Genomic DNA, 72,089 nt, shown 5'->3' on the forward strand with positions numbered 1-72,089 from the left:
CAATTGATTCGCCCCCAAAGAATTGACAAGCAATTTATGACAAGAACATTTTCTGAAATAGAGAATAGCATATGTTCTACTGAATATATAGGATACTACTGGAAACACCTGTACTCCTGACGAAGGAAACGCAATGAGCTATCTTCCCACCACGGCTGACACTCCAATTCATCCCACATTACCTTTGTAAGAAGATGTTTGAATTTTCCAAGACCGCAAAGATCACTATTCCCGGCCAAGCCTGATATGTATACCCATTATACCATTAGAAGCGACAGTACATCCTGCACGTGGAGATTGCGGAGTCTCGTTGAGAGCAACAGCACTGGTAACAGCAGCAGGTCTACCACTACCTCCTCACCCGCACTGCTGCTCCATAACAGGTGGGCGGCAGTGGCAGCAGCGCTCAGAGCCAGCACACAGTGCACAGTGTGCAGGCTCTATACGTGCAGCGCCTGAGGTAACAGCTGTCTCCAGCCCCCGCATATAGAGCAAGAGGCAGGCAGAAAGAGTACCTTTTCTGCCTGGAGCACTACATCTGTTACCCTACAGCGACTCCATCTCCAAAGATACTGGGGTAGATGTATTATAGCGGCACTTAACGTGCCACTATAACTCTTCCCGCTTCGCCTCTTTACCGAGGCGAAGCAGGAAGCACTACCGATGAGATGTATAAACATCTCATCGGCCGGAGAGGGGGAGTGTTAACTCCCCCCTCCGGCGCTACCAGCTAGAGACAGCAGCGGATCAGCGTAGTGCTGATGCGCTGTGTCTCTTCTCAGCCGGCTCCACTGAGCATGCGCGGGATCTCGCAAGTATCGCAAGATCCCCGCGTGGAGCCCTGGAACCGGCAGCCACCGCAGCAGGGACAGCGCTGTCCCTGCTGTGGAGATAGGGCAGCGCCAGGCTGTAGCTGTCGATAACGACAGCTACAGCCGGCCAAACGGTCATGCGGTATGACCGTTCGTACATGGCCCTGCCGTCAGCGCTGCTATCTTGTAGATAGCTGCGCCGATAATGACAGGGGCGCGTAACCTAACCCCCGATCATACATCGGGGAGAAGCGGCGGCTGTCCCTGCTGCGGCGGCTGCCGGCTCCACGCGGGGATCTCGCGATACTTGCGAGATCCCGCGCATGATCAGTGGAGCCGGCCGGGACAGAGATACAGCGCATCAGCACTAGGCTGATGCGCTGCTGTCTCTGGCGGGTAGCACCGGAGGGGGGAGTTAACGCACCCCCTCTCCGGCTGATGAGATGTTCTTACATCTCATCGGTAGTGCTTCCTGCTTCACCTCGGTAAAGAGGCGAAGCAAGAAGCTTTATAGCGGCACGGTAAGTGCCGCTATAATACATCTACCCCAGTATATCATCCAACCCGGCTATCTGCCTTCTGTTTACCCCCATTGAATACCATCCAGATGCATCACAGCCATTTACATAGAGTATGAACTACAACTGAATTGTTATACATTGTTTTTACAACATGTAATGCAGACAAAGGGCCTGATTCAGACCCACTCGCGAGCGCATAGCGCTCACAAGCGGGTCGATGGTCGGGCAGTGCGCACTGTGCGTGTGCGAGCCAAAGAGCGAGTGAGAACTTCACTCACTCGGGGCTCGCAGCAAAACGGGGCGGCTGTCGATGTTGATCGACAGCTCGCCCCGTTTTGTAGGCGGGTCGGGGGGGGTGGCTGCACAAACGGAGGCGTTCCCTAAGGAACGCCTGCCGTTTGTGGGCGGTCCTACTGGCATCACACATGATGTCAGTAGTGAACTTCCTGCTCTTATTAGAGCAGGAAGTTCACTGGGGCTTGCGGTGGACGAGACCCTACCACAAGGGTCTCGTTGCCAGCTCGATGGTTGCGATAATCGCGACCATCGCCAGACCGCCCGCACAAACTGTGGGTGGTCACCCACAGCTATGTGAGCGGCCTGGAGGCGGATTTTTAAAATAAAAGCGCTCGCTAATAGCGAACGCCTCTGACTCAGGCTCAAAGTTTCAATTTACAATACCTGTTACTGTTTCTGCTCACTACAAATTCATGTTTTTTATATGTAATATTGAATACAGCTATATATTTTTACGGAATCGGTATGAAATACCCGGCAGCGCCTGGCCGACAAAAGCAGAGTTCCCGGCAGCGGAAGCCCGACAGCGCTGGAAATCCCGATCGTCGATAGGTAAGTACCTATTAACCTAGCCTAACCCCCTAACCCTCCTGAGGGGTGCCTAACCCTAACCTCCCCCCCCCCAAGTGCCTAACACTAATCCCCCCTCTAAGTGCCTAACCCTAACCTCCCCCTTCCCCGCTGCCTAAACCTAAGTCCCCCGGGGGGTGCCTAACCCTAAATCCCCCCCAGGGGTGCCTAACCCTCCCTCCCCCTAGCCTAACCCTAACCCTCCCGGGGGGGTGCCTAACCCTAAGTCCCCCCACGGTGCCCTAAACCTAACCCTCCCCCCCCGCGGCTGTCCGCTCGCTGCGCCCAGCATCCCTTCGATCGGAATGCCGGGCGCCTGTCTCCCGGCGTCGGGAAAATGTCAGGCGTCTACATCTAGACGCCCGGAATTTCACCCTCGCCGGGATATGACAGTCGAAAAGCCGGCTGTCGGTATTAAGGCAGCCGGCTTCCCAATTATATACCGTTTTTATACATATACATTTTTTAATATTTAAATTTGTATCTATCGGACTGCACAGCTCTATTGCTATTTCTTATACCTATACAAATGAGTTCAATGTATATGGTGTGATTAATAATTTTCTTCTTTGAAGACAATCAAATTAGGTCTGGTCTATGAAAAATCATACTAATGAAAGAAGGTGCAAACACATATAATGAAGATTAAATAACTGCAGATATAATAGGTTATACATAGTTATAACCCACTTTCTATAAAGTATTAATTCACAAGGCTTAAAATGGAATTTCTTTATTGTGAGAAATGGTTAATTTATTATTTGTCCCCTTTTGTAAGTATATATATATATATATATATATATATATTTACACAGCATGATTTTATTTAACTTGCTTTCTTACTTTAATCACAAAAACATATTTAGTTTGAGGTTTTTAAGCAATATAATGCATGAATACATATATTTTAGTTGGATAGTAATAAAGATTAATGCTTTAAGACAGTGGTTTCCAAACTTTCCTGAATCACAGTGCCCTAGAATTTCAGCATTTTTTTTCACACCACCCCTAGGCCACAAGTTTCTTATTGAAAAATCTTAAGCAAGTATTAAATTAAGTAAATGATACTTTCCTGTCAATCTTAGGTTCAGTTATGTGGTGTGGACAGGGTTGTGCTTGTGTTTGTCCACATATTTTATGATTGGCAGTCACCAGTACTGGTTTTACCTAACACATTGACCATAAATAATTTGAATTGGTCGTTGACCACCAACCCGTGATGCCCCTTCAAGTTCCCCAAGGCACCCCAGTGTGCCACAGCACTCAGTTTGGGAACCACTGCTTTACGAGAAGCATTTGCTCTGTACAAGGCACCACAAGATACAAACCTGTTGCTTTCTTTGTTTCTCAAATAATTATTTGATAAATTTAATTTTATTTAATGAGGTTTATGTATTTAATTGTAAGCCTACCCAACAAATTACAGCTCTAAGAATGGTAGACCCATTAATACCAACTACTATTAATAAAACACAGTACAAGTTGTCATCTTAATAATATCCACTTGATCAAATTAAATGAAAAATACAGGTATTGTAAATGTTTTTTTCCCTTGTGTTTCTTCAGGAGATATTATGCAGGTTCTACAGTACAATAAGTTGTATGTTATCCAAAACAAACAGAACAAATTAGCAATACAAATCATGTTGAAAGTAGGTGCTCCTGCTGTATTTTTGTGTTCTTCCTGGTTTAATTAGTCAATCAAAATCTAATCGTGGTAAAAATGCTGGGAAGGCCTTGTGACCAATACTTTGTGTATTATTGCTTATTGAAGAGACCTTGGTTATTTAAGGGGTGGTTTTTGTGTTGTGTTTGGCAAAAGCCCTTAAATTAGACTTATGTTTTACAGGTGTGGTACCCCCATAGTTATGGGGTTACCCCTTTAACTAGTTAGGGGATATAGTTACCCTGCAAGCCCCTGTCAGTTTTTTTTATAAGTTCATATAGCACCAGTGGCTCCATAGGATAGTACAGTGAACTTTGGCCCTGATTCAGAGCCGGACGCAATTAGCGCTCGCTCGTCCAGAAAATAGGGGTGGCTATTCAAATGAACCGTTCGCTCTTTGCGGTCTATTCACGCCTCTAGGTCTGAACGAGTGAACAAAACTTGCGGTCGTTTTTGGGAAAAATACGCCCCCTGGCCGCTCGCATCCTACGTCATGTCCGCTATTTATTAGATTAATCGAGTACATTGACCAGCGTATGAACTGCTCGCTATTCTTGTGGTTGGTTTTTGCTACCACAATCTTGCGAGCAGTTTTGACTATAAAATAACCCAGTGACGTGGTCTATGACGCTGCTGTTCTAATTATGCACACCCATAAAACGCCCGTTTTGACCTTTAAGCACGCCTGCGTTCTGATCTCCACTCCCCGTCTTCAAGCACCTTCCCCTGTTACCACCCACATACGCCTCATTCTGTCACTCAAATTATCAGGCATTTTGCGAGCACATGAATTTCGACCGCACTGACTGGTTCGCGCATGTGTAAAACGATCCGTACGCATGTGCAGTTGGGCAAACATCGCTCGGAGCGAACGAGCGGCTCTGAATCAGGCCCTTTGACTGACCCTGCTCTCCCTGAACCCCACTGAGCATGTGCAAACAGGGAGGTAGAAAGTGTCCCTTGGTCAGCGACCCATTTATGGAGGGAAAATCCTGCCCCATTGATTGGTAGCCTGGGTGTAGGCGGCCTGTTGCTGGGGTCCCCCCTGTCCATTCATAGATGCTGGACTGACAAGGAGGAGAGTATGGAAGAGTTTATAAAATACCCTCCCCAGGGCTGCCAAGGCTGAGTCAGGGAGGATTTTTCTGTGGAGTGCCCAGAGTCTGGTCATACAATAGGTGAGAGTATTCCCCTATGTTACCCTGGATTACAAATATTGCACCTGGTGTGCTGTCTGTAAGGAGTTGCTGTGGAGTGCCCTTGGATCTGTAAAAATAGGGGTGCAGTATCCCCTATGTTTGCCCTGGATTACAATTACCAGACTTCACATTAACCCGGAAGGCTACCTATCCAACCTGCCCGGAGAGGTGCTCCGATGCTGGATGTGAGTCCCTGGAGGAAGCTTGCCTCGGGATTTGCATAGAGGACCCTGCTTTGGAAGAAGCCCCCTGAATACGAGACTGCCTTCCTAAGTGCCTGTTACCGGAGGTGCTGCATGTGGAAGTCTGTGCATGCTGGGAGAGAAGTGGAGCTGCCTGGGAAGGAGTTCTCATTGCTCCGTCACGGATGAAGCCCCAGCTGAGGAAAAGGCCCCGCCAGTGACGAAAACCCTGCTGGCACCCGCATGGGCAGAAGAAAAGACAGCCCCGGAGGAAGAGTGCTTCAGACCCCTCATGCTGCTGTGTTTGTTTGTCTGCCGGACAGAGCCCCTGTGGAAAGAGATTTTGCACCTGTTGCCCCTTGTAAAATACCTGCCTGAGGTCTGCAGCTGGGAGCTCCGGTGTGGTGCCTAGCATCCCAGAGTTTCCCTGGACATCTTGGGGGGCTGATCAGCCACAGCCAAGGGTAAGAACACCAGACCTCCCTCTGCTAAGCTCTTGTCTCCTCTTTTCCCCTGAGTGCCTTTTATAGTACCACCCAGCCGGGACACCCCCTCACCCTCTTCCCTTAGTGCCTTCTAGTGGGTCCCCAGCCTTTTTTTAGTGGGTCCCTTCTCCCCTCCTAGGAGCTGCCGCCGTGCAGTTATGCCCAGTACCTACTCTTAGACCCACACAGGGGGTTTATCAGTTTATACTAGCCTGCCATATAAACTCTCATTGACAGTGTCTTTAAATTAGGTAAAGTGTTGAAATAAGGGGGAAGTGAGAGATAGGTTACCTCTTCTGTCCCCCAAGAGTTGTATTGGTGGTTGCTTTCTCTCCTGTGAACCTCCGGCTCATGTCCGGGACGGGACGTGAGTTACTTGTGTCGGCTCATGTCTGACGCAATCTAATGGGATGTCAAATGTCGCTTAAATCTAATGTAATCTGTATTCATTCTTGCTGAAATTTGTTATTCAAATGCTGTTCTCTCTCGGGCATTGTGCCTTGTTGCTGTGTTATTGTTGTCAATACTGATTATTATTTTGCTTGCCATGAAATGTTTGAATATTTGCTGGTATTGGTGTTAATGTAAATTGTCTTTTATACACTGCTTGTTGCCGGTATCCATTCATAAGTGTTCATGTAAATTGTCTTTTATACACTGCTTGTTGCCGGTATCCATTCATAAGTGTTCATGTAAATTGTCTTTTATACACTGCTTGTTGCCAGTATCCATTTCAAAGTCCGTTCATGCTGATGTCATGTATATTATTTGCTGTCATCTCTTAGCACAAGGTGTATGGTTGCTGTGAATCTTTTACCTTGTCATTTTCTGTGGTGTAATGTACATTGTTTATTTAACCCTGTGTAACCCCGGCTGGCAATTCTGGTAGTAAAAGTTGCATTATTGCGCTTGGGCCATTTACTCTGCATAGACTGTTAGCCGTTACAGCTGGAGAACTACAAGTAGCAGCTTAACCTGCATGTGCAATATTAAGATCGGGCCACTTACAGCTGGAGAACTACAAGTATCAGCCTAACCTGCATGTGTTTATTGAGCTTGGGAAATTTACTCTGCATAGACTGTTAGCATATACAGCTGGAGAACTACAAGTACCAGCTTAACCTGCATGTGCAATATTGTGCTTGGGCCACTTACTCTGCAAAGACTGTTAGCCGTTACAGCTGGAGAACTACAAGTACCAGCCTAACCTGCACGTGCTTTATTGAGCTAGGGCCATTTACTCTGCATGAACTGTTAGCCGTTACAGCTGGAGAACTACAAGTAGCAGCTTAACCTGCATGTGCAATATTGTGATCGTGCCACTTACTCTGCATAGACTGTTAGCCGTTACAGCTGGAGAACTACAAGTACCGGCTTAACCTGCATGTGCAATATTGAGCTTGGGCCAGTTACAGCTGGAGAACTACAAGTACCAGCCTAACTTGCATGTGCTATATTGAGCTTGGGCCATTTACTCTGCATAGACTGTTACCGTTACAGCTGGAGAACTACAAGTACCAGCCTAACTTGCATGTGCTTTATTGAGCTTGGGCCATTTACTCTGCATGAACTGTTAGCCGTTACAGCTGGAGAACTACAAGTACAAGCTTGGCCTGCATGTGATTTCCCCACATTTTCTCAGCAAAAGTTGAAGCATTAACACAGACTGTTCATCAAAGCAATAGCCTGCTGGTGCATTACTGATTCAAGCTCGGCCTGCATGTGTTTTTCCCACGTTTTCCCTGCAAAAGTTGAAGCATTAGCACAGACTGTATATTAAAGCTATAGTCTGCTGGTGCACTATTGATACAAGCTTGGCCTGCATGTGTTTTTCCCACGTTTTCTCAGCAGAAGTTGAAGTATGAGCACAGACTGTATATTAAAGCTATGACCTGCTGGTGCATTACTGATATAAGCTCGACCCGCAGGTTTCATGTTCTGTTCTCTCATTTGCTTTTAGTGAAAGTAAAAGTTCTGCAGAAATCGTGTCTTCTTTTGTTTACACTTACTTGCCAGCTGGGGTCACCGGTAGAGGACGGGGAGGTAATAAATAAATACCTTGACAATGAAAAGTGTAATTTATTTCATTCAATCTGTGAATGGTAAACATTTCCTGTGTCCATTGTTATTCTTTGATTGGCAGCAATAAAATTGCGTTGCACCTTTCCTCCTGACTGGTCATTGTGTCTGCAAAAGGGGAATACAGGCTTGCCTCTCTGTCACGGTGTGTCCTATCTTAGCATGGGGAAATCGGCCACCGAAGCACTCCAAACATACCTGAACCTGGTGCTAGTGGTGCAGCACTGTACAAACTTTCAGAGCACCACACAGGGTACTGTGGTAAAGGTGATATTGGCATCACTGGCTGTGGGCAGCTGTGGAAGTCCGTGTAGTCTAGCTACATTAATAAAACATTGAATGGTACTGCTACACTTTTCAATAGAGCGCTGCACATTTGTAAAAATCCATGTTAAGGCACGGTGAAGCTGTTCTGGTGGCTCCATACCCTATTAAGACTTTCTAAATCTTCCTTTTGTTTGGTTGAAACCTGTACATAGAAATGTTACAAAGGACTAAAATACGCAAATCGTCTGTATTCCAACATGTTGGTGATTCGGCAAACTTGTAGTCTATGAACTTGCGCAACCTAAAGAAGATCAAGATAAAAAAAGAAATTAATGGTCATTAAAACTGTCGCTGTAGTCTATTGTCCTTATGTAACAGCCTGCGAGTTACCTACAGGCACAGGCACGATTCTGGTGATTTAGCCTGTACATTTAAAGCGCCAATAATTTAAGGCAAAACCATGTTGAATGTGTCTGTTAAATTAATGTTGCTTTAAAGCTACATGGTATATACATACAGGTGTATATGTGTGTGTATATGTATATATATATATATATATATATATATATATATAGTCTCTCACTGTCTGGGGAAAGGGAAGGCAGAGTCTCTGTGAGAGAAAACCTGCTACTTGATACAAGAGTTCCATTAAAATCTATGAAAATCCATACGGTGGATGGATTCGTCTGTACCTGTGGGAAAACACTGAGATAATCCTATTTATTCTTTTATTTGGTACGAGTCCACTTATCCGTTTTATTGAGCACACATTGGTGGCATTTGCACTTTATTGCACTAGGAGGCGCCTTTGTCTCGTTTATTGTATTATATATATACATATATATATATATATATACATACATACATACACACATTTATATATATATATATATATATATATATATATATTATAAGGGCACAGTTGTGCCCCTATATTAAGGCTGAATTGGAAAGAACAGAAATTAACCATAGAGAATTCCAGAGGGGAGGCAGGATGTTTAAGGGGCTACACCTCAAAAGCTATAGGAGGTACCAAGCTGAAATTTGACATGGGCAGGTAGAACTGTCGCTCGTTGCTGCATGCCAAATTTCAGGGCAAAAACATAAAAAATAGGGATTTGGGAGTAATCTAAAGTTCCAACTGTCAGTTTTTTCTGACATTCTCAGTTAGGATCACTTTTCTGCTGTTCTCTATGGGGGATTTTGGGAAGGCAAATTTAGACTTGGGGTTTGTTTTATTAAGTAGCTATTGTTCCGAGCTTACCTATTGAAAAAAAATGGAGGGCTGAGCATCCCAAGCATCTCTGCATTTGCAAAAGCTGCCATATTCCGATATATAACTGATTGGTTATTACATACCGATCACTATACTAATCCTGACTTGGAGGAAGCATTATTTCACCCATATGCCCCAGCAGCCTTGTTACACACCCCTAAAATACACATTCCTAAGATATTTCGTTCTAATATTTTATTCTGGGACACTTACACTACGTGGTTGAAGGTTAATACACATTTGGGGAAAAATCCTTTTTCATCCCCGTACATCCCCTTATGGGGTAATCCCTGTTTTCCCCCTTCACTTGACATTCCTCTTTTTAAAATGTGGAATCAAAAGGGAATCATGTCCATCAAAGATGTATTTGATCCGGGTGGCAATTTGCTCTCCTTTGTACAATTACAGGATAAATATGACATCCCTCGTACACAATTTTTTATGTTTCTACAAGTACGTCATTTCATTCAATCCTTAGATAATCCTTTATGGATCTCAATTAACACAGATACAATGGGTCGCATTCTACTCTTATGTCGCTCAACCAAATTCAGAATAGCTCATTTATATAAATACCTGATTGAAATTCCTATACATGCTTGGGCACCAGTTGCGGAAGCTTGGCACACAGAGATACCCGAATTATGTGACTTGGAGCCATTTGTTGCGAATCTGGATTGTGTTTTACCCTGCCTTAAGTCAGCGAGACTTCAAGAAATTCATCTTAGAATTTTAAATCGTACATATATGTCCCCGGCCCAACGGAGACATTTTGTGCCACTGGAGGAGGGAAATTGTGTGAAATGTGACTGCTCTAATGCCTCTCTCTCGCATAACCTCTGGTACTGCAGAAAGATCCATAGATTTTGGAATAAAATTTTGTGTTATCTAAATAATACGATACATCTTAAATTGTCCAAAAATGCGGCAGCTCTTATTTTCGCAGAATTTTCAATATGGGAGTCTGAGTCCTCCTTGGGCCCATGGAAACCTGCTCTGAGAGTCATGGTTACAGTAGCTAAACAACTTATCCTTAATTACTGGATCTCAAAATCAGCACCTACACTAATGGAATGGAAAACTGCGCTGCTGGAGGTAATTTATGCGGAGAGACGTATGGCTATCTTTAACATCGAAAGAGGGGTACGGATTTTTTCCAAAAAATGGGAACCATACATACAATGTTTACCGGTCCAGATTCAGAATAACATATGGAAAGTCTTTGATCACACGGAATGGTTTATGCTAAGAAATATCACTTAAAATGCCCCTATTTGTGCTATTTATATGTAGCTCTCTGTGAATCCCCCCAGACAAGGTATCTCTCACCTTCTGTCAGTGATTCCCCCTCTATTTCTATTTCACCTTTCTTTCTTCTTCTGTTTCTTTTATCATTTTATTCTAACTCTCCCCCCCTTTTTTCTAATATAATTCTGCATTGATGTAGATTATATTGACGCAACGATTGACTGATATACCGAAGTTGATGTGATAATTGGTTAACTCAAAATTCAATTGCTGCTTACACTGGCTCTATAAGTTGCATAGTTTGAGTGACATTGATTGTATATTTACTTGCATTTCTATACGGTGTACTATATTGATTTTTTTATACAGTATTTGTAATTTTGTAATTTTCTACATTATATTATATTCAAGTACTTTGTTTCTTTGTACTTTGACATAATTTCAATCTATATTTGTACTATTTTCCAAAAAAAAGTTTGAAAAGATTAACAGTAGTTTGTATATTGTTTGTTCCAAGAAACAGACTAGTCGTTTATCAGACAATTTTATTTTCTCTAATTCTTGGATTGTGCAATGTATAACTGTTTTATTGCTGTTCAATAAAAAGATATTTAAAAAAAAAAAAAAAAAAGTAGCTATTGTTCCAGAATAGGGCCTTTTGGGGTTCAGGTGATTGAGAAAGTTAGTTTTTAAACTATTACCTCACGAATCCGCCATTATACAGATAGGAAGTTTCAATTAGTTGCGCAGCCTCAGTAGGAGCCTCCAGCAGGTGTACTCACTATGGCTTCACTCTGGTGCACCAAGATGGCTGTCCTCTGCGGGCGGTGGCGGCGATGAGCTCGGGGGAATTAAGCAGGCGTTAGGGGGAGCGGGGTGGGGGGTAGCGGGCGTTAGCTGCGTTCGGGACCCGGGGACGGTAGCGGGCTTTACCCACCGGCCAGGGGTGCCAGGGATAGCCCCAGGCTATCAGCCTGGGGTGCCCTGGAGAGGGGGACCCCTTTATTTGGGGGGTCCCCAGCTCCCCAGGGATTCCCGGCCTAGACTGACTAGCGGTCGGTCATTGGTGTTGCTTCGGCTGGAGGGCCCAGTGAAAGGGCTCCCCTGGCTATGGCATCACCCCCCCCACTAGAAAGGGTCTGGTGCTGGTTCTTGTAAATACAGGGGGACCCTACACATATTTTCCCCCTGTATTTCCAGAACCGGCTCAGAACCAAGTGTTGGTTGCGCTGAATACGGGGGACTCCTACGTCATTTGTCTCCCATATTTTGGCAACATTTCTTTTTTTTAAACAAAGTAGCACAGACGGGTCTCACTGATCCCGTTCCTGCTTCTGTGTTTGTTTATTTATACACAGATGCAGGTATCACGGATCTTTCAGATCCGAGCCTGCATCTGTCTGCTGCTACCTCCCCTGGGTCCTGCAACCCACACAACAACCGCCCGCACCGCCACCACTAAAGCCTGCTTCCATCCTCGGCCGCAGTAAACGCTCTCTAACCCCCCTCTCTATCGGGTCCCAGCAGCAGCTAATGGCCGCTTCCTTCCCCCAAGCCCACCACCGCCCGCACTGGTCAGCCATCTTGGTGCACCCAAGTGAAGCCACAGTGAGTACACCTGCTGGAGGCTCCTACTGAGGCTGCGCAACAAGTTGATACTTCCTATCTCTACAATGGCGGATTCCTAAGGTAATAGTTTAAAAACGGCAACTTTCTCAATTACCTAAACCTCAACAGCACATACCCTGTTATATATACCAACAGTACATAATAGCTACCTAATAAAACAAACCCCAAGTCTAAATTCGCCCCTTACCCTGAGTTATGCCTTCCCAAAAAACCCCCATAGAGAACAGCAGAAAAGTGGTCCTAATTGTGGGTGTCAGAAAAACACGACAGTTGGAACTTTAAATTACTCCCAAATTCTAATTTTTTATGTTTTTGCCCTGAAATTTTGCAAGCAGAACCGAGCCACAGTTCTACCCGCCCATGCCAAATTTAAGCTCCGTACCTCTAATAGCTTTTTGAGGTGTAGCCCCTTAAACACCATGCCCCCCTTGGGCGTTCTTTATGGGAGAATTCTGTTTTTTTCTAGGGGACCCCTACGTAATTTGTCCCCTGTATTTAGCAAAACCAGCACTGGGGCTCCAAGGCCCGATGCTGGTTGTGCTGTGGGGGCACGTAATTTCTTTTTTTTTAATATTACACATTCATTTTTTAACAGATGCATGGATGGATCTCCCTGATGCGTACATGCATCTGTGTCTTATTGATTAGATTTTCTCAGATGCATGCCCAGCACCAGTGAGTCCCTCTGTCGCCCGCTGATGCTTCTGTGCACTTCACCGCTGCTGCCACTGCTCTGCAGCCCAGCTGCTGTTGCTACCCCGTATGTCTACAGCCCGCCCCTGCAGCCGACTCTCACTCTGCACCTCCCAAACGACCTCCGGTGTGCCGGTCCCTATTCTACCTGCGCTAGCAGTGGCGGGCTGGGCCAGGGGGCAGAGTGCCATCTGCGCGCCACCCGGCCCGCACCCTAAAATGGCCCGCTGCCGCGATCGGAGCTCAGCTTCGATCGGGGAGCGATAGATTACAGCTTCTGTGCAGTGCGCATGCGCAGAAGCTTACCTAGTTAAAAATAAAAATGACTGACAGGGGAGCATGCGCCGCAGCAGCTCCTCCCACAAGCCTTTGCAGAGTTGGTCAGTCTCCACTGACTGCTCCGCCTTGAAGACCACCGCGGCTCAGCCCCGCCTCCAGGGCAATCTGCAACAACAGGCAGCCTGCACGGTGACGCCGGGCCTGTTACAGTTACAGCAGGCAGCCAAACAGGTAAGTGTTGGCGGCGGTGGCAGCTGCAGGGGGAGGAGGGAGGTTGGAGCTAACGATGCAGGGCTGATGGGGGGAAGGTTGGAGCTAACGACACAGGGCTGGGAGGGAGGTTGGAGCTAAAGACATAGGACTCGGGGGGGGAGGTTGGAGCTAACGACATAGGACTTGGGGGGGAGGTTGGAGCTAACGACATAGGGCTTGGGGGGGAAGTTGGAGCGAATGACACAGGGCTTGGGGGGAGGTTGGAGCTAATGACGCAGGGCTTGGGGGGGAGGTTGGAGCTGACGACACAGGGCTTGTGGGGGAGGTTGGAGCTGACAACGCAGGGCTTCAGGGGAGGTTGGAGATGAGGACACAGGGCTGGGGGAATGAGGTCGAAGCTGACGACACAGGGCTGGGGTGACACGGGCTGGAGGATGAGGCTGAGACATCGGGGCTGGGGAATGTGGCAGAGAGACGCATTGGGGAGAGATGCACTAGTACTGAGAGACGCACAATGGGTCTGCGGGAGTGGAGCTGAGAGACGCACACTGGGTCTGGGGGAATGGAGCTGAATATCGCACACTGGGTCTGGGGGAGTGGAGCTGAGAGACGCACGCTGGGTCTGGGGGAGTGGAGCTGAGAGACACACACTGGGTCTGGGGGTGTGGAGCTGAGAGACACACACTAGGTCTGGGGGAGTGGAGCTGAGAGACGCACACTGGGTCTGGGGGTGTGGAGCTGAGAGACACACACTGGGTCTGGGGGAGTGGAGCGGAGAGACGCACACTGGGTCTGGGGGAGTGGAGCTGAGAGACGCACACTGGGTCTGGGGGAGTGGAGCTGAGAGACTCACACTGGGTCTGGGGGAGTGGAGCTGAGAGACACACACTGGGTCTGGGGGAGTGGAGCTGAGAGACGCACACTGGGTCTGGGGGAGTGGAGCTGTGAGACGCACACTGGGTCTGAGGGAGTGGAGCTGACAGACGCACACTGGGTCTGAGGGAGTTGAGCTGAAACGCAATGGGGCTGGGGGAGTGAGTCTTAGAGACACACTGGGGCTGGGGAAGGAGAGGTACAGGGGGTCCCAGGGATGGAGAGACACAGAGGGTCCTAAAGAGAGTCATGGGGGCCTGGAGATGGAGAGACATGGAGGCCTGGAGATGAAGTGACACAGGGAGCCTGGAGTACCACAGGGGCGCCTGGGAATGGAGACGTAGGGGGGTCTGGGGAGACACAGAAATTGTTTGATCAGGGAAATTCACATTTTGCCCTGCACAAAAACTTCTGTTACTATAATCTGGTTATGATGATAACATTGGTTATATTTCTACATAAACAGGCATCTTCCAATGTGATCTCCTACATGAATAGTGAATACCGGCTGAAGACGCTGCCCAGTGAGGTTCAAATTCTTCAGAGGTTCCCCGTTGCTGAGAAACCACCATACAGGTAAGAAAAGACTTCTAAAAGTGGGCGGCCCAGGGGTGTGATGACGCGGTTTGTGCTGAAACATCGGCATTATAAAGCGGGGTTGACACGCCCCCGCTCCACCTACTAAAACTGCGCCCACCCTCCTTGCTGCACCGACCTGGCAGCTCTCTCCCGGAGGGGGCTGCCAGAAAGTCGGTAAGTGTGACATACACACACACACACACATTTGGACTGCAGACAGCCTCCTCACACACATATAAAGACACACACACACTTGGACTGCAGACAGCCTCATCACACACATATAAAGACACACATACACTTGGACTGCAGACAGCCCCTTCCCCCCACACACTTAAGACTGCAGAATGCTACCCTCCTACACACACACACACATACTTGGACTGTAGACAGCCCCCACCACACACACCCCTGGACTGCAGACTGCTGCCCTCCAGCCCCCACACACACACTTGAACTGCAGACATTCCCCACCACACACACCCCTGGACTGCAGACTGCTGTCCTCCAGCCCCCCCCCCGCACATATATACTTGACTGACAGTGACGGGCTGTTGTGTTATGTGTGACGGTCACTCTGCACATGAGCTTTACACTTTCACGTGCCAGGGACACAGAAATGCCTGCAAGGCTTCGCTGTAGCTGGAAAGGCTGTTGCTGGGTCCTCAATGCCTGCTATGGGGACCGCATCACTATTGCCAGGTATAGATGGCACAAACGGTACTGTGATAAACAGAGATAAGCTAAGCTTATTGCTGTTTGTTAAATGCTGAAAGGAGACCATAACCGCTTTAGTAATTGCTAAAGGTATTATGTTTCATTGTTAACTGGGGCCCTATATTGTCTCTTTTTCTGAGAAATATCCACCATTCTATTTTCCTCTTATAATGTTTTATTTATTTAAGTGCATGTATTGAAACTAACATCCCTGTTTGAGTCATTCATTAGGATACAATCTCGCAGTCGGTCTGCGCCTGAGGTCTCGCAATCTCTATTTAAGGATAAGCCATTGTTTATGGGCCAGTGCTCTGGACTTGCCCCCAGGCTAAATGTTGCCAAACAGCCCCTGTGCGCTAGTGTACAATTTTGTTGCCCTTCTTCCCTGCATGTGGCACAGTTTGCTCCTCCAAAGCCTGAGAGATAATACATTTTAAGGTGTCAGCCTTAAAGATCGTAATTTCATTGCTTTCTAAGTTTGAGTGGCAGAAATTCAGTAGGTTTTGTGAAAATTCAGATCACGTCTAAGAAGCCTTAATGGGACATGTGAAACCGTAAGGTTTTTTGTCTATGGAATATATATATATATATATATATACATACATACATACACACATACAAGTGGGTGAACTTAATACGAGTATATATATATATATATATATATATACACACATACACACACACATTTTATATAATATATATACTCAAACACACACACATATATATAAATATATATATATATACACACACACACACACACACACACACATACACACACACCCACACCCATCAGCCACAACATTAAAACCACCTCCATAATATTGTATAGGACCCCTTGTGCTGCCAAAATAGCTCTGACCTGTAGAGGCATGGACTCCACAAGACCTATGAATGTATCATGTGTAGGGAGGCCGATCCCGGGTTGTCTTTAACAATCCTGGGATTCAGTTGTTTAATGGGGCGGGCGGAACGTGGCTGTGGAGGCGGGGCGGCATGGGGCTGTGCACAGCTGGGAGCTGGGGCAGCCAGGCAGTATCTGAGAGAGTGCTGCAGGTGCTCAGTGCTGCCCGGGATAAAAAATAACTACAACTAAACAACACAAAAGAAACCTGCGCTCACTAATCCCAAAATCCCGTCAATTTTAAGTCAAAAGCCCGGGGTTCCTGCCGATCCCGATCCCTGGATTGGCCTCCTTAGTTCTGTGGTATATGGCTCCGCAGGGTCTCGTCGCAAGCCCGATGGTCGCGATGGTCTTGACCATCGCGACCATCATCATGGACGCACGCATAAGCTGTGGGTGGTAACCCACAGCTATGCGAGCATCCAAAAGGCCGCTCCAAATTTAACTAGGACGGCCCTGATTCAGAGCGAGCGGTCTGGTCAGAGCGTTCGGCTCTGAATCAGGCCCTGAGTTCTGAGAAATTTGGAGACCGTCAACACTTTGAACTCTTTGTCATGTTTCTCAAACCATTCCAGAAAAATGTTTGCAGTGTAGAAGGGCGCACATGCCTACTGAAAGAGGCTACTGCCATCAGGGATACCGCTGCCATGACAGGAGGGTACTTGGTCATCAACAATGTTTAGGTAGGTGGTACGTGTCAAATTAACATCCACATGAATGCCAGGACCCAAGGTTTACCAGCAGAACATCGCCCAGAGCATCATACTGCCATAGTGCATCCCGGTGTCATCTCTTCCCCAGGTAAACAACGCACATGCAACCGGCCGTCCACATGATGTAAAAGAAAATGTGATACATCAGACCAGGCAACCTTCTTCCATTGCTCCATACACAGTAAGCTGCGATGCACTTTGTGTTCTGACACCTTCCTGTCATAGCCAGCTTTAACTTTTTCAGCAACTTGTGCTACAGTAGCTCTTCTGTGGGATGGGACCAGACAAGCTAGCCTTCGCTTCTAACGCACATCAGTGAGCTTTGGATGCCCAAGACTTTGTCACCGGTTCACCAGTTGCCCTTCTTTTTACCACATTTGGTAGATACAAACCGCTGCATAACGGGAACACCCCACAAGACTTGTTATTTTGGAGATGCTCTGTGTGCTGGGCTTCTGTGATTTAAGAGGGAGGGCGGCGCTGGAGGTTACAAATCCCATGTGTGCTACTGTGCTGGGTTCTATATACTTATACACTCTACAACAGGGGTTCCCAACCACGGTCCTCAAGGCACACTAACAGTCCAGGTTTTAAAGATAGCCATAGTTGAGCACAGGTGACTTAATTAGTACCTCAGTTATTTTGATTTAACCATCTGTGCTTAAACATGGATATCACTAAAACCAGGACTGTTAGTGTGCCTTGAGGACAGAGGTTGGGAATCACTGCTCTACTAATTGATGTACCCGGTTTCACCCAGGTAAACCTTATATATTTACTGTTTCCATTTTCACTCCAGTAATACATTAATCCTTCACCTTTATAGTAATGCATTACAACTATAGTAAGGCATTACCCTCTCTCACCTGTGTACTAACACATTTCACTCCCTCACCTCTGTAGTAACACATTATTCTCGCTCACCTCTGTTGTAACACTTTCCCTCCCTCACTGTTGTTGTAACACATTCGACATTCCCCTCTCTCACCTGTATACAATCCCTCCCTCACACCTGTAGTAACACATTTACCTCCCTCACCTCTGTAAAAACACATTACCCCTGCTCACTCCTGCAGTAACAAAGGCCCTGATTCAGAGCCTCTCGCTGCCACTGCCTGCACGCTGGGAGTGTGGGCGTTTTTTTTTTTCTGTTCTCCAGCCGCTCGCAAAGCTGTGGGAGACCACCCACAGCTTGTGCGAGCAGCCAGGAGACCATCACGATAATCACGACCATCGACGAGACCCCACGGTAGGGTCTAGGCTGCCGCAAGGCCGAGTGGACTTCCTGCTCTAATAGAGCAGGAAGTTCACTACTGACATCAGTAGTGATGTCACTAAGACCGCCCTACATCCACCCCCCCACAAAAAGGGGCGAGCTGTCACTCACCATCGACAGCCTCCCCGTCTTGTTGCGAGCCCCTAGTGACTGAACTTCAGCTTGCAAGCGGCTCTGAATCAGGGCCAAAGTCCCCTCCCTCACCTCTGTAGTAACGCAATACCTCTCTAACCGCTGTAGTAACACGTTCCCCTCCCTCACCACATAGTAACACATTTGATATTCCCTTCCCTCACGTCTGTAGTAACATATTCCCCTCCTTCACCTGTGTAATAACACATTCCCCTCCCCCACCTGTGTATTAACACAATCCCCTCCCTTATCTGTGTACTAACACATTCCCCTCCCACACCTCTATAATAAACACATTCCCCTCTCACTGCTGTTGTAACACATTTTCTCCTTCATCCACTAGGGGACACTGGATCATATACCATGGGGTATAGACAGGTAGAGTGGAGCCTAGCACTTTCAATTTATTTAGAAGAGTAGCTGGCTCATCCCCCTCTATACCCCACCCAACCTCAATTTAGATTTGTGCCCCAGACGAACCGCATGCACAGGGGGCTGTCTTCAGCCCTTTTCTATATTATTTCTTTTACTTTTAAATTTTTTGAATACTACAGGCAGACCCTATGACCACAGTATGCCTGCAACGTGGGAAACCGTAGGACTCTCAGGACCTGCCACAGCTGCTAGTGTCCGGTTCCCTGCCACTATCAGAATGAGAACCTGCCACAGTGCACGCGCTCATGTCCGGGTCCCTGGTCACAGCTCTGAGACCCGCCACAGCTACATTCAGATGGGGACCCGCCACTTCTGATGCAGCAATGTCCAGGTCCCCATCCTCTCCACGCACCAGCGGCAAGTATACCCATTCCACCTGATTAGCAAGGGGGCTGGGTGATAAAGTCACCAGCTTGGGGGGCCCCCAGTCAACTGCGTGTCTTTCCCCTCTGGGATGGAGCATTCCACCATAGTGCAAAGGGTTGTCTTCTCCGATGAGTCACGTTTTTTGCTTCAACGGATGGACTTTGGAGTGTCAGACGAGCATCTGTGGCACCATCTCGATCGTTGTGTTCGCTCTATGGATACTCCACCACGCACCCTCCAGCAGCTGTGGGATGCACTGCAGTCAGCATGGCTCCAGATATCTGTGCTAACCTACCAGCACCTTATTGAGTCACTCCCAGACCATCTAGCTTCTGTGCTGCACACAGTGGTTACTCTGGCTATTAGCTAGTGGTCATAATGATGTGACTCGACTTATATATATATATATATATATATAGATATATATACATATATAGATATATATACATATATAGATAGATATATATATATATATATATATATATATATATATGGAATCGGTATGATATGCTGGCTGTCGGAATGCCTCCCGTCAGAATACCAACAGCGGCATCCCGATGGTTGGTATCTTACTTTCCCCCCTGCCCCCTCTAAGCCTCCCCGTTAGTTCCTGGACCTAAGTCCCCCTCATTTGTGCCTAAACCTAACCCTCCCCCCTTAGTGCCTAAACCTAACCCCGTCCCAGTGGTGCCTGACCCTAACCCTCCCTCCTAGGGGTGCCTGACCCTCACCTCCCCTCCCCCCAAAAAACCTAACGCTAACCCCGCTAACTACCCTAACCCTCCCCCCCGGCGGCTAAGACGGTGGGGGTCCCTCTTTCGGGCATCCGTCCGTCTGCTTTCCAGCATCGGGATTATGATAGGCGTCTGCATTTCAATGCCTTAACTCCCTTGCCGGGATATCAGTGTCAGCATTTATATATATCAGGGGGAATGGGTATACTTGCCGCTGGTGCGTGGAGAGGATGGGGACCTGGACACTTGCTGCGTCAGAAGTGGCGGGTCCCTAACCCTCCCCCCTAGGGGTGCTGACCCTCACCTCTTCCCTCCAAAAAAACCTAACGCTAACCCCGCTATCTACCCTAACCCTCCCCCCCCCGCAGCTAAGACGACGAGCACCCCTCTTTCAGGCATCCGTCCATCTGCTTTCCAGCGTCGTGATTAAGATAGGCGTCGGCATTTTGATGCCTATCTTAACTCCCTTGCCGGGATATCAGCGTCAGCATTTATATATATCAGGGGGAATGGGTATACTTGCCGCTGGTGCGTGGGGACCTGGGCACTTGCTGCGTCAGAAGTGGCGGGTCCCTAACCCTCCTCCCTAGGGGTGCCTAGTAAAGCATCCTGAGACCATTCATATGTGGGGTTGCTTCTCAGCCAAGGGAGTAGGCTCACTCACAATTTTGCCAAAGAACACAGCCATGAATAAAGAATGGTACCAAAACATCCTCTAAGAGCAACTTCTCCCAACCATCCAAGAACAGTTTGGTGACGAACAATGCCTTTTCCAGCATGATGGCGCATCTTGCCATAAGGCAAAAGTGATAACAAAGTGACTCAGGGAACAAAACATCTAAATTTTGGGTCCATGGCCAGGAAACTCCCCAGACCTCAATCAGATTGATAACTTGTGGTCAATCCTCAAGAGGCGGGTGGACAAACAAAAACCCACGAATTCTGACAAACTCCAAGCACTGATTTGGCAAGAATGGGCGGCCATCAGTCAGTATGTGGCCCAGAAGTTGATTGACAGCATGCCAGGGCGAATTGCAGAGGTCTTGAAAAAAGAGGGTCAACACTGTAATTATTGACTCTTTGCATAAACAATGTAATTGTCAATAAAAGCCTTTGACACTAATGAAATGCTTGTAATTTTACTTCAGTGTACCATAGTAACATCTGACAAAAAGGTCTAAAAACACTGAAGCAGCAAACTTTGTGAAAACCAATACTTGTGTCATTCTCAAAACTTTTGGCCATGGCTGTATATCTGTAGATATTTTATATAAGCTTTCGGTCACAGATACATTATTTTTTAATTCGGGAGAGAATCCCTTATTGGCCCCTTACTGTAGGGATCCTGTAGTGTAGGGTCTTAAATGTCTTTGGTTTCCTCTAAAAGCAGTGAGCATTTTTAGGTGATAGTGATAATAGTATAGTTATAGTTATGTCTTGTCTGTTAGTCTATATCCCTCCTACAGGTGATACACAATGATTAGAGAGTTCTCATCTATCCCTCCTTCGGGTGGGATCTCTATTAGCTGAGATATACTACATGTCAGTCCAAGCGTTTGTTTGTATAAAATGTTGGTATAACAATGCGTATGCTATGCTTCTTGTGAGTGTTATACAATATTAGGTTTCTACTGTAATGATTGGCTTCTCTATCTTTCCTAGCACATTGATTGGTCAGCGTCTGATTTTGCTGCGATCACAATAGCAATCCGAAGTTAATTAGGCCCTACAATCAAAGATCACTGCAGCCTTACTGCTAAGTTTTCCCAAATTCTTTAAGTAATACAGTGGAAGCGTGTAACATGTATAATATGTAAGTGACCATTGCATACAATATCTTTTGACCTCCTGTGTATGGTGCTCTGTGCTTCATTGTAAATGTATAAAACTATTACATCACTATGTGGTCTTACAGTGAAGATCACATATAATACATAAAACACATTTTTCTATTTGGTCTCATCTTGACTGATATTAATGAAAAAGAAAGACCTTAACCTTGTGCACTGAGTTTGTCATAATCCTTCTGCAAGTGGTCCAGTCTCTGGATGTCTTCTTCAAAAATATACTGAAGATCGTCATTCTCTGCTAAGAAGTCCTTCACTTTACTAATATTCTCCTGGTCCTACAGACAAATACAGAAAGATAAGAGTTATGGTTTAACATATCTTCGTTAACTCTTTTTCTTCGAAGTCCATGGGGTCCACAGGACAATATGTTGGGGTATATGATCCAGACACCAAACACTTAAACGAACTCCCTGCTCCCAGGACGCACCGGGTCCCCCCCACATATACCCCGTCCCCGGCCATAGGTAGTCAGTTCGTTACCAAGCCAAGCAGGCGAAGAAAAAAGATAAGAAGGAAGAACCCATGTTCTCTAGACCAATCTCGCATAGAGGAGGGAAATTATAGATACCCAAAAACACCAGGTGCGTGACCGAGTGGAATGTGCCGTTACTGAGTCCGAAACCACCAGACTAGCCTGTGTGTATGCCTGAGAAATTGCCATACGAATCCATCTGGCCAGTGTCTGCTTATTAGCTGGCCAGCCACACTTCTGACAACCATACAGTACAAAAAGGGAATCAGACTTCCTCATGCTGTTGGTGCGATCTACATAAATTCGTAGTGCATGGACAACATCCAAGGAAGCCTCACCTACCGAGAGGCTTGTAGTCTGAAAAGCTGGGACCACAATTTCTTAATTCATATGGAACCGGGATACCACTTTTGGAAGGTATCTTGCCCTAGTACGAAGTACCGCTCTATCCCGATGAAATATTAAAATGGGGGAGCGGAAAGAAAGCGCTGCCAGATCAGAGACCCTGCGTGCAGATGCAATAGCTAAAAGAAACACAGTCTTTGCTGTCAACCACTTGAGGTATACTGATTTTAGGGGCTCAAACAGTGGAGTCTGTAGAGCCCTGAGAACTAACGTCAAATCCTACGGGGCCACCGGAGAAAGAAGGGGAGGCTGAACCCTTAGCACCCCTTGAAAAAACATCCTCACATCATTTATTAGAGCGATTTTCCGCTGAAACCAGACCGAGAGGGCTAAGACCTGCACCCTCAAGGTGGTCAGACGGAGACCCTTTTCCAAACCAGTTTGAAGGCAAGCACTCTAGAGACCCTAAATACCTCAGGGTCATGTTTTCTCAGTTCACACCACTTAAAAAACGAGTGCCAAATTCTATAGTAAATTCGGGCCGAGGCCGGTTTACGTGCCTTCAACATCGTCTGTATCACAGATTCAGAAAATCCCTTCTTCCTCAAGACAGAGGCCTCAAGAGCCATGCCGTCAAAGATAGCTGAGGCAGGCTCGGATACAAACAGGGACCCTGTATTAACAGATCTTGGGAGAGGCCACGGGGTGTCTATGGAGAGACCTTGTAGATCGGTGAACCAATGGCGTCTTGGCCACGCCGGAGCTATTAGTATCACCGTACCCCCTTCTTGTTTGATCTTCCTGATGACCCTGGAAAGAAGAATAAATGGCGGAAAGAGATATGCTAGCCTGTAATGCCGTCTTGCTGCCAGTGCGTCCACAAACGCGGCCATCTGATTCCTGGTCCTGGATCTGTAACTGGGTACCTTGTTTTTCTCCTTGAGGCCATGAGGTCTATCTCTGGCAGCCCCATCTGTCCACCAGGCTCTGGAACACCTGTGGATGCAGGGCCCACTCTACGGCATTTACCTCCTGCCGAGTCAGGAAGTCCGCTTCCCAATTTAGGACCCTTTGTATAAACACGGCTGATATTGTGGGGAGGTGACACTCTGCCCAAACCAGAATCCTTGACACTTTTGTCAAGGCAAAAGTGATGATTGAGGTAGGCTACCGCGGTGCGATTGTCGGATTGAATTTGAACAGGTCTGCCTTTTAGTATTTTTTGAGCCTGAACTAGAGCTCTGAATACTGCAGATACTCCAGGGTATTTATTGACAGACGACTTTCTGCCTTTGTCCATTTCCCCTGAAACGTGTGCAGACCCGTCATTGCCCCCCCAGCCTTGAAGACTGGCATCGGTCTTGAGAAGTATCCAATCCAACCCCCAAAATGGGCGACCTTGGTTGAGATGACTGGTCTGCAACCACCACGACAGGGGTAACCGAACCTCCGGAGAAAGATGAAGTATCTGAGACTTGATTTCGCGGTAGTCCTTGTTCCAGCGCAAAAGAATCAACTGCTGCAAGGGTCTGGAGTGCAACTGGGCGTACGCCACCATACTGAAGGTGGATACCATCGACCCCAGCACCTGCATTGCTGATTGCACAGATACTCGTTTGCTGTGAAGCAATCTGCGTATCCGCCCCTGCAGGGCCACAATCTTTTCCTCCGGCATATACTGTATATATACTCTGAGTCACGGGCTCTAGACGTGCCCCCAAGTGATACATCTGCTGTACCGGGAGAAGCGACGACTTTTTCCAGTTTATGACCCAGCCGTGACTATGCAGACAGGACATCGTCCGCCCCAGATGACTCCGCAACTTCTGTGGAGACTGTCCCAGTAACAGGAGATCATCCAAGTATGGCAAAATCCTGACGCCCTGGCGTCTGAGACATGCCATCATTACTGCCATCACCTTGGTAAACACCCATGGAGCTGTAGACAGGCCAAATGGCAGAGCCTGAAACTGGAAGTGCTCGCCCCCTACTGCAAACTGCAGAAATTGCTGGAGGGGCCGGGTGATTGGTATATGGAGATACGCGTCCTGTATATCCAAGGACACCATAAAATCCCCTGGTTCCATTGCCAACACAATCGACCGCAACGTTTCCATACGAAACCCAGGCGCTCGGATAAATGTGTTGAGCCCTTTTAAGTTTAAAATAGGCCGGGAGGCCCTATTTGGCTTCTGAATAAAAAAAAAAAAAAGATCGGAATAAAATCCTTTTCGTAATTGATCCTCTGGAACCGGGATAATGACTCCCGACGTCAGCAGGGATTGTATTGCCTGTTGAAGGGCGAAGGCTTTTACAGAACCTACCTCTGGATTTATGCCAAAAATTTTTCGAGGAGGACTTCTCCAGAATGTCAGGACGTACCCCCAGGAGACCACTCCCCGAACCCAGGCATCTGTTGTCATGAGGTGCCATGTTTCTGAAAACCGAAGAAGTCGGCCTCCTACCCTGGGGTCCTCCAGGGGGAGGCCCGTCCCATTAGACCATTGGTTTATCCTGGGCTCTGGAAACCGGACGCTTATTCTGCCAGGGTTACTTAGACCCCGGCCTTTTTGCCAAACTAAATCCCGCTGAGGGCTGACCTCTGGCCTTACACTGTGGCCGAAAAATCCGAAAGGACGACCATCTGGGTCTGGTCACGGCTGCTGAAGGTAGGCCAGCCGCTTTAGAGGCTGCCACCGTAGCCACAATTTTGTCCAATTCTGCACCAAAAAGAATACCTCCCGTGAACGGAAGGGATTCTACGGCCTTCTTGGAGCCCGCATCTGCCTTCCAATCTCTTAACCACAGGGCTCTGCATGCCACCACCGAGACCACTGATGCTTTGGAAGAAAGTATACCAGCGTCTAATGCCGCTTCTCCCAGATAAGACGCTGCTTCCTTAACAAAGGAAATAATCTCCATATGTTCCTTGGATGCTTCTGGCAGAGATTCTGCCAATGCCTTCATCCATTCTTCAATGGCCTTGGAAACCCAAGCTGTAGCCATAGCTGGGCGAGTGGCCACCCCTGAGAGCGAGAAGACTGTCTTAAGGCAGCTTTCAAGCCTTCTATCCGTGGCATCCTTAAGGGAGGCTGCAGATGGTATAGGCAGTGTGGCACTCTTTACCAGCTGTGCCACATGTGCATCTACAGCCGGCGGAATCTCCCACTTAGCGCACTCCTCTGACGGAAATGGGTATAAGGCTGCCACCTTTTTAGAAGGATGGAATTTCCTACCCGGACAACTCCATGCTTCCCCCATAAGCTCCGACAGGTGCTCTGATTTGGGGAACTCCGCTTTGACCATCTTCTGGCGCTTGAATACCGACGCCTTTCTCTGCGGAGGCTCCCCCTCATCTATATTCAGTACCGATTTGACTGCCCCAATCAAAAAGGGGATGTCGGCCATTGAAAAATGAACCTCATCTACACAGAGATAGACTCCTGATTGGAATCATGTACCTCTTCCTCCTCTGAGGATGTACTAGAGTCCTCGCCCCTCTCTGTGGCCCGGTTTGTGTGAAAGACCAAACGCTGTCTGCTCTTAGGCTGCATTGGCCTAGTAGTTTGTAGCAGTTGCTGAAAAGCTGCTGAGGATGAGGCCATGTCATGTATGATGGAAACATAGAGGGCATAAACATAGCGTGCTGCATCCGCTGAGGGTACCCACATACTGGGGGTGCTGGGGCAGCCAAACGTTCCGCCACCTGTGCCATAATCTGGGAAAAAGAAGCCCAAGGCGGTCCTGGTCTAGAGGCTGGTACACTTGACTGATGTGGTGACTGCCTAAAGCAGTGACCACAGAATTCATTTTGTATGAAATCCTGTGGGGATAACCCCGCTTTTCAGGCCATACAGGATACCAGCACAGGGGCTTCTGCCACATGTCTTTCAGACTCCTTAGACATAATCCTACTTATGCCAAGTTCTGAGTACACCTGTGACCTTGTTTCACCCCAACCCCCACACCTGTAGTAGAGGGCTATAAGGAAAAAACAGCAGTGATAGGTTACAAACTGACAGTTATTCAAACATTAAAGGCAGTACCACACACAGCAGATTCCAATCACATGCAATGCATAAAAACACCCTTGTGAGCATATGCAATCTTAAACTCTTGTTACTACGAACAGCCCTAGGCTTATTAGGATAGAGAGCTCTGTGAAAAACCTGTCACCGTAGGAGAGTTATACAGGGAGATTGATCCAGCCTCCTGAGTGTACAGCGACTGAGAGCACCTGAAAGTGGTCTTTGGCTGACTCATACAGAGGGAGGCTAGGAGGAGCAACCCAGACGCGGGAACCTTTGAACTGGGCCAGCGTGAGGATTGGGGGAGGGGCCGCCGGGGAAAAGTGAACCTCCTCTATGCTGCCTGGAGTCACCCGGCACACTGACATGGCCGCCGCCTGGTTGTCAGGAATCCATCATGTCCCGGTGGTCTAGTGCAGGGGCCAGTTTACCTGACTCCTCACTGCAGTCTCCACCACCGGAGGCCGGACCGCCACGTGGTCCCGGCGTCAGCGGCCGCCGATACCACCTTACCTGCATCCCCTGTCCCGGTTGCAATCCAGGGCCCTGTGCCCCTACCGAAATCACTAGCTTCACACTAGTGTTGCAGCGTCGGAGGGGAAGGTGGTGCCACGACACGGGCATCCGCCGGACGCTTAGCTGCTTCCGGTTCTCTCTTCAGTCAGCACGTGCCGTCAGCCCAGGTGGAGAGTAAACTCTCTTTTCTTTTTCTTGCTCGTCTGCGGGACTGCTCCTGCAGTCCCACTGTTTATGTGGTGTACCACACCAAACAGGAAGAACGGACTACCTATGGCCGGGGGTGGGGTATATGTGGGGGAGACCCACATATACTGTTTGGTGTCTGGATCATATACCCCAACGTATTGTCCTGTGGACCCCATGGACCCCGAAGAAGAAATGTTACTTTCCTCATGATTGTTGTCTTACTACAGTGCTGTTATTATTCTTTGTGACTCACCTCATTAGACAATGTGCTGCGTTCTTCTATCTGTAGATACAGTTCTTGAAGCAGCTGCTGTAGAAGTTGTATTTCAACTGCATGTGGGGATAAGCTGGGGGTGTCCATGGACGTTGCACCTTGTAAAACGAAACTACCAGGAGCAGGTAGTCCATCAACTTCATATAGACTTATATCTTCTACACTCCAATCTGATAAAAGTACCTGAAATGTTCATTGTGGAAAGTTGTCAATGAAATAAATACATGAATGTGATAAAATGGTGTGTATAGTTAGCACAGCTACTGGGATTCCTGACTATAACAGAGTTTAGAAATAAGTAAAGTATATCCCCTCATAGTGGGTAGACCACAGTTAATTTTCTTTCACCTTGTACGATACACGGTGTCCCAAATGAGGGTTTGCTAAGGGTAGGCAATATCTCCTGTATATTATGTAGCCTAAGCATAGTCACAACAGACATATGTTTTTCTGTAGCTCCATGATCCATCCAAATGATTATACAGAAGCAAAGTCACAGTAAAGGGGCCTATCCATTAGCAGATGTTTTTCTGAAAGATGAAAGACAAAAGATATCTATTGAAAATTCCGGAGGCTGTGCTGAAAGATATCTGTCATATACATGACATATTTTGGCAAAAGATGAACGATATCGCATGACATCATTCAGGGAGTGGATTTTTTTCTCTGCAGCGCTCTGTAGCTACTGCTAATATTTTTAGTTGTTCGTTGTTTACTGCATATAAACTGCACAATATTTCTAATATCTGGCAGCGATATGCGATAATTGACCAACATGTTGGAGAGATGAAAGATTCAATTTATCGGCCGTGGGAGTGCGCATCTGTCATCGTTCAGGGCCTATCCATAGCAGATAAATTAAACGACTGAACGATATATCATTCAGTCGTTCAATTTATCTGCTAATGGATAGGCCCCTTTACCAATGTGGGTGAATGTCAGAAATGGAAATGTGTAATCAGACCCTATTGTATATTCAGCAACAAATATTGGGGTCTATTTACTAATGCTGAGCATACACTGTCATATAAAAATATCTGTCACACCGACAGACCAATTTTCTGACATTCTGAAAGCATCAGATATCTTGGCAATACACTGACCGATATTTCATCACAGCCCACAGATTTTTTTTCCATACTATCTGCCAGGCTCTGTCAAATTATTGTTCCTTAACAGGGGAAGGACAAACTAATTTACATAGTAGGCTGGATTACATATGCTTTGGCTGAGTGTTCATTGGCTGAGAGAGGTGGCCATCCGCCTCTCTCAGCCAAGGAGCGGTTCCCACCACTGACTTCAATGATGGGAACCGCTAGGTAACGCTCAACCAAAGCATTTATATAGGAAATGCAGTGGCTGAGCCCCTCGTTCACGATGTTACATCCTTAGAAGACGGTACCTGTCCGTGGGCTCGTGATAATTGCATTTTTTTTATTTGCCGAAGACGTGGATGCCTACAGGGAGAGAAGAGGACCGGAACAAGGGGTAGGTGAGAATGTTTTTTTTTTTACAGATACAGTGGATGCCGGGGATGGGGTTGGGTTAGGGTACTTACCGGCCGTTGTCGGTATTTCAACCCTATCAGGATGCCGACATCGGGATTCTGACCGCCGAGATCCCGAGTGCCAGCATTCTGTACCCAACCCGTTTCTATGAGGGCTGCAAATGCAGTCAGAATTACCAAGTAGCAGAATGTGAACCATTCCAGAGTTTGGCCCCCAGTAGATAATGCAATCTGAAGATGGCTACACTGTGCAGATATCACTGGGAGAGGGTTCCAATGGAGCCCTACCATTCGCACATGTGTGGTCAGTAGACCGCGCATGCGTAGGAGTCACAACAGAGGAGTGAAGAGACCGCTGATGTGGTCACTGCACTCAGAGCACATTGCAGGAACCGGCTCCTTTCGGAGCCCCTGTCCCTGCTTGTGCTATTTGATACATTTCGGGGATATTATCACATACAGCAATGCGCTTTTGGGCGCAAACATTACACTCAGATCACATTGTGATTATTGATAAATGGGCCCTTAAAGCATTCAATTATGCACATTATTAGTTAATAAGTCAGTAAATAAAGCACATTATTTGTTAAGAAATCTGTTAAAAAAGCACATTTGTTAACTAATAATGGCCCCCATTTATTAACGAAGGTAAACCCAGCGGAATTTTTCATTTAGTATCACTGTGATACAAACAAAAAATCCACTGGTATCTACCAATACTTACCCCTCCGGCGAGGTCCTAATCTTCTGCGAGATCCTCTGCTGGGCTGCTGGTAGCCTAACGCTGCCAACAAAGGGAGACTTGTGTACTGTGCATGCGCGGCGGTTAGTCTGCTCATGTGCATGACACAGGGACCCGGAAGTGCCTGGAAGGCTTCGTTGAAGCCAGAAAGGCAGCGCCGGCTCCCCATTGCCGGCAATGGGGACCCCATCGCTCTCGCTATCTAAAGATGGCGAGGGCGATGCTGTGACAAACAGCGGTAATCTTAGATTACGACTGTATGTTAAATCCAGAAAGGAAGTCATAACCCCTTTAGAGCGTGCTAAAGGGGGTTATGCTTTTGTTAATAAATGGTTCCCAATGTGCCTATTTTAAAGCTTTAAAAAATAATGTTATTAGTGTTTTATTACATTAAACAAAATACATGTGGCTGCTAAAACTAATGATAAACTGTATGCCAGCCACTATTACAAGCACTGTTCTTATGTACAGAACAGCGCTGTATTCCGGCAACACATTTCCCTGCCTAGCTGAATCTAACCTGCCACGCAAGTCACAGTGGAGCCGCTGTACAGGAAGTCAGCGGCTCCGACCTGCTCACGGCTCGGAACAGGAAGAGGTGAGTAAAACACCCCCACACAGCAAGAGAAATGTTGGTCGCTCGGGCAATGTCTGCATACACTGCCCAATGCGGCTGACTTTTAACTAAAAAATATCGCATCGGCGGACATGCTGGACGATCCGGAATGTCCGACCAATCAATATTTTGCCACCGATCACCCACACACACAGTACAATTATCGGGGCGATCCGCCCCGATAATTGTACAGTGTATGCCCAGCATAAGCCTTGGATGGAGATAAAGTGAATGCAGATAAAGTACCAACCAATCAGCACCTAATTGTCATTTTTCAAACACGAGCTGTAAAGTGACAGTTAGAAGCTGATTGGTTGATGCTTTATCTCCATCCACTTTATCTTTCTTCTAGTATATAGACCCCATTGTCATATATAGCAGAGAAAACACTACAGCCCAAGCCATAAACAGTGTGTCTGGGTGGGGTCCCCTTATGAAGACTGTAGTGATTTGGAACATCAGACTAGTATGAAACAGTGATGTTTTTATTTAAACCAGAACCTCATGTGATCAATTATCAAAAATACTGTTCCACATGGAATTTGGGGTCCCTCAAAACAATTAGAAAACAGATGTAGGGAGCTATGTACCAGGTTTTATATATATATATATATATATATATATATATATAAAATGTACAACATTTGGCTACATGCTTTACACTGTGCTTGAGGTGCTAAGGGTTAGCAACGCCCCACTCTGTACATGCACGAATGTAGGGATTTAGGTACAAATTTACAGCATAAGGCAAGCATGCCATATACAGAATAAGACTATTACCTCTTGCATTTTCTGACCTTCTTCTGCCAGGCCAGGTATGTGTGTAAACTCAGAAATGAATTGATACATCTTCTGTCCAAAGTCTACCAGCCAGGGAGAGGAAACCTTCATGTCAGAGTTATGCATCAAGTCATTCCTACACTTTATGATCTGAGACAGTGAAAGAGAAACGGCCATGCAAATAATTGTATTCTATACATCTAAACATATAATATCCTTTAATAAACAAAATGAATATAAAACGTCAAGTTAATATTTTTTTAATTGTTTAATGAACTTGCTGTGTGCGCATAGTAGGCTGGATTACATAGTAGGCTGGATTACATATGCTTTGGCTGAGTGTTCATTGGCTGAGAGAGGTGGCCCTCAGCCTCTCTCAGCCAAGGAGCGGTTCCCACCACTGACTTCAATGATGGGAACCGCTAGGTAACGCTCAACCAAAGCATTTATATAGGAAATGCAGTGGCTGAGCCCCTCGTTCACGATGTTACATCCTTAGAAGACGGTACCTGTCCGTGGGCTCGTGATAATTGCATTTTTTTTATTTGCCGAAGACGTGGATGCCTACAGGGAGAGAAGAGGACCAGAACAAGGGGTAGGTGAGAATGTTTTGTTTTTTTACAGATACAGTGGATGCCGGGGATGGGGTTGTGTTAGGGTAAACAGTTTCTGTATAAGGGACTGAGGGCCTGATTCACTACGGATCGCTATTCTGCTTATACACACGCAGCTGCATTTGCATTGCGATCGCAGCCTGACATAAAGACGCCCACTTTCCCTTACTCATATACGTATACCCGACCAACATAGTGAAACAATCGGTAACATTGGACAGTTAGAGAAGCCCAGTCCTTACTCAGGAATAGCCTACTTATGTGCACGCTATGACGCCTCAGGCGGCATCTGGTATCGCAGTGGATAATTATGCACGACCCTGCAATAGCGGTGAAACGCACTGGCATGCCTTTTTCGTGAGCAGCGCCACATTACAATGACGGCAGTACTGACAGTCCCCCAGCGTGTGGCAGCCCTGTCTCGCGCCCCCCGAGCTCACCCACCGCACGGCCCTGGCAGGTAAGAGAAGGGAGATGGGGCCTTACTATGGCTTAATGTAAAAGAGGCCTTACTGTGGCATAATGTGTAAGGGGCCTTGCTGTGGCATAATGTGTAAGGAGCCTTACTGTGGCATAATGTGTAAGGAGCCTTACTGTGGTATAATGTGTAAGGAGCCTTACTGTGGCATAATGTGTAAGGAGCCTTATTGTGGCATAATGTAAAGGGGGCATTACTGTGGCATAATATACAAGGGGCCTTACTGTGCCATAATGTACAAGGGGCCTTACTGTGGCATAATGTATATGGGGCATTACTGTGGCATAATGTATATGGGGCATTACTGTGGCATAATGTATATGAGGCATTACTGTGACATAATGTATAAGGGGCATTACTGTGACATAATGTATATGGGGAATTACTGTGTTATAATGTACAAGGGGCCTTACTGTGGCATAATGTATAAGGGGCATTACTTTGGCATAATGTATATGGGGCATTACTGTGGCATAATGTATATGAGGCATTACTGTGACAATGTATAAGGGGCATTACTGTGGCATAATGTATTAGGGGCATTACTGTGGCTTAATGAATAAGGGACATTACTGTGGCTTAATGAATAAGGAGCATTACTGTGGCTTAATGTATAAGGGGCATTACTGTGTTGCATAATGTGTTGTAAGGGACATTACTGTGGCATAATGTGTTATAATGGACATTACTGTGTTGCATAATGTGTTGTAAGGGGCATTACTGTGGCATAATGCGTTATAAGGGTCATTAATGTGTCACAAAACCACACACCCTTTTCGTCCTCTATGTTGTATTTTTTTGAGGAGGTGCCAAATGATGGCCTTGCACCGGGTGACAAAAATCCAAGTTTCGGCCCTGCTCCTAGACAAAGATCTCACCATGGGAGACACAGAACTGCTTCCATTTATTTCAAGTTACCTCTCGAACCCTTGATTTGTCTGATACTTTGAAATGATCACATGTATTTATCAGATTGAGGAAGGCTGCTGCATCACACTCCTGGGATGCTTTGTCTTGATGCCCACGTGGCAAATAAACCTATAACAAAATAAAATATTTATACACCAAGGATCAAACTTTAACAGCGCATTCCCATGTCATTGCTGAAGTGTGCTGTGGATGCTTAGTTGTATCACAGAAGTAACCCACCATTCGGGATCACTGACCCCTATGACAGTGATGCTTCTCTGACTTCAATATTTCTAAGCATTTTTCAGGTGGAAGGAATGATGGTGCCTGAAAAGGGGATGTAGTCAGAAGGGTGATGATGACAATGCCCTGAATGAGCAAATAATGCCAAAGCAGTTTCTGAGAAGCAGAGACAATAGACTTCTATGAAGTTGTTTCCACACTGGCTCTATATGCTGGAGGTAACTTTGTAAAAGTCTTGAAACCTGTTGTATGACACCCTCTTTCCAAAACCCATTAATTACAATAGGAAATAAAAACAAAACAAAGAAAACAGAACAACAATAACAACCTGGTACACCTTTTGGCGCCACCATCGTAACTTGCAACAGCCCTATGGCATGTGCAGATTTTCCGGATGAGTGTGGCCTCCAATGTGAGCGATTATGCATCTATGTAGGCAAACACTTCAGCGACATTCCCATAACACGACCATAAGATTGACCATTTTCATGAATAGAATAGCCACCGCCCAAGAAAGCACAGACCATTTCCAATCCATTTCTGATACCAAGCATCTCAATCGCAACTGCACCTCTGTGCATACACACAGTGAAACGCATGCACCGTATAAGTTTTTAGGTATTTTCACTCACGCGCAGTAACAGGAAGTTTGGGATAGAAAACATAGAAATTGAAGATGTTTAGAGAGAGAGAATCTCTGGCACAATGGTTAGTTTGCTGCCTCTCACTGAGGTCTTGGGTTTGATTCCCACCAAGGCCCTATCTGTGTGGAGTTTGTATGTTCTTGTGGGTTTCCCCCCAGTACTTCAATTTCCCTAGTGTGTATGTGTGTGTAAGTGTGGTGGGGAATATGGATTTTAAGTTCCACAGGGGCAGGGATTGATGTAAATGGCCAATTATTCTCTGTTAAAGCACTGTGGATGAGTGCACAGGGCCGGATTAAGGGCCACATGAGCCTGTAAATGTTCAAGTGCCAATACAGAGAAGCAGAGGAGCTGTGACCAGTGCTGTGTGGTTGTAGCTAGAGCCACGTTGGTGTTTACCCTCTATACTATTAGCCCCACTGTCTCCCTAAACACATTGCATAATATTGTGTGAAAGCTAGAAATACAATTTTAATACCTATGATATATGGCCGACTGTTTGGCCAGCTGGGCGGCTGTCATGATGATGGGCCTATATTAATGTGGCGGCCTGGAGCTAGAGCTCCATTTGCCCCATTGTTAATCTGGCCCTGTAGTGTGCACTATACAAATAACTGTTAACAAATACATAATATGTAACATACAGGACTTATCTTGTCAGCCAGACACATTCACCCACACTTCATCCTGCAGCAAGGTAATTACTCAAAATAACCTGTATACAGATATATTCTCCAGCATATACAGATATGGGGCCCTTTACTCAGAACGCTATGGGACTCTAGGTAAGGGTTTCTTCTGGGCTCTGGAACTCTATGCCTAAAGTCAAATAAAACACCATACAAGTACTGTCAAGATACATATTTTCTATAAGCGTTTACCAAGCAGTGTTCTATCCATTCCTAGCCCTGGTCTTTCTCAATAGTGATTACTGCAGCAGATCTACGGGAAGGGAAGTGATGATATGCATTGTACAGACTACATGGGTCTATGCTGTACACATATCAATAGCTTATGAGAATGTTGAATTTTATAGTGTTCCAAATGTACAGCAGCTGGATGCTATATTTAATATAATATATATCAATAGTATTGAACCGCACACAAAACATCCATAAGGTAGCATGTGGGTGCTAGGCAGTAAAAAGTGCAATATATATTGACCACTACCTCTATACACAGGGTGTGGAATTCAGCCAGCACACCATTTGAAATAAACAATAATTTTAATGTCCCATTGCAGGGTGAAAAGCCATTACATGACACTGGTAAAATAGAGTTGTACTTAGCGTCAGGTTTCAATATGCATAGGGGGAGCCAAGCTCTGAACCCCGTCAGTCAGAAGCCCCAACAGCTGTTTCGGATCCTCCTTCCTCAGGGGACTGCTGTAAACTGTCCTTAACAAACACCAGCTAATATACCCAAAATCATTAACAAAATACAACACAAATGAATACTGGACTCACCAAATGACCGTGTCACCTGGCACACCCGGAAACCGCTCCCAACGGACGCATAGCCCAGACACACCAGCCGCTCAACGCCATGCTTGACGCCGGCGGGCGGAACTAATGTGGCCACGACCAGGCTCCGGGGAAGACAACATGGTTCCTAGTCACCGGAAGTGACGTGGCGCCACTATTCCCAAATGAATTACCAAATACAAATAAAACATACAACAATTACAATCAAAACATAACCAACATAGGTTGTAGCTGGGTCTTGTATCAGGCGCTTGATTTTGTGCGCACAATTAGAGGCTGCCAAGGCTAACTATATTAATTCCTCGTCACAAGGTTCCCATCCTGAAACCATGACAACCATCATAAATAAATACACAAAATTGTTGCTAATCAACCCCTGAAAAACACATAATGTCGCCATTGGTGCAAATACATGCATCACTACGACCCAGCTTCAACAACTAGATATTCAATAAATACAACACATAATATGAAAACAATAATATATATATATATATATATATATATATATATATATATATGAAACAAAGTACCTGACTGAGATATATATTTGCTAAATGCTGAGTTACAACATCTGTACAACTAATATAATTTGAGAGCAGTACTTGTAATGCAATATGGGCCTGATGCAGAGTTGAAAGCAAGTCATCTGTAATTGGTCCTGAAGTGCTCACACAGACCTGAAAGGGAACATGTACTATAGTTGCACTTATTGTGTGCGATAGAGCTCTTCCTGCTTACCCTCTTATCGAGGCGAAGCAGGAAGCAATAACGCTGAGATGTATTAACATCTCGGCAGCCAGAGTGGTGAGAGATAACTGTGATTTTCTCTACATTATCGGTTTTCATACATACCCATGTTCATTGTAATGCCGTGTACACATTAGGCGATGTGTGTACCCGGCCAACACACGATGCCATGAACGACATATCGTGCGATCATATGACACCGTGTGATCTGGTGAATGGCCGCACAATATGTCGCTCACCAGCCTCCTCCACAAGCATGGGGTCATTCATCAAACTGACAGATTGAGCTACATGTATGATCGATCTGTCGATGCAATGAACGACCCTGCAGGAGCACGCATGCTTGCTCATAGTGGGTACACACTGGCTGACGTAGACGATATGTCGGCCCGATCCACCGGATCAGGCGACAAATCGTCTAATGTGTATCCAGCTTAAGTGTCAAATAGCACAATTGACACCTCTTCTTACATCTCGCCCCCAAAAAAATGCTTATATTCACCCATATGCTGAGTACCATGCATCTCTGTGCACACTTGCACCTTCCCTATTTCTGGTGCAAAAGATTTGCCTGAAGAAGTAGCATCAAGCTTTGAAGAGAGATTATGGAGAAGGAGAAGTTGCCCAAAGCAACCAATCAGCTTGTAACTGTCCTTTATCTAGCACAGTCTGAGAATGCAAAGTTATGCCCCATAGCAGAAATGGAGATGCGCAAGGTGAACTCTGCAGATGGACTTGCAGCCATTGATGCTTTAGCCCATATATGAGCCAATATCCATTGAATTCTTGCTTTTGTTATTAACAGTAGGTTGATGTAATTTTTGTATATGACTTAGCAAAATTGTAGTAGCTAAATGGTCTGTCTTTCCTGATGAGGTTAAATGGGAGCTGGATGTGAACTCCAAGCAGATATATTATCTGCACAAGTGCTCTTGTACCATTGGACACTGTTGGAGGAAATCTTCCTCTCTTGCTAACTTCCTCCACTTTGAATTAATTCTTCATCCTGCAGTACTGCCTCTTATGCACAAAACAAATTAAAAATGTCATTTCCACCTAGTCATCCAGCCTGTCGCCTCTTCACCATCGTAATCTCCCTCCTTCTCTGTTTCTACCATTGACTCCTCTCCACAATCTTGGAGAATGAATCCATTTATTTGGAAACCAGTATAACCTCTATGCCGATGACACTCTAACCTATGAAAATCTGTTCATCTCTCTTCTTTATCATGCGTTTAATCATCATTCTATCAATGCTATCTGAAGCTCAGCATTTCTAAAATTGAGGTCATCTTTCCTCACTGAGTTTCTGCATCCACCAATCCCCATCTGTCTTTTACTAAAGGTTGATTTTAATCGATTTAAAATTGATTAAAATCAACCAACATTGATATTGTGTTTATGGGGCTAAATCACACATTTACTAATACTTTAAAAATAAAATAAAAAATTGTCTGTTAGTAAATGTGTGACTTAGCCCCAGAAACACATTGAGGTTGATCGACTATACTAAATATACCCCTCATTATGGACAATACTCCAGTCTCGTCTGCCATTCATGTCCTCTATATGGGTGTTACCTTATACTCCACCCTTTCCGTCTCTCCCAATATCCAGTCTCTCACGGGGATCTGTATGGATGATCGCTGGACCTATGCCCGGCGGTTACAATCCCGACGCTAGAAGACTGGCACGAGTGAAAATGCAGATCGTAAGTACCTAACTATCCCTAGTCCTACTCCCCCCCTAACCTAAGTCTCCCAGGGGGGACGCTAACCCTAACCTCCCCCCGGGGTGTCTAAACCTAACCCCCCTTTCTCTAGCCTAACCCTTCCGGGGGGGAGGGGGTTCCTGACCCTAAGTCCCCCCTGGGAGCCCCTAAGCTAACCCTCCCCCCTGTGGCTGTCTATGCCCACCGCCAGGCTTACCTTCGTTCAGTATGCCGGGCGTCGGGCTCCCAGAGTAGGGATAATGATAGGCGTCGGGATTTCACCGCCTATCATTAGTCCCCTGTCGGGATTACACAGTCGGAATCCCAACTGCAAACCCTCTCACGAAGACCTGTCGCTTCTACTTTCAAAATACAACTAATATACAAGGTTTTTATCACCCTTGACACTACTATCTCTTTCTTTGACTACTGTAACCTGTTCCTTACTGGCCTCCCTTCCATCTCTCTCCTTTTCAATCCATCTTCAACACAAATGTGAAACTTGTTCTTCTCATAACTCAGCTTTCGCCTTTGTGCTCTGCCAACTTTTGAACCCCTCAGTTACAAAGCCCCCAGCCACTTCCCCATCGACCTCATCTTACTTCACACTTCCTGCTGTTCTGACAATGACAGACACATTGACTCCCCAACGATGATGATATCCTACTCACACCTCAAAGGCTTCTACCATTGCGGTCCATCTATGGCTATATTTCCACACCCAATCAGACTCCACCAGCCTAAACAAGTTTTAAACACTCCATAAAGAAAACACCACTTCAATAAAGCATCCCAGTCCTCCAACTAATTCCACACTAACTGGACCTGCCCCTTAACAAATCCTCACTCCATACTGTCCACCAATTCTCAGCCTTTCCTTCTTACCATCAGATTGTAAGCTCTCTCTCCTCCTTTCGTCACCTCATCTACTGTATCTGTGCATTCTTGTATAATGCCACTTTTTCATGTTCTTCACTCGCTTTATGCTTTTTCTGTACTGTGTACTCTTTTAACCTCAACATTTTATTGTACTAGGCTGTACTTACAGTATGCTGCTGGCACATTGTGTGGTGCTTCATAATAATAATAGTAATGTCTGAGATATTGGAAGTGCTATAACTGCCCTCTTTAAAGCATGCCCAACTACTTTTAATAAGATAATGAATATATACTACACTGCTATAATGTTATATAAAACTAAAATATATTACATGAGGTTTGACAAATACTACTTGCAGATAGGAGACGCTATACATCTTATGTGGAGATGTCCCAGTTTATATTTATACTGGACAAATGCACTGAATGAATGTCTAATTCATTGTGAGAGTCAATCTTGTGTCTTATTTGAAGAGGATGAAACATGAGTCAATGAAACACAGACTAATGAAACCCTACATACCGTGAAATCACTTGTGGGGCTGATACTGAGTTTGAACAAAGTTACGATACAAAAAGCGGAGATGTAGATATATCACAAAAACTCATATGCAAAGTTGGACAAATCACAAGATGCGTGCAAGTCTCCACCAGAAATGTACACTTCAGGCATATATCAGATACAAGTACATCCAAGGGCGTAGCTACCCGGGGTGAGGGGGTGAGCTTGATATGGGGCCCGCACCTTCTCTGGGGCTTGCCTACCCCCCTGCACCCAGTTACACGTCACACTGAGGTCCCTGCTGCCGCTCTCCACCGAGTAATGCACCGGATGTAGAGAGGAGGCAGGACCTGCTTCCCTGACACCTGCCCTCCTTCTGATCCTCCACCCAATCATGCTTTCCCTGCTGGGATGGACTGTCTGTGCTCTCTCAGTAGGCGGAGCCAGTCGGCTCAGATTGACAAGGTGCTCTGGAGTCTGGTAAAACAAGGTGAGTGCCATCCGCTCTCTGTTTGCACTTAAAGTAAATGATTGTGGCAGGCATGCCCGAGACTGGGTTGGAGGGAGGCTTTGAAGTGCAGGACCTGTCGAAGGGAGGAGGTTTCACTTTTGAAAATGTTGCTGCAAGGGCCTTCTAGGTTCTAGTTACACCCCTGATTATACCAAACTTTTTAAATGTTTGTTTCAATTGTGTAATATGCATTCGCTGTTAGGTTTGTGTACCAGTAGGGGTTAATCACAGTGGGTACGTGACTCTTGCCACATTCTCATCATCTGTGTAAATCTGTGTACATCTTTGTATTACTTACATACACACGGGACGATTCGCTCCATGAACGAGATCGTCCCGTGTGTCCCCGTCAGGGGTGTGCTCAGAGTCGTTAATGACACTGAGCAGAAACACTGAACATAATCAAGAACGACTTCTTTCAGTGCCGGCCACCCTCCCTCATCCCCGAACATGTTCAACCTGACATTATCGTCAGCTTGGACGGGAGGTTCGGGCGATGAACAATAACTGCCAACTACAAGCGGGAGCGCACATTGGTAGTTATTGTTCATCGTTTTGGGGCAAAAACTGGACGATTATTTGGACGACTGAATGATATCGTTATCATTGTTCAGTCGTCCAAAAAATCGCTGCATGTGTACGCACCTTTAGAAATAGCTAAAGGCCTTGAAAAAAAGATATCAGATATAACTCTGCTTCTTCTAAAGTCATGATCAACAAACTATATAATCTATGCATGATTAATGAAAAATGCACCTATCGGCTTCAGAGATAAATTTTTCAATCATCCAATCAGAAACACTTGCTAGTGTTGGCATAGTCATCATAATCAGTGTATATTTTCACCTACGCTCAGGCACCTGCAATGAATACAGTAACTGACAGATTAGTCTCTGCAGGTCTGCATATGTTCACAATTATGCAAACACATCCTTACTGTGCTCGGCCAATGTTATACCTCCCCCTCTCTCCTCATCCTGCCTCCTTAATTACAGGGAGGCACAAGTGTCAGATGCAAGCCAAATCAGCATTTGTGTGCATGTGTAATGCAATTTCCAGATATTATACTATGCAAATATTCCTAAGTTTAATAAAGCATCAACTCCTGTATGTGCACATGTAAATATAGCATCAGATTACTAACAAACACATGTAGTCTACATAAGCATTACCTTTGCCACCTCCCAGTAATGTGTAGGCCACAATGATGGATAACAGTTACCCCAGTGTATTTCTCCATGTCTGTTGTTGTGATGCGATAAAATTATTTCTTTCCATTCTGCACACACAAGACAATTAGGCTGAAACTTAAAAGCAAAACAATACAATAGTCAAATTGTGGAAATGGATAAAAATAACAGTACATATTGAACATAAGGTGAATAGAGTTATGCAAGTGAACCTTGTATCTATTTAAGATTGTGTTACTGAAGATATTTGTGGTAACATTGTTGTATGAGTAAAATATACTATTTTCATACATACACTGAAGTGCCAAAAGTCATGGGATAGATGACCACCCACAGCTATAGCGAGGGGCCAGGAAGATGGTCGCGATGGTCAAGACCATCGCGACCATCGGGCTTGCGACGAGACTCTTGTGGTAGGGTCTCGTTGCCGCAAGCCCTAGAGTGCTTTCGGCTCTATCAGAGCCGAAAGCACTCCCACTGACATCACTTGTGATGTCAGTGGGGCCGGCCCCAGACGGTAGGCGTTCCCATGGGAACGCCTCCATCTGGCCAGTCACGCCCCCGGGCCGCCCACCAAAGGGGGCGTGCTGTCACTCAACATCGACAGCAAGCCCCCTTTGGTACGACACCCCGAGCGACAGCTTGCCCGTCGCTATCCGGGTCTCGCGCATGCGCACTGGGCCAACATCGACCCGCTTGCGAGCGGGTCTGAATCAGGCCCTGAGTCCACAAGTGGATGGAAGATCTCTAAAAGAGATGTTGATCATGCCGTCTATATAACCCGGAAGAGTACTATGTGAATGTCACTTCCTCCTGGAGTAAAAATTACTGTTACATGCACCCCAGACTATATAGGCGCGAGACAGCGCACCACATCCAGCTACAATAATAAGATGCCCGCAGAGACCCGCGCACACAAGATCCCACTAGTAAATGGACTTATGCCGCTACAGACTGCCGCTGATGTCAGCGATGACGCAAAACAAGATGGCCTCGGCGCTTTGCACCAGACCCATTTGCAAACTTCCACTTAGTATGGAGGGCATAAAAAGGGCACTCCAATGTTATGGTATCACCCCTGAGGAAGTCCTAGAGGACAAAACGCGTTGGGTCTACTGACCTTACCTCCCCCACAGTGTGGACTGCTGCTAACTGCTAAACACTAAAGATAAGCGTTTTTATTAATTTTACTGTTTATGTTTCCATATGTCCTTTTGTTTTATATCTAATAATAAACCTGAAAGAGTACTGATGCAGTTGCTCTGCATTCTGATTTGAAGCCCGCCATCTGATGTACATGGCTAAGAAGTATTAGTGGGACTTTACAGGAGCATCTAGGAAACAGATTACTACATGCTTACAAATAAGCATTTTCCGTTACACAGCTATTTTGTTTATTATCACGACCATCTGTGAATAAGTACTACACTATATTGCTATTCCTCCTTATGGACTTTTCTAAGCCATTTCTAAGGTTTTGCAGCTGACCAATTATTGATACTACTCCTTCAACCGTACCGTTGTACTCTATTTGATGACATCGCAATTCTGCCTATCCTTTTAGAAACACGTTTTGGATATCAGATAAGCATCTATAATTGTTTATATTTGGTACGCACATCCTTTGTTAAGCACTTGTACAAAATACTACATTATTAGGCGCATGTCTCTTTCTTTCCACAGCAATCTCCGACCCGTCTGCCAGACGGATACCCAAAGTGACTACAGCAGCTTTTACTTCAAGGATTAGTGACTTTTATTTGAATCCTACTCACAGCCACTGTTTGTTCACCTATATATTCTAGGTTTAAAGGTTATTTTTGAGGGATCCTCTGATTTGTGCGCAGTACTTACACATACAATTATATATATATATATATATATATATATACAGAGAGAGGGAGTGAGTCCCCAAGGGTGGCACTCCCAAATATGCAAATTGCGTTGTAGGGGCCCTCCAGAATGGACCAAAACATGGCTCCAAGTGTACTGTCCTTATAGGTGGCACTCTAAATCAATCAATGCAACACAGGAGTTATATATATATGTATGTATGAAGAGGATAATATTGAAGGGGATCTCAGTCTGGTGGTGTAGGGTACCGCTTTATAAAAGTAGAGAATTATTTTTGAGAGAGAAAAGCCTTTCCTTAAGTCTACACCTCCCACTTTACAAAAAACCCACTTTACAAAAAAAAAGTTACAAAGTTTGTAAATGCCATTATAACATTTTTATTGCTATTAGATTTCTTAACCACTTCTGTGTCCAATCAAAAGCCGCCCCTCAATGTGCATAAACACATTGTCTTTGCCCTATTGGTGGCTCTATCATTTATTTGCAAGCCTATGGTTGTTGGGATCTTCCTGCTAATTAATATATATATATATATATATATATATATACACACACACACATCCCCTTGAGGAAGTCTGAATATTGACGAAACGCGTTGGGACTATTCTTACCTCTATGAACTTGGGTTTGATTACCTCATTAAGATAAGCATATGATTTACCTCTTGGTCCTTTTTTATGTTTTTACTTTTATGAAGTACAATATACATTTTTAATTATCTTAATTCATATCTTTATTGTCCAACCTTGCTTTTCTTTATTTTTATTTTATTGCATTTTAATAATTGTCTGCTTTCTATTAAATGATTTCTAAAATATAACTTTAAATGTTTTCCACTGTCACTATTTACTAATACTAAACTTATTATTGATACATTTGTATTGTATGCTACCTCAAGATAAGAGCAACTGATTTATTCATATGGTACGGGTTCACTTTTAAAATTGTATTTATTCACTTTGGTGGCAATTGCACTCATTTGCACTAGGAGGCGCCTTTGTCATTTATTGTATTTCATATACAGGTTGAGTCTCTCATATCCAAATATTCTGAAATACGGAATATTCCCGAAATACGGAATTTGTTTAGCATGACTGAGATAATGATACCTTTGATTTCTGATGGTTCAATGCACACAAACTTTAATTTGGCACAAATTATTAAAAATATTGTATAAAATTACCTTCGGGCTGTGTGTATAAGGTGTGTATGACACATAAATTAATTTAATTTCTGTACACAAACTTTGCTTGAGCCACAAAATTATTGAAAATATTGTATAAAATTACTTGCAGGCAGTGTGTACAAGGTGTATACAACAAAATACCCCTGGTCCCAAGCAGTTTGGATATGGGAGACTCAACCTGTGAGATATATATATATATATATATATATATATAGAATAGATAGATATATAGATATACACACACATACACAGTGGTTGAGTCTCCCATATCAAAAAATGCTTGGGACCAGGGGAATTTTGGTAACAGAATATTCTGTATTTGCATATCATAATGAAATATCTTGGGAATGGGACCCCAATATACACACTGAATGCATTTAAGTGTTACATACACCTTATACGCACAGCCTGCAGATAATTTTATACAATATTTTCAATCATTTTGTGGCTCAAGTAAAGTTTGTGTACAGAAATGAAATTCATTTATGTTTCATATACACCTTATACACACAGCCTGAAGGTAATTTTATACAATATTTCTAATAATTTGTGCCTTAGACAAAGTTTGTGTACATTGAACCATCAAAAATCAAAGGTTTCATTATCTCAGTCATGCCAAAATTATTCCGGATTTCGGAATATATACACAGTTCTGTGCAAAAGTTTTTGGCAGATGTGGAAAAATGCTGCAAGGTAAGAATGCTTTCAAAAATAAAAGTGTTAATAGTTTATTTTTATCAATCAACAAAAGCAAAGTGAATGAAATGGATGTGGGCTTGCTCAAATCCTTCTGTCTCTTCATGTCATCCCAGACAGACTCGATGATGTTGATTTCAGGGCTCTGTGGGGGCCATATCATCACTTCCAGTACTCCTTTAGCCAATAGTTAGCACGTGCCAGTCAGCTTTAATACATTTAATGTGCAGGAAGAATTGTGTGAATAGCCTTAGCTCAAATATGTTTAGTTGTGATACGTTTCTGCCTATGGCAATCATTAACATAATAATATGAATAATTCATGACTAACTACTTTCGTGATTGCTAACTTTTTCCATACACTAAGGGGTAAATTTACTAAAGTGAGAGTTTTTAGAAGAGAGTTTTAAAAGTGATGTTGCCCATAGCAACCAATCAGATTCTAGCTATTATCTTCTAGAAGGTGCTGGTTAAATGTTAAGTAGAATCTGATTGGTTGCTATGGGCAACATCACTTTTAAAAGTCACTTCTAAAAACTCTCACTTTAGTAAATTTACCCTTAAATTTGTGGAAATATATGTAGAGGGGCTTTTTATAATTATATTCCAAATCAAGTTTGTTTACTATCACAACTATCCTGAATTTAGGGATGTTCTCCAGGGCTCCCAGGAGAGTAGAAAACTCTCCCTAAATCTGCCCACATCACTGCTGTGAACTGCATCAACATCGAGGACGTGATTATGTGAATCCCAGCACTATACCTTCGTGCACCCCCCACCTGCACCCCTCCCTTTCTTTATTTCCCAGCAGTCATCTTATAAAAGTAAGTATGGCCAATGTCAAATAATGAGCTACTAACAGGAAGTATTGTATACAGTAAATAGATATCATGATTATATCTAATGGAAATAATATTTTCTGTCATAATATATCTTAACATTAGAATTATCAAAATGGATTCCAGCAAACAGTGGGTTAATGTATTTTGATTGAGGAACCAAAACATACTTCAGGTCCATACTTTCTGCCCTGATTATGTAAATATGTATATACTGTATCAAGACTGTATAAAACCCACAATCAGCATGCAGATATACACTTAGGGGCTCATTTTGAGTCTGACGCACTGCTGATGTCAGATGTAGTTGAGTATTATTTTTCTTCTGCGCATGCGTCTAATGCTGGGGATACACTATACAATTATCGGGCGATCCGCCCAATATTGGAGGATCGCCCCGATAATTATAGTGTGTGTGCGGCGTCATGCCGGATTATCCAGCATGCCCGTCCGATGCAATATTTTGTAAGTTCAATGTCATGGCCGACAAATAGACATTTCCCCTATTCCTTCATAGGGAAGGAAGGGGGAAATGTCTCCTCCTCAGGGGAGAAGCACAGATATCGGGGCCAATACACTGTGAGATATCTCCGTGTATTGCACGGTGTCAGCCTGCCAGATTTAGGGGTAAATTTACTAAAGTGAGAGTTTTTAGAAATGGAGATGTTGGACATAGCAACCAATCAGATTCTAGCTATTATATTCTAGAAGGCGCTAGTTAAATGTTAAGTAGAATCTGATTGGTTGCTATGGGTAACATCTCCACTGCGAAAAACTCTCACTTTAGTAAATATACCCCTAAGGGCCGTACTCAATTAGCGGCGATATTAACGCACCCGCGATAATATCGCCGATTGTTCATGTGAAAATGGAGAAAACTTTTCTCCATTTTAAAAAAGGGGGAAAATGTGCAAAATCCCTATTTTTGAGTAAAAATGTGGGTATTTCTTACAGAACTCTTTGGACAGCCCCCCTAATGATACTTTAGCGGGAAAAAAAAATGTAAATTGCGTACTTTGTCGAAAAACGACTGCTGAAATTTCGGTCAAATGTATTCATTTTGTCGTGAAAAATGCGTTTAATGTATTGGGGCTGGTATTTCGGAGGGCCATAAAGATGCGCCAAGTATTAAAAAACCACCTGCGCCAGCCATGTGCGATGTTTAAAACACTTGGCGCATCCTTATAGTCCTCCGAAATACTAGACCCAATACGTCAAACACATTTTTCACGGAAAAAAAACTAAAATTTTTACAGAAATTTCAGCGGTCGTTTTTTCGACAAAGTTCTCAACTTACAATTTTTTTTTTGCTGAAGTATCATTAGGGGGGCTGTCCAAAAGGTTCTGTAAGAAATCCCCACATTTTTACCCAAAAATAGGGATTTTGCTAATTTTTTTCGCCTGCCCTAGACTGTTTTCTCCATAATTTAGTCGAAAAACTAACGTTTTTCGCCATCGTTGGCGAAATTGGCCGATTCGCCAACAACGGCGCGGCTGATTTTGCATCTAATTGAATACCGCCCATAATGTCTGTCGGTCTGTCACAACTGGGTGTTCTGCTCCCATATCCCATTGAAGCTAAAGTGACCTGCTGGATATGCAGCTGGTACCTCCATCATTGATTGTGGATGTGATTTGAGCCAGTTTCACTTGTCTGTTACAGACAATTCTGGGCAGACGCTGATGGTCACAATCATTAAGCACCCGTGGCCGGTCACAGCACTGTCCACGGTGGGTGGTTGTGCCTTCTATGAAGTATTTAGTGTTCATTCTAGCACCCTGCATATGTCACAAACCGTATAGTTCCTCTTCCTGCTTGGGCACACTCTTTTCTGTATCTCAGCAGTTTGTTGCATCAGCTGAGTGTGCAAAGAGTGACACCCCCAGGGCCGGAGAGAGAGAGGGGGAAAGGGAGAGATTTTTAATCTTTAAAAATGCCTAGAGTGCCGCACCTTTCTGGACGATATCTGTCTTTCTGTGAGGGCACCGACAGCAGTATTGGAATTTATTTAGAGTGCCACACCCTGGACTTAGTACACACATATTATATATATATATATATATATAGACTTTGGGCCTGATTCAGAGCCGGACGCTCTGACCAGAGCGCTCGCTCTGAATCAGGGCCCTCCTCCATTAAAATGGAGCGTCCTCCTGGACGCTCGTATAGCTGTGGGCGACCACCCACAGCATATACGAGCGTCCAAAAAGATGGTCGCGATGGTCGGACTTGCGAGGGAAACCCTGCGGTAGGGTTTCCCAGCCACAAGCCCTGGAGTGATTTTGGCTCTATCAGAGCCAAAATCACTCCCACTGACATCACTAGTGATGTCAGTGGGGCCGGCTTCAGACGGTAGGCGTTCCCATGGGAACGCCTCCGTCTGGCAGGCACGCCCCCGGCATGCCCACCAAAGGGGGCGTGCTGTCAATCAACATCGACAGCACGCACCCTTTGGTGCGAGACCCGGAGCGATGGGAAGCCCGTCGCTCGTCGGGTCTCGCGCATGCGCACGACGGAGGTCCCACCGTCGTGCGCATGCGCAGTGGGGAACATCGACCCACTTGCGAGCGTACTGCCGCTCGCGAGTGGGTCTGAATGACCCCCTTTGTCATAAGATAGTGATTTGTTTCTGTTTCTGTTTTTTTCTAGATGTTTATGTGTGATGTATTGTTACAGACACTTGTCTTGATAAAGGTCTATCATTAGATCGAAACGTCGACACAAATGGAATGGTGTCTGACACTAAATTGGATTTCTTTATCTATTATGACTCAATAAAATGAAAAATTCTTTTAAGTCAGTGCCTTCATCCAACATCTATTGGGGGATACGATTTATATAGATATATATATATATATACACACATACATACACTATATATATATATTTCAATTGACGGGGCCGTCGGGGTTAGGTTAAGTTTGATGGGAGAGGCAATAGGTTTTCTTGGTTTTTTTTTTGCCCGCCCGCCAGACGGGTGGCCGGCGGGCAATGAAAGTATTATTTACTATTAGCGTGGCCCCGCGGCAGATGCTGTTTGTGCCCCTGAGCCCTCGGGGCCCAGCACGGGAGTGCCCCTGTACCATACTTGCCTACTTTTGAAAACTAGGTGGCAGCAGAATGTGCCGCGCGAAGCTGAGGGGGCGTGTCATGTTCTGCCCAAAGGGCGTGTCTAGTTTCACCTATGGGCGTGTCTGTCACTCAGGGGGCGTGTCCTGCAGTGGCAGTTGAAAAATATAGTACTAAGAGCAGCATACCAGAGCTAGTTTTTCTATGGGTAGCCTACTACCAGAGGTGTACAAAGACTGCAATCATGTATCATGAGTTATTCCTTTTATATATGGTTGCAATGCCCCCATAGTACCCCACAGTGCCTTCATAGTAATCCCCTGTACACACAGTGTCCCATATTAGCCCCCAGTACACAGAGCACCTCCATATTACCCACAGTACAGAGTGCCCAATATTACAGTACACAGACCACCTCCATATTACACCCCAGTACCCGCATATTGCTCCCAGTACACAGTGACCCATATTACCCCCCAGTACACACAGTGCCCCCATATTACCCCCCAGTACACACAGTGCCCCCCACAGTGCCCCCATATTACCCCCAGTACACACAGTGTCCCCATATTACCCTCCAATACACAGTGCCCCCATGGTACCTTTTTTTCTCCTGTAAAAACTGAGCAGGGAGCCTGGGCAGTGTTGTGAGGGGGGTGGCCCAGGCAGTGATTCGGGCAAGGAGCAGGTCAGCAGGATGAAGAGGGCTGATATGTGCAATCCACTTTCAGGTAGGTTGACTGGTACCTTGGGAGAGGCAATGTTGTGTGGAGGTCTGTGCTGGCTAGGTCATTTCCTTCAGCCTGCGAGCAGCACAGGCTCACTGCTGTGTGGCCGCCATGGAGGAGCATTTCTGCTCAACTTAAAGAAGCCCCAGGGAGGAAAGGTAGGGAGTGGGGCCATGCACTGTGGCCATAGAGGCTGTGCCGCGCTGCATGTTGAAGGGGACAGCCCAGTCACCAGACATCCCCAGCCCGCTGTCAGTCTGGTGACAGTGGCTGACCTGAGAGGGGGCCAACCTCAGCCGCTGATCAGTGCTGCAGTAGCAGCGCTGCCCGCCTGTCCCCTCTGAACGCGGACTGCTGGGCTGACTATCCGGCCACCGCTGCTCACAACCCCGCGGTGGCCGGCCTTTTAGTACCATAGTGTCACGCATAGTGATGTCATGACGTTCCTATACAGGCCCCGCCCCCAGCATTCCCGGACTTGCGCATGCGCAGTCCAATGGCTTAAAAAATAAATACATTTATCGGGAGTTAATGTACCTTTTGCGGGGCAGCGGGAGGCTTCATTAGAAATCGGGAGCCTCCCGCTAAAATCGGGAGGGTAGGCAACCCTGCCTTGTACCCCACTGTTGCCGGGCCTGGACACCCCAGGCAGTAAAGAGGAATGGCATGAGTTGTGACAGGTGCAGGGTGCTAGAATGAACACTACTATCCTCAGTTCATATGTGACACCGCAGATCGAGGAATGTTGAATGTCCGCACAACTTTGGAAATGGAATGTCTCATTCGTAGTGCACCTATTATCATACGTTCGAACTCCGATAACTCAAATAGCCTTGCCATGAGCAGCCTAGCCAGTGTTCAAACTGGCTCACGCGCTGTCAGATTACAACTGATGCAGGTCTGGGCATTTCCAAGACATTGGTCCCTTTACATACTGCTATCCCATGACTTTTGGCACACGCATACACATATATAGAGATATATATATATATATATATATATATATATATATAAATATTATTATATATACAGTGGCGGCTCCAGGGGACTGTGCTGCAGCCCCACCTGTGGAGCCACCACACACACACACACACATATATATATACATATTTTTTTATTACATTTTTTTATTTATACAGTTTTACTCGACTATGTTCGGTTCTCATAAACAGCATCATATTGGCTACCCGGCTCTCCCGTGTTTTGGATAGCCAATAAGATAAATCCAAACGAATCCGAACTTGCGCTAATTTGGTGATAAGAACCAAATAAAATTGACCCCGCAATCTCATATATTTATATACACACACATGTATTTTATATATAAACCAGGGTTGCCTACCCTCCCGATTTGGCCGGGACCCTCCTGATAATCGGGTGCTGCTCCCGGCGGCTGTCGCTCCCCCCGACCCCCCAAGATTCTCTGTTAAAGAGGGGGAGGGGGTTTTGGTGATGACGCGATTCACGGTGAAGCGCATCATTTTGGCTCCGCCCACTGCTTCACAATGTCTGTATTATCGGCATTGTATGGCGGGGGCGGGGCCAAAATGAGGCGATCGCGTGACCCCGCCATGCCCACAAACGGCATTCATCCGCCCCCCCTGCCTATCTTGCTGCTCCCTCCCGAAAGGAGCAGCCAGAAAGTCGGCAACTATGATATAAACACACACACACTTACATATATACACAAATACATGTATATACACACACAGATAGATAGATAGATAGATAGATAGATAGATAGATAGATAGATAGATAGATAGATAGATAGATAGATAGATAGATATACACACACACAAGACCGCATTTATTGCTATATGTATGTAACGCTGCTTCTCTAGTAGTGGAATTCTGCACCATTACCTGCTTCCATTTGGCTCTGCACTGACATCTATTCCTCAGTCTTGCTGTGGCTGAGACACTGCCAGCCAGCTCTCTATGAAAGTTCTGCATCTCCGAGACGATGAATCTCTGCATACGGCTCTGCAGCATACACAGGCACTGACCCGCTTTCATCCAGTTCTTGTACTCGCTGCTGTTTAACCTTCTCATAAGGCCGGCCAGCGCCATGTCCACTGTGATTTGCAATGTACATACACTATAGATAATGTCTAAAGAACAAAGGAGTAACTACAGAATTGGATAAATAGAAAGTAACATCAGGAGTGATTCCGGGGCAAGGCTGAGGTAACTCCTCCCAGGCAGGCTCTAGAGATCTGACATGTAATGTACACACGCAGTATATGCACTATACATGTCTCACACACAGTATATGCACTATACATGTCTCACCTGACGTCATGTTCGCAGTCTGAGGTGACTGTGACCCTTTGTAGAAAGTGTTTTTGCTGTTGTTAGGCAAATGTATATACAAATGATATGTGACTGATGCAAAAATGATATCAGTATTCTATTGAATAGTAATTATTACGTAGATACTCAAAGGCTTGTTTTGCAGAGGTTTTTCTAAGGATTTTGGGAATATTTTAATATGTTGGCGATTTAACAATGGTACACCACCAATGTCTGCTGCAGTCCTGCTTTTTATGATCAGTAGAGCAGTCCCCTTAGCTTTCTATGGGGGTTGAATAGGCACAATTTACCACACTCAGAAAAGCCCCAATATTAGCCATTGTAGCATATAGGCTACGTTTCCACTAACTTTTATGGAGAGGGATCCAAATGATCCTTCTCTGGTAACCTATGTATGAACATGTAAAGGTATATTTCCCCTTCAGTTTCTGTACCTGAACGTGACATGTACTGAGGGCGGAAGTGCGGTTTCCTGCCCGTAGAGTCCCCCAAAAAAGAAACATCCCCTCGCGGGCTCGCTTTGCTCGTCACGCTTCGGGCAAGGTGGCTCGCTATGCTCGCCACAAGATTATATTCCCCCTCTATGACCACGTGGATGGTAGGGAATGACGTTGGACAGTAGGTGATGACGTCCAGGTACAAAAACTGAAGGAGATCTATCCACTTCTGTATGAACATGCATATTAAGCAAGTAATGTCCAAACCTATCACCATGGACGTTGAGAGCAGGTGGGGCGGGTACAAAGAGTACAGAACACGGGCCTCTTTGGGTTTGCTGGGGAGACATAACATAACCACGCTCACCACATACCTTCCAACATGACACATTCCAGGAGGGACAAAATACTTTGTTCCTGGACTTCCCTATTAATTTATGATTGCAGTCACCTGTGTTGAACTAGTTGATTAATAAGAAATGTGTTTTAACACAGGTGATGTAAATCATAAATTAATAGGGAAGTCCAGGAACTATTGTCCCACCCGGAGTGGGTCATGTTGGAAGGTATGGCACCATGATGCATGCTTCAGATGGCCACACCCACACCCAGCAAGATTGGAGCCCTCCAGATCTGTTAGTGGCAGACTTAACCAGAGGAATCCCACATAGAGGATTAGACTCCAATTGGATGCAAAATTAACTAATCACTTCCAGGAAATTGGACCAGACAGCTGGATCACTTACAGCATCACCAGTTATTACAAACTGTCCAACAGTGGTCTTTTTTCAAAATGCATTTGCCAACAAGTCCACCTTTGAATATTTTGGCTTTGATCTGATTATTATCAGGTTCATTGTAGGGCCATACAAGTTGTAATATTGGGTCAGTCTCCAATGGTACACTATGTGACCAGTATAAGGGCCACCTGCAAGAACTAAGAGCTTCCAAAAAGCATTGTGGTCTTGTATACCACTTTTACACCAAAATTCCGGGTCTGATCCAGAGGTTGGAACAGGGTTCCAATCCGGATCAGACCCAGAATTTAGCCGGCGCCGTTCACACTGGGAGCCGGGTCTGTATAGACCCGGCTTTTCTGGCGTTGAAGTGGACACTTGGAGATGACGTCTTCTCCAAGCACCACTAAAGCCGGCCGGTCGGCAGGCATGCGGCACGATCCAGGTCACCGTGACCCGGATCATGCCGTTTACACTGCAGGGTTTCAATGGTTATTCCCGTTTTAAACCCTGCTAGTTACCTGGGTTGGATTGCCGGGTCACTCGACCTGGCAATCCAACCCTTTCCCCTTTTGCACCAAGGAGCTACCTGGGTTAACCCTGCAATAACCCGGGTTTTAGCTCTGGTGTAAAAGGGGTAGTAGACTACTAGCACTAGACCAACGATGGCCAACTGGCAGTCTTAAAGCCTTATGTGGCCCTCTGAGCCTTCGCCTGCAGCCCCCAGTTCCCCCTTGCCTTTTTGTTAGATTTGTTATAGCTTGTAATATGTAATGTAAAATGCCTTCTCTTATATGTTATTATTGATAGGTGTCTCTTTGATCATATGTATTGTTTTAATTTATAAATGCTATCTTCAATAGGGCATCAGGTCACCTGTCACTACAGTATGCAATCAATAACCTGTCCCGACCTCTACTCCCTCAGCAACTACAAGGATTGTTTCCCTAGGAAGAACTACATTTTATTGCACTCCACTCATAGGTGTTTTAATGAAATTATGAAGCGGTGACAACACGGCACCCTCTAACAAAATGTTCAAAGTTAGAATGTTGGAATTATGACCTTGCATCTTATCATATTTGTCAAATAACTATTGGCATTTGCAGGATTGTTTTTAAGAGGGGAAGCGTGACTGTCCATTTGGAGGACAGGGGTTATAGATAAGGGTTTCTCTTAGCATTATCAACTGCCGTTAATTACCACTATTTGTCTCCTTGGCCACCACTCATCGACTGTAAAGGTCCAATTTAATTAACCACGTGTTTCGTAGGTTATTAAAATACTAATAAGCCTCGACAGCACTCCGTGCCCCAATTTGTTAAATAGTCACCATCAGACTCTTTCACCGGCTTTTAACTACTTGCTTTGGAGTGGTGTGAAGCTACTGCAACACCTCTTTGCTGGTTACTTTACCCACTTACTTTGACTCAGGGCGCCAAGTACAAAATGCGACAACCAGGGTATTGATAAAAGTGTTTGGTCACGAGAATGTAACAGGTATAGGCCTCTTGCAGGAGTAGAGTAAGATCTTTAGGAATAGTGATGTTGATTTGTTTAAAAATTGTAGTTACGGATACATCAGTACTTTAAAGGGGGGAAGGGGGGGGGGGGGGGGGAGGAATCTCCCAGGTAAAGTTTTGTTAATTTAGCAACCCACAGTCTGCCCGTGATTAGCAGAGGCGCTGAGAGGGGTAGCGTGTACTAATTACCCGGGCTTGACACGGGCTGAAGGGGAGCCATGGTCCGCCTACCGCCCCTCCCCCCCCCTTCTTCTTACCTGTCAATGGCAGCAGCCTGTGATTTTCCCGCCCAGCACGCTGCTTTGTGCCCTAGGGAGGCTGCTGTTGCTAGAATCAGCAGCTACAGCAACATCCTCTGGCTGTTAGCGATCATACTCTTCCTAGATTTGCTCCTGGCTGAGGGGCACACAATTTTTTATATATTTTTTTGTAAGGAGGCATGGCCACACCTTATTACAATAGACCGTACCTCCTCCCCTCTGCCAAATTATCTGGGCCTGGCCCAGCTCTCTACGGCCCTGGTGACTAGTCACGAGAACGCACTTAATGCAGTTTTCTGCTCGCACCTCCAGCTAATTCATTTGGCTTCTAAGTCAGTTTATGTTACACGCTTTATATGGGGCTTTTTGACCTTTATATACAATTGTACACACAGGAACAGGGACTAATTCAGTCCATTTATTTCTGGATGATTAATATTCTTTCATGCATGTATATTGGCCTGTACTTTGAGGCAGGTGTGGGGTATTTTATTCCCTGTCCACAAACCGCCAGGATAATGAGGACTCTGCTCTCTATCTACCCTGGCCAATTTAATCTTTAAATCTCCCACCCAAATGAACTTCCAGGACTCTGTTTGAGATCTAGTACCATCTCTAAGTCAAAATCATCTTCAGGAAGCTTTCATCCTGACCCTAAGTAACAGTTGTATTCAGCTTTGCCTCCTTGGAAACTGGAAACTCCATCTTAAATATTTTGGGGCAGATGTACTAAGCTCTGGAAAGTGCTAAATTGGAGAGTGATAAACTACCAGCAAATTAGCTCCTAACTGTAATTTTTCAAACACAGTCTGTAACATGACAGGAGCTGATTGGTTGGTAGTTTATCATACTCCAATTTATCACTTTCTAGAGCTTAGTAAATCTCCCCTTTAATCTGATCAGAGCTACTACTACTGATCAGTGCCTCCTGATGCCACAACTCTCCACTCCCACCAATTTCTGCTAAACCTTAGGACCACTGCCACAAGCCCTGTGACTTGGCCAGCTAGTCAGCCACTAACAGGTGTCAGTGAAGCAGAAGCATAACATGGCTTGCTTCACCATCCCCACAGACCACCGCGATACATTCTTTAAACTAGGTATTTCAAATGTTTTCTCTTTGCACATTAAGGCAATACAGTTCCAGGGCACATCCAGTAGCACAGGGGTGGGGAACCTATATAACATTATTCGCGGGCCTGGTGCAGGCCAGGCCAGGCCAGGCCCCCTCCATGTGATGTCACAAGGGGCGGGTCCACAATCACTAATGATTACAGCAATGCCCAGAGCATCTTGAGGATGCTCTTGGGAGCTGTAAGGCAGAGGTGTGACTGTCTGAAGCATCCTAAGGATGTTCTTGGGAGCTGTAAGGCAGAGGTGTGACTGTCTGAAGCATCCTAAGGATGCTCCAGGCGGCACTGTTGCATAGATTCTGGCTGCAGTGTGCCATTCTAGGGACCCTGCTAGCCAGATGAGGCTAGCAGAAAAGAGCTCCGAGGGCCAGACCAAATGATTCCGAGGGTCTGAGGTTCCCCATCCCTGCTGTAGCAGGTGCAAGCTTTCGGTGAAGGCTTAACCAGCATCACAGAGAATTAGTATAAAGTGGGGCGTGGCCAGGTCATGACATTTAACTGCATCTGTATTTGTTTTTTATTTTATTTTTAAGTGCTGGCAAAGAATACATGCAAGGTTGAAATCAGATTAATGAATATTAATGAAGAAAAAAACCCTTTGGGAAACCACTTCCTCGGTTTCTAGTTTTTTTTATTGTATGTACAAATTAGAAACAAAAATGCAATTTCATTGAGTGCCCTACAGGCTCTACGGTCACACCTACACATAGTAGAGCCTATAGGCTAAATTTACTAAATGTCGGTTTCGAAATCCCGAAGGGATAGCATCCCACCAATTTATTAAGCACAAAGCTGCAGCAAAAATGCAGAGAAACCACACGCTACAACAAAAAAATCGCCATCACAATTTTCCCAGAGCGCCACTTGTGCAGACCTGATTTCTATTTAAATTGTCCAGGGTAAGCAGAGGGATGCGACTATGTTAGTGAAAGTCCACCAATATCATGACACTGACAGCCTGACAGGGGACTAAAGATAGACATCAAAATCCCAACCCCATCATTAGCCCCACTGCAAAATACCGACACCCGGCATACCGAGCGAAGGTAAGCCGGGTGTTTTAGCATCTAGCCACGGGGGGATGGTTAGGGTAGGGAAGGGGGATTAGGCACCCCCCCAGGAGTGTTAGGTTAAGGGTGCGGGGAGAGGGGGTTAGGTTTAGGCACTAATGGGGGTGGGGGGGAGGTTAGAGTTAGGCACCACTAATAGTGCATAGACACAGTCAGATCTGTCAGATGAAATATTTGAACGATTTCAGACAGTATTAAAATTAATTAAATTGTCCAAATCTGACTGCAAACACATCAGATGTCAGATATCATTATCGTTCAGATCTGACACAAAATCTGACCTTGTGTATGCACCAATAAGGAAGGGTTGGAAGGGGGGGGGGGAGGGGAGGGTTAGGTTACTTATCAGCCCCAATCAGGAATTTGGGTCTGCATGTTTTCAATACATATTTGTTTTCTCTATGTATTTCAATAAAACTGGGGTATATTTATTATTTTAATGTCCACGAAGGACAAAAACGAAAGCTATGGTGTAAAGGAAAAGCGAGAACATGAACTAGAAAATGATATAATAATGAGAGAAGAACAGTTAGATGTGAGGTGACAGAAATGGCTGTAGAGACAGAACAGGAGTTCTCTTGCAGTGAGGTTACAGGATCCAGTGGTAAAAGAGTTCATGCAAGATCTAGAGCTATGGTGGGCAATAAGTGTTCAACTAGCTGTTGTTGAACTACAAATCCTAGTATGTCTTGCATCAGTATTAACATGGCCAAATAGCAAAACTGTGACAGGGCATGCGTAGTTCTACAGCAGCTGGAGGGCCACTTATTGCCCATCCCTAGTCTAGAACCCAGTTCCTAGTGAGTTGGCTGGTTGGAACGATATCATTCTGGTGTACATGCTTATGCCATCTTCCATTAGGAACAGAAAACTGCCACCTCAATATTGGACTATTTACTTTTATGGCCATGTAAAACCAAAAACCACATGCTATGGGTAAATTTACCATCAGGCAGGACCACTTTTATCCTGTTGACAGGTCAACATCTTATATAGCTATGGATCAAATAAGACATCACCCATAAAAGGATAAATCTAGGGACACTTTATTATTCAAATCTGTGTCTACCTCCCATTTCTTAAACCAGAGGGTTTGGCAAGCAAAGAACACTAAAGCTGAAATACCAGCTACAATCAGAGCAGCATCCAGAGGCACATAATAGATCAGGGGTTCCCAACCACGGTCCTCAAGGCACACTAACAGTCCAGGTTTTAGGGATAGCCATACTTAAGCACAAGTGACTTAATTAGTGCCTCAGTTATTTTGATTAAACCATCTGTGCACAATCATGGGTATCACTAAAACCAGGACTGTTAGTGTGCCTTGATGACCGAGGTTGGGAATCACTGTCCTAGACACTAAGATGTCTCCCAAATATATTCAGCCAAGGTAACGAATTCCTACTTAGAAATATATGATTGCAAACCTTTCAAGAGTTGTTCCATTTTTCCCACAGTTAATCAAAGCTGATTAAATAGGTCTTAAAGAAGCACAGGCTACGTTAGGGGTAGCCAACCTCAGTACTCGAGAGCTACTAACAGTTCACATTTTCCAGACCACCTAGCTGGTGCACAGGTGTATTCATTACTCACATTTGAAAAGATCAACAGGTGGAGCCAATTACTTCAATGGTGATTCTGTGAGACCTGGAAAACACAGTGCTGTCCCTGGCAATACAGAGGCCCACAGTCCTGGAGAAAGTATTAACATTGCTGTGTATGTGCACCGTTAATATCCATGCATCTGGACGTCAGCACACAGGCCCTGCTATGGCTAAAAGCAGATTGCTGGATATATACATGCAATGCACCAACAGTCCCAGCGATCAATAACAGAATGTAGCTGGGATACCCTGCATTGCTTGGGTTTGAAAAATGGACCTTGAAGTACATCTGCAGCCTTCATATTTTTACATTGTCCATGCCTTTGACCCCATTCCATTGATGTTGAAAAGGACCCAACTGTTTGCAAACATGGCTTTAGCCCTGAAAAGAACCTATCCATTTATATAGAGTATTTAGACATTGAGGTATAAACAGGCATATTCTTTGACTGTTTGGAATAGGGTATATCAGGAGCAGTGTTGCTTACAGGACATAAATCATTATAGCTCCTCAAATCAGGGTAGTTTCAGAAATCTGTGCAGAACAGAAAGCAATGCCAAGCAGTAATCTCTGCAGACTAACATTGAAGAACATGGCATATGTAAATGTGCTTGGAGGAAATGAGTATCAGTGCAGGTGCAGTGTGACAGTTGATCCCCCAACTCACTGCGCTTCCGTTGGAACTCTGCCTACCCCCCACTGGTACATATCAGCCTGTGCCTTCAGATCAGTGCAGTTTTAGGTACAAAGACATCTTGAGCAAAGTTGTTTGATTTGAAATTTTGGTTTAGAGACTCAATGGTCTAGACCTCCATGGCACTGATGAACTTCATACAGTCAAAATCCTACTCCTGGTCAAACTACACCACCATGCCAAATTTAGTAGAGCTAGGTACAAAACTCTGGCCATGCATAAAGGACGGAGACGGACACACACACACACTTTCTCGCTTATTATATAGGTAATTCAAAGGGAAGACAGGGCCTTTAAACGTTTATGCTTACTGTTGTTAAACTTTAGAGCCCAGTTACCAGTGGTGTTGTCAGAGGTGTGAAGGGAAAATGTGCTCATTGTACAAAATAATTGTGACTGAGCATCATCAGAACATCTTTCCCTTAGTATTTAATCTGAGTATTAGGATTTATAATAAGGTGGTTCTATTTCGAGAATGAAGGTGTTAGTCCTTACATGTCAGGGAGAGAAGACATGTTCTCTTGAAAAAAAATTTTACGAGCTCAAATTCTTTACAGCATATTGCAGAGGTGTACTTTACCTCTTTCTTCAGGTAATGTATTCCAGGGATTTTATATAGTGGCTTGCAAAAGTATTCAACCCCCTAAAAAGTCAACAGATGTGCCTGTGTAACAAATGACTCTTACGGACTGTTTCACAGTGTTTCTATTGCTAACCAAAGACTAAAAAGGAAAACTGAACATGCTGCTTGCATATGTACTCGTACTTCACCCAGGCAATGACAGCTTTAAGTCTATTGCGGTAAGTTTATACCAGGTTTGCACATTGTTTGGGAGTGATTTTTGCCCATTGTTCATTGCAGATTTGCTCCAGGTTGGTTGAAGTTTGTGGACTGCAATTTACAAATAGTGCCACAGATTCACAATTGGATAGAGAACTGGACTTTGACTTGGCCATTGTAGAACATTCACCTTTTTGTTGTTCACCCTAAGCAGTTTTGCTTTGGCTTTGTGCTTAGCATCATGATCTTGCTGAAAGGGGAACTTCCTCCCAAGCTATATATTTCTAGCAGTATCTATTTTTCACCATTAATTTGTCCTTCAATTTTGACAAGATGCCCTGTCCCTGCTGAGGGAAAATTCATCCCCACAACATGATGCTGCCATCACCATACTTCTCTGTTAGTTTGGTGTTTGTTTTTCGTCTCCTCTAATCATAAAACCATATCCCAAATTTTAGTGGGGTCACGGATTTCCGGCAAACTCCAAACAAGCTTTCATGTGTTTTTTCCTTCAGTAATTATTTCTTTCTAGCCACCCTCCCATACAGGCCAGCTGTATATAGAGCTCTTGATAAGCACCTTCACTCTAGACTCAGTCACTAAACTCTGTAGCTTCTTCAAAGTGATAGATGGCCACTTTGCACATCGCTCACAAGTCTCCTCCTTGCACTGACGCCGAGGTCTGAGGGCACTTTGATATTTTCTAGTTTCTTCTTATCTTGTGCAGGTCTACCTTATTGTCTTCGAAAGCTCTTCGGTTTTCATTTTCACAGCTTCAGATTCACAGTATGAACAATGTTATTTGAATGTGGAGGTTTTTGTCCATAAAAGCTGATTTTTTTTAAATTTTTAATGATTTAATGGTAGAAGCTAATTAAAAGCCAATTGCTAGAACGATATCCTGCATCTGTGCAAATTCCACAACAAAGATAGCATACTTATGCATTTTTCAGTTTTTATGAAAAAAAATAATCTGTAGGCAAATAAAGAAATAAGAGTTTGAAAACTTACTTTTAGAGCCTCTTGGTTCACAACAAAAATACTGTCTGGAAAAGTCTGGGTAATTTGTAATACAGACAAACCCGTTATCGTTTTAAGGGGTTGAATACATTTGCAAGCCACTTTACTTGCAGTTTTAATTTAATAAAATAATTTTACTTTTTATCCTCTTTCCTCTCCACCTTAAATAGTGGAAATAAGGGGAGCTCAGGGAAGCGAGAAGCCTCAAATCTGGTCAAATCACATTCTAATTTGTGTGTGTTATGTATGTTAAAATGTGTTTTCAAGTTGTACATTTGCTTTCATGCATTTCCCTAGCTTTTTCTCTAGTCTGTGACCTACTACATTACTATAGGTTTACCTTGGGGAACAAGCTGTCTGCACAATGACCATTCTGGAGAGTGTAATACCCCTTTCAGACTTAAAATCCGGGAAATTCCCAGGTCCGTCAACCCAGCAAATTCCCAGGTGTCAGCCCAACCCTGGTACAGAGCAGTGTCGTGGACCCGTGACTTCGTCCTGGGTTGTTTCTTTTCGCACATACCAATACCCCGGATGCAAAAACCCAGGATTTTCATGTATGTGTGAAAGGGGTATTACAGAACTTCTCTGCCAAAATAGCTTGAGGTTGGAGATAAACCTATCTTATCAGGAAAATTCAACATATGTGCTTCCACTCAAACAGCATTCTCCATGACTACTGTCGCTGACACTATGGGGTATAGGGTACAGTAGCTCTGCCTTTGCTACAGCAGTTCCTAAGCCAAAGAGACATTTGAAGAGCAGCCAGTTGTTTGTAGAGTACAACTCTTTTTATAAATATAGGAGAATTATAGGCAGCAATTCTTCTGAAGTGTAACATTTATTATTAAATAGTGGGAATTTAATTTTTTGAGAACCTTAGTCTTTAAAACACAAACTATACTAACCCCACTAATTTATTTATAGGGTCCGTTTACTGTCACCCACTCTGCCCCACCAAAAACTAGTCTATATTAGGGGTGTGCACCGGCCACTTTTTGTGTTTTGGTTTTGGATCTGGATTGGTTTTGCCAAAACCACCCTTCCGTGTTTTGGGTTCTGGGTTTTGTATCTGTATTTTTTTTTAAAAAAGTATAAAAACAGCTAAAATCACAGAATTTGTGGGTTTTTATGCTCCTATGCAATTATTAACCTCAATAACCATCATTTCCACTCATTTCCAGTCTATTCTGAACACCTCACAATATTGTTTTTATGGCCAAAAGGTTGCACCGAGGTAGCTGGATGACTATGCTAAGCGACACGAGTGGGTGGCACAAACACGTGGCCCATCTAGGAGTGACACTGCAGTGGCAGACAAGATGGCAGTTTGCATTATGTACTGTTTGGGGCCTAGTTTTTCAAAGAAAAAAAAGAGGTGCAAGATGGAATTGTCCTTGGGCCCTCCCACCCACCCTTATGGTTGTATAAATAGGACATGCACACTTTAACAAATCAATCATTTCAGTGCCAGGGTCGGCCACATGACTGTGGCTGAAATGATTGGTTCGTTTGGGCCCCCACAAAACAAGCTGGCAATTAATGTGTCCCTGCACAAACTGGCTCTACGGAGGCAAGATGTCGTCCTCATCCTTCTCATCCACCGATTCCTTGGATAAAACAGGAAAAAGGGATTTAGGTGTCCCTGGACTGCTTACGGTCTTATCCAAAGTTTCTGAAATTGACAGTAACTTTTTATGAATTAGCTGCAGGTGACGTATAAGGGAGGCTGTTCCTAGGTGGTTGACGTCCCTACCCCTACTTAGTTCACCTTAACATATGGCAAGACAGTTGTTGTCCGCATTTGGATAGAAATATTGCCAGACCAAAGAGGTGGAATGTTTGGTCTTCTGCCCAGGCATGACCGTGATGGGCTTTTTCATCCCACGGACAACAACTGTCTCCCCAGGAGCCTAATTTAAACAAACCACATCACCATCAGATTCCTCCTCGCCAACTTCCTCCTCAGCGCCAGCTACATCAGTATCCTCATCCTGTTGTACTTCAACAGTGACATCATCAATTTGCATATCAGCAAGTGGACTGTGGGTGCTCCTTTCAGCACTTGCAGGGGGCGTGCATATGGTGGAAAGAGCCACCTCTTCCCATCCAGTGCTGGGAAGGTCAGGCATCGCAGCCGCCACCACACTTGGACTCTCCTTGGGGATTTGTGATATCTTCTTAGAACGCACAGTTCTTTGCTGTGCTTTTGCCAGCTTAACTCGTTTCATTGTTTTAGCAGGAGGAGGGCTTCCATCGTCATGTGAAGCTGAACCACTAGTCATGAACATAGGGAAAGACCTTAGCCGTTGCTTGTCATTACGTGTCATAAATGGCATATTGGCAAGTTTACGTTTCTCTTCATATGATTTAAATGTTTTTTTTTAAGGTCATTTTCCTGAACTTTGTCATTTGGGATTGTATGTGCCCTCTACTATGACACTGGGCATCGGCCTTGGCAGACGACATTGATGGCATTTTATCGTCTATGTCATGACTAGTGGCAGCAGATTCAGCACTAGGAGGAAGTGGTTCTTGAGCTTTCCCTATTTTATTTTTATCTGAGAAAGTTTGGTCCTCCTTTTATGTTATATTGATATATATATGTGCGGCTAAGGCGCACACAAACACAGGCCAGCCGACCCTTTACTTATGACACAGGCGCACGCTTGGCACTACTTTGTTGATGCATGTGCGGCTACAGTGCACACAATTCACAAACACAGAAAATATTTTTTTTTATTTGCACTTGGGGGGAGCACCCCTGATGGACAGAGCACCCCCTGGACAACACTACAGCACCCCTATAGGACTGGGACACTGCACAGGACTTTGGAGTGGACATAGCCCCTATGGACAACAGCAGCACAGCACTACACAGCCAGCCCTAACTCCCACCCTCCCTCTTCACTGTCCACAGCCGAGTGAGAAAATGGCACAGACGCGGGTACCTTATATAGGATCCAAAACCCGCGAGACCCGGAAGGCGGGATGATGACGTTTTACCTCGATTTCAGGTCCGAGTCAGGCGGGAAAAGTCGAGCCTGATTCGGATCGGCCTCGGATCGGGGGGGTCCGGATTTCAGAAATCCGAACCCGCTCACCCCTAGTCTATATCGTTGTTTAATACGATGTACAAATCCGATAACACAGCAAATGGGTCTAGGTGTAGAAAGGGAGGGGGGGGCCTACTATGGCCGGCCCAACAATACAAGCAGAAGCGTAAAAACATGTAAGTACCATGTAGATAAAGTCAGTTTTGCAAATTTATCCCATACTAAACAAAAACTTTCCTGAAATGGTGGTCACTTTTAAAGGATAAACTCTCTAAACCTCCTACTCCTTCCCCTGCCACCACACCTCAAGCATTTTTGCAGTCCTTGCCGAACAAGGAGAGCTGGCACTCCGCATTCCCTCGCTATAACAGAGTTTTATTGAAGTAGTTCCATGTGTGTCACTGCATATCCAGGCCTGGTTTTTCATCTAATTTATTAAATATTGCTTTCCTGAGGACATGTTCTTAACACGCCCAGAACATTTTTTGTATTAGGACTTTAAGCAGTCATATTAAAATACAGTTTCATTATAAAGTCTGTCACAGTTTTACAGTATTCAAAATGATCAATCATTCTTTAAAAAAAAAAAAAAAAAACCTGTTACACCAGAGAAAACACATTTACAGAAACAAAAAACAGTTTGGCATTTTCATTCAGTATAAAACAGAATATTAAACCTGTTCCTGGCAAGCAGATATTTTGGACTCTCCATCATAGCTTTAAATGAATTGTAGCAAAACACACTATACAACAGCAATATACAAATATCTTTTTTTTTTTTTTTTTTTCTTTCTTTTTTTTTTTAATCAATTATATATAATTTCTGGTGAAAGAAGTGCATCTTTGAAAAATATCTGCCAGTTTTGTGTCATTGTTCTTACAGACAAAAATATCAAAATGGCAAATTGTCCCATGTCCATTTAATATTTTTATCTGAGCAAAAAAAGAAAATAATCCATGCGGCTTGCAAAATAGTGTTTAGGGTCGACCACCAGGAGGCAGTGTAAGATTAGCCATTAGATCACGCACTGCAGCAAATATTGTACAGTCACCTGTGAAGGGAAAAACATTCTATAAAAACACTTCATTATAAACAATAATATTAAAATTCAATATTTATAGCCAACACCACAAAGTTAGTTGTATTTTTTTTCAAAGCCATCAAGGAAGCTAACATGCTTAGTAATATTAGCAGTAACATAGAAATCAGTTTAACAAGTAATGCAGTTAAAAGTACACCTGTCACCTAGACATGCCGGGAGCAGCCATTTCTTGGGCTGAACCAATATGCATGAGTCTGAATTTTCTAGAAATGTGAGAGATCAAAAATTGTACGCTAGTTCAAATTTTATATCAATTCAGCTGTCAAAATAGCAGTCTCCCAATTTTAGAACAGCATGTACTGTAATATACGTTATTAGTTTTGTTCATATTGTGTTTAACATGTCAAACATGTTAGCAACATTGACCTAAATGGTAATTATGTGGCGCAATAGTGAGGGAAGCACTAAATGTGTACAGGATTTTGAAATTACTTTAGGAAACAATGTTAAATAAAGTGTGCGGTTAGCTGATAATTATACAATATCCACATCTCTGCCTATGACAACTTAACAGCTTAAATCTCAGAACCAGGTAATGCAAAAAACTGAGGAGTTATGGTATACCATACCTTCGTTAACTCTTTCTTCGAGGTCCATGGGGCCCACAGCAAATACGTTGGGTATGTGGTTTGAGTGATACAGGCACCAAACAGTTAAAACAAGCTCTCAGCTCCCAGTATGCACTGGGTCAAAACCACAATTACCCCGCTCCCGGCTACAGGCAGTCAGTTTGTTACAAAGCCCAAGCAGGAGAAGGCAAAGGATAGGAAGGAAGAACCCTTGTTCTCTAGACCATTCTCACACAGAAGAGGGAAATCAGAGATACAAAGGATTACCCAATAACACCAGGTGCGTTAGGGTGGGTGTTTTGTGGACCCCATGGATCTCGAAGAAAGAGTTAACGAAGGTATGTTATACCATAACTCTTATTTTCTTCTTCGGGATCCATGGTGTCCACAGCAAATATGTTGGGGATGTCCCAAAGCAGTTCCTCTAAAGGCAGGGACACTCCTGTGTCTTAGTAGAAAGCAGAATCCAACACCCGAAAAAAACATCTCGAGAGGCAAAGGTGTCAAATGCATAGAACTTGACAAGGTGTGGACGGAAGACCATGTGGCTGCCTTGCATAATTGTTCCGCAGAGGCACCCCAGCGAGCCGCCCATGGAGGTCCCACTGACTGTGTAGAATGCGCAGTTACCGAAGTCTGGAACCACCAGATCGGCCTGAGTGTATGCCTGAGAAATTGCCATACGAAGCCATCTGGCCAGTCTGCTTATTAGGTGGCCAGCCACGCTTATGGCAGCCATACAGCACAAAGAGAATCGGACTTCCTCAAGCTGTTGGTGAGCTCCACATAAATATGCAGCTCACGGACAACATCCAGAGACGGAATATCAAAAACGGAGAGCGGACAGAAAGAGCTGCCAAGTCAGAGACCCTACAGGCAGAGGCGATAGCAAGAAGAAAAACTGTCTTTGCTGTCAACCACTTGAGGTCTACTGATTTCAGGTGTTCAAATGGGGGGAGCCTGTAAAGCCCTGAGAACTAATGTCAAATCGCATGGGGCTACTGGGGGAACAAAGGGCAACTGAACCCTAAGAACACCCTGAAAAAAACGTCCTTACATCAGGAAGCGGTGCGATCTTCCGCTGAAAACAAACCAAAAGTGCGAAACCTGAACTCTCAGGGAGTCCTTGCTCTAAACCAGTCTGAAGAAAGCACTCAAGAGACCCTAAACACTTTAGGGTCATACCTTCTCAATTTACACCACTGAAAAAATGTGTGCCAAATTCTATAATAAATGCGGGGAGAGGAAAGTTTTCATGCACTCAACATTGTCTGTATTAGAGAATCAGAAAAACCCTTTGTCTTTAAGATGGAGGCCTCAAGAGCCATGCTGTCAAAGACAGACGAGGGAGATCCGGATACAAGCAAGGACCCTGTATTAACAGGTCCGGCCTTAGAGGAAGAGGCCACAAAGTGTCCATGGAGAGACTCTGCAGATCGGTGAACCAATGGCATCTGGGCCATGCAGGAGCCATCAGTATTACCGTACCGCTTTCCTGCTTGACCTTCCTGATGACCCCGGGAAGAAGAGCCAAAGGTAGAAACAGATACTAAAATTCCACCTCACTGCCAGAGCATCTACAAATTCGGCCATCAGATCCCTGGTCCTGGACCCGTACCTGGGCACCCTGTGGTTGTGCCTTGAGGCTATAAGGTCTATTTCAAAATAGGCCGGTAGGACCCATTTGATTTCTGAATCAAGAATAGGTTGGAATAATAACCTTTCCGTAATTGATTCCCTGGAACCGGGATAATCACACCTGACAGTAGCAGGGATTGTATAGCCTGCTGGAGGGCCAAGGCTTTTGCAGAACCTACTGCCTGAGTTATGCAAAAGACCGTCTGAGGAGGACGTCACCAGAATGTCAGGGCGTATCCCCAGACTACTTCCCGAACCCAGGCGTCTGTTGTTGTGAGATGCCAGGTGTCTGAAAACTGAAGAAGTTGGCCTCCTACCCTGGGATCCCCGCCCCATCAGGCCGCAGGCTTATCCTGAGAACTTGAAGCCGGACGTTTGTTCGGCCAGGGTTTCTTAGATAATGGTTTTCTACTAGAACTGGTTCTAGATGAGGACTGACCTCTACCTTCCCCTGCGGCCGATGCTGAGACCAGCCATTTTAGAGGCTGCGACCGTAGCCACAATCTTGTCCAGTTCCGTGCCAAACAGAATACCTACTGTAAACGGAAAGGATTCTAAGGCCTTCTTGGACCCTGCATACGCCTTCCAATCCCTTAACTACAGGGCTCTGCGTGCCACAATCGGGACCGCCGATGCTTTAGAAGATAATATACCGGCATCCAAAGCTGCCTTTCCCAAATAGGAAGCAGCCTCGTTGATATAGGAAAATCTCCAGCTGTTCCTCGGACATTTCTGGCAGAGATTCCGCCAGTGTCCTCATCCATTCTCCAATGGCTTTAGAGAACCAAGCCGTAGCTGGGCGAGTGGCCGCTCCTGAGAGCGAGAAGACTGCCTTGAGACAGGCTTCAAGCCTCCTTATCTGTGGAATTTTTAAGAGGATGCAGATTGTATGGGCAGTGTGGCGCTTCTTACCAGATGTGACACATGCGCGTCTACTGACGGCGGAATATCCCATCTAGCACACTGCTCCGACGGAAACTGGTATAAAGCAGCAACTTTTTTAGTAAGATGGAACTTCTTATCCGAAGCATTCCATGCTTCCCCCCATAAGTTCCGACAAGTGTTCAGATTTGGGAAACTCAGCCTTCACCACTCTCTGGTGCTTACATACCGGCACCTTTCTTTGCTGTGGCTCTCCCTCATCTATGCTCAACACAGCTTTGACTGCCCTAATTAAAAAAGGGACATCTGCTGCTGGGAAATGATCCCCATCCTCTCCCGAAAGATTCTTGAGAGGAATCATGCATCTCCTCACCCTCATCAGAGGACATACCGGAGTCTGAGGCCTGGCCTGCATGCGAGACCGAACGCCTCATGATTTTTGGCTGCACTGATCTAGCTGCTTGTAGCGGTTGCTGAAAAGCTGCCATACTCGGACCAGAGTGCGCATACATGTCCATCCAAGATGGAAGCATAGGGGGCATAAACCTAGCAGGTTGCAGCTGCTGAGGATATCTCAACACTGGGGCCACTGGGGCTGCCAGTCGTTCCGCAACCTGTGCCATGATCTGGGAAAAAGAAGCCCAAGGGGGCTCTTGTCCAGAGGCTGGTAAGTTTGACTGATGTGGTGACTCCTTAAAACAGTGACCACATTATCCATTTTGTATGAAATCCTGTGGGGATAACCCCGCTTTGCAGGCCATACATGACACCAGCACAGGAGCCTCTGCCTCCTGTCTTTCAGATTCTTTAGACATAATTCCTTATGCAAAGTTCTGAGCACACGTGACAATGTTTCACCTCAACTACCCCACACACCTGTAGTAGAGGGTTATAAGGAGAAACATGGCCACCGCCTTTGACCCCCTGGCTGTCAGGAATCCAAGTCCAGGTGGTCTAGTGTGGGAGGCAGTTTACCTGGCTCCTCACTACAGCGTTCCCCCGGCCAATCTCCACCGCCGGAGGACGGACAGCCACGTGGCTCTGGCATCAGCAGCCGCCGAAACCACCTTAGCTGCATCCCCATGCATCCGGGTTGCAGTCCAGGGCCTGGTGCCCCTGCCGATGTCACTGGCTTCACAACAGTGTTGCGGTGCCGGCGGGGGTAGATGGAGCAGCGACCCAGGCGTCTCCTGTCAGACGCTTAGCTGCTTCAGGTTCCCCATCTACAGCACGCGCCGCTTGCTCAAAGGAAAAAACAAAACAGCTTGTCTCTGGGACTGTTCCTGCAGTCTCACTGTCAATAAGGTACTTTCTCGCACCAAACAGAACAACTGACTGCCTGTAGCCGGGGGGCGGGGTATATGTGGGGGGGATCCAGTGCATCCTGGGAGCTGAGAGCTTGTTTTAGCTGTGTGGTGCCTGGATCACGTCAACCACATACCCAACGTATTTGCTGTGGACCCCATGGACCCCGAAGAGGAAATATAAAATCGAGAAGGATGTCCCATTATTTGGTTGATAATCTATGCAGTAGTTGATCAACAAGGTTAAAGAGTATTTATGCTGCATTCACTCATTATATAAACTCTACCCCAACACAGAACTGGCAAAGATTTAGTTTATGACATTCTACAACAAATGATTTGTTTACAGTTTACGTAAGAAATATAGTCATTGACTCAACAAGCCCTAATAACTTTTTATTGTTCTAAATATTTGTAAAGTAAATGGAGATCCCTTGTTACTGATAGATAATGACTCACCTGGACGTGGTGGATTCATCTCTGCGAACCTCTTTAGAATGTTGCTGACCATGAGTGGAGCTGCAACTGAGGAGTTCTGCTGACGGGGAATGTCTGCCTGCTGAGTAGTGCCCGATGCCATGTCATAGATGATGGGCACAATAATACTAATTGGCTCCGGTGGCACCGAAGTCTTTTGGGTTAGCTGAAGCTATGAACAAAAAATGAATATATAATAAATCCTAAAAATATTTTTCCCAGAAAGAGTGCTGAACCATATTCTGCTTGTTACTTGTGTTTATGAACATTTCTGACAATTTCCCGCATTTATGCAATGTGTTATTTACTCAGAATAATCTTTATTTCTAGGCCTGCCAATATGAATTTTACACTTTTTACCTAGAACAAACGAAGATTAAAAATACTTACAAAAAACAGCATTTTAGATTTAAGCACAACAGCAGGAGTCCCCGGAGGAGCAATTGGTGGAGCACTTGGAGGGATAGTTAAGCAAAACTGTACATTCCATTTCAACTGCGTTGTTTGATCTGGGAACTTTTGGGAAAAATAGTATTGTCACAAGAATTAACAGAAAAAAAACATTGAAAAAAAAAATAAAAATGAATAACTGCTACAAACTAAATCCATTAAGAAGAGAAGGACTGGTCATACAACAAAAATGCAGCTTACTAATACTTCTATAGTGACAGAGTGGTTAAGGGAAAACTTGGTTCTTTGTAGCAAGGGAACGGTTTCACAGCACCTCAGCCATGAGAATGCTGCATTAGACAGTGGAGAGGCGCAATTCTCTTCATTGTTTTGTGTTATGGTAACTCCAGAATTATACCCTTCTCTGGCTATAAACATGCTGTGTTCTAGTTCACCTGCGCACCACTAGCCTAACCCTGCCCTACTTCCTGACAAAGCACCTTAAACAGAATACAGTTCAGAGTTGGAGTCTAGAGAATGGGGAGTCTGTCCGTGGGGAAATGCGAGACAATAAAACTTCTCACAACTAGCTTGCCTCATCTATTTTAACATGCAGAACATATCTATTCTTACCAGCTCTAACTTCATTATGTGGACGCAGTCTCTGAGGATGTGTGTTGGTGCACCTAATAGCTTTGTGAAAGCTATTAGAGTGTTTGCTTTGAATGGTGGACCTGCAACCTAAGGAGGATAATGAAAAATAAAGTTAAGTGTTGTTTCAACATTTTCAAGTACAGACAGTGTCATAGTTTTACAGGCACCCTGTCCACCTCACCGCAACAGGACAGATATTAGAGAAACTTGGGCAATAAAAATTAAAGCGGGTTAGAGGAGCCATGGCGACTCTAAACATGTTTTTGTTTCTGTTAATATATTTTTTTTGTATGGGAGGATTCCATGAAAGTCAATTATTCACATAGTATTGGCACCCCAGAGCTCAATTACTTTTTAGTAAAGTATTAAGATATACATTTAAAATTATAGTTACATGAAAAGAAAAAAAAAAAAGTTTGTGCAAGATTGGGAGAACTGACATTAAAGGGTAAACTGAAAAGAATGCACATAAGAAGATTAAAATCTGTTTCCTATTACAACTTTACAATGGACATACAACAAGTATAATTGACAGCTTAGGGAGAATAACAAGAGATATGGTAAGAACTTACCTTTGTTATCTCTGTTTCTACGAAGTCCATAGGGTCCACAGGGTTGACCTTGGGGTATAGGTTGGGAACCAAATCCGGGCACCACGCAGTTAAAGCTTTTAGCTCCCAGGATGCACTTGGG

At 44.9% G+C, this 72,089-nt stretch overlaps 2 protein-coding genes across 4 annotated transcripts in view; both read right to left on the bottom strand.

Annotated features, from left to right (window-relative positions):
• Positions 1 to 7,791: 7,791 nt before the first annotated feature.
• Positions 7,792 to 51,962, bottom strand: CUNHXorf38 (chromosome unknown CXorf38 homolog). Of its 2 annotated transcripts, XM_088451697.1 has the most exons (7): positions 51,614 to 51,962; positions 41,359 to 41,493; positions 33,472 to 33,591; positions 31,462 to 31,611; positions 27,796 to 27,999; positions 22,141 to 22,267; positions 7,792 to 8,379 (listed from the first exon to the last, which is right to left on the bottom strand). In XM_088451697.1, exons 1-7 carry the CDS (start codon positions 51,818 to 51,820, stop codon positions 8,363 to 8,365), a joined length of 960 nt encoding a protein of 319 aa, XP_088307823.1. In that variant the 5' UTR covers positions 51,821 to 51,962; the 3' UTR covers positions 7,792 to 8,362. The 2 variants fall into 2 exon arrangements, with proteins under 2 accessions (XP_088307823.1, XP_088307824.1); XM_088451698.1 differs by lacking the exon at positions 7,792 to 8,379 and having other exon boundaries at positions 22,136 to 22,267; positions 51,614 to 51,898.
• Positions 51,963 to 64,795: 12,833 nt separating this feature from the next.
• The window catches only part of MED14 (mediator complex subunit 14), an 83,785-nt gene continuing 76,491 nt past the window's right edge, over positions 64,796 to 72,089 (bottom strand). For both annotated transcript variants that reach the window (XM_088451699.1, XM_088451701.1), the window contains 4 exons: positions 71,376 to 71,483; positions 70,743 to 70,868; positions 70,335 to 70,524; positions 64,796 to 65,431 (listed from right to left, as the gene is read on the bottom strand). In XM_088451699.1, the coding sequence (XP_088307825.1) occupies positions 65,358 to 65,431; positions 70,335 to 70,524; positions 70,743 to 70,868; positions 71,376 to 71,483 (498 nt within the window). In that variant the 3' untranslated portion in view covers positions 64,796 to 65,357. The remainder of the gene's footprint in view (positions 65,432 to 70,334; positions 70,525 to 70,742; positions 70,869 to 71,375; positions 71,484 to 72,089) is intronic.

This window comes from Taudactylus pleione, unplaced genomic scaffold (assembly GCF_031769625.1).
Source record: "Taudactylus pleione unplaced genomic scaffold, aTauple2 ptg000026l, whole genome shotgun sequence".
Taxonomy (NCBI): Eukaryota; Metazoa; Chordata; class Amphibia; order Anura; family Myobatrachidae; genus Taudactylus; species Taudactylus pleione.

What these genes read in the sequence shown, in the direction of transcription:
- CUNHXorf38 (XM_088451697.1), bottom strand. Translation starts at nt 51,820, where the DNA reads ATGGCGCTGGCCGGCCTTATGAGAAGGTTAAACAGCAGCGAGTACAAG. An exon ending in AAGGTCAGAAAATGCAAGAG is followed by an intron (nt 28,000 to 31,461) that starts GTAATAGTCTTA and finishes TGAACATTTCAG; the next exon opens with GTACTTTTATCAGATTGGAG. An exon ending in GCAGCACATTGTCTAATGAG is followed by an intron (nt 22,268 to 27,795) that starts GTGAGTCACAAA and finishes ATTTGTCTGTAG; the next exon opens with GACCAGGAGAATATTAGTAA.